Below are 72,089 nucleotides of genomic sequence, written 5' to 3'. Positions count from 1 at the left end.
ACTCTACTTTTCTATGTTTAGATACATAAATACCATTGTTTTACAGTTGCCTATAGTATCCAGTACAGTAACATGCGGTTTGTAGCCTAGGAGCCATAGGTTATCCAAGTATATAGCCTAGTGTGCAGTAGGCTAAACCATCTAGATTTGTGTAAGTACATTCCATGATGTTTACATAATAGAAATGCAAATTTCCATTGGAATAAAATGGAATTCCTTCCATTCCAATGTAATCACCTAATCATGCATTTCTCGGAGTATTTCCCTGTCATTAAGCAACCCCCCATGACTGTACTTTCAGATCCCAGGGAGTTATGGGTGCTACTGGGAGGCTAACAGAAGTCTGGAGGCAGCAGGGAGAGCTCAACCAGCAGGTGGGGAGGGAGGAGAAAGATAAGGGGGAGAGGAGGAGAGGAGGAGGGAAGGGGAGAGAGAAAGACCTGTGGAATTATGCTTTCATTAAGGCCCATGGGCATTATCCCTTAGGCTTTCCTGTGGGGGTTATGGATTGGCTATTTTAAAGAGGACACAAGCAAAGGGGAAAGAACTTGTTTACATGAGTCTGGTGTTAACCATTAGGTTTTATTGTGGTCAGAAGCTGGGGGATGTGTTGGGTTTGGGGTCTGTAAGATGAAGAACAAGTGGGCTATATCACAAACAACCTAGTAAATTTTAATTAGGCCAAAGGGAAGGGATACAACTCGGTTTTAAACAATTTATGACGGGTCTAACAATGGATATAAAAGCAACAAATAAATTTGTGACACGGGTACACACTTCAGTATGGATAAATCTTGAAAACAGAAAGCTACGTGGAAGAAATGTAGAGCTCATCCAGCATCTCTACCCGTGCTACAGCACAAGGAAGAATGCTCCAGATCACAATCTCAGGCTGGAGGAGAAGGAGAGACTCTTTTCATTTCAAAGAGTTATCCAACCTCTCCAAATCTCTGTATTTATTAAAGGGAAAAGTATGTGTTTACAGTAAAGAACATATAGGTAAAATCTTTGGTGTCATATAGTGAGCATATTGTTGTAAACAGGTCTATTTAGTGATAGACATTAAACTTATATCTTGTTATTTCCTTGTTGTTCCTTGAGGGTATAAAGAAAAGGGCAGGGACCCAACGTCAGTCACACTTCCATACATTCCAAAGCCTGCTGTATGCAGCCAGCTGATAACAATCATATCCCAAGTCCTCTTTGCAGGACTGTATTCACCTTTCTCACAGGTCTCTATGTCTTTTCTAATATCCTCTACAAGAAACCGGCCACATATTGTATGATTCCATTTACATGAAATGTCCAGAATAGGCAAATCAATAGGGACAAGAAAGCAGATTAGTGGTGGCCTAGGGCTGACAGGTTTCAATGGAAATGTGGAGTAACTGCTAAAGAGTACAGTTTCTTTTGGGGTGATGAGAATGTTCTAAAATTGATTGTGATAATGGTTGCAAAACTCTATGAATATACTAAACACCACTGAACAGTACATTTAAATGGATGAATTATATGTTTATAATTTTAATTATATGTTTATAATTTAATGGGTCAATTATATTTATTGATATTACATCTCAATAAAACTGTTACATAAAGAAAGTATCAGGCCAGGCACGGTGGCTCATGCCTGTAATCCTAGCACTCTGGGAGGCTGCAAAACCAGCCTCAGCAAGAGCAAGACCCCGTCTCTACTAAAAATAGAAAGAAATTAATTGGCCAACTTAAAAAAAAAAAAATATATATATATATATATATAAATTAGTTGGGCATGGTGGCCCAGAATGCCTGTAGTCCCAGCTACTCAGGAGGCTGAGGCAGAAGGATTGCGTGAGCCCAGGAGTTTGAGGTTGCTGTGAGTTAGGCTGATGTCATGGCACTCTAGCTCTAGCCTGGGCAACAGAGTGAGACTCTGTCTCAAAAAAAAAAAAAAAAAAGAAAAGAAAAAAGAAAATATCAAATATAAATGCTAGAACCAAAAACTGCAATAACTAAAATTAAGAATCTAATAGATAGATTTAACAGCAGATTAGACATAGCAGATATAGAATTAGGAAAAATGCTATTAAACAATCTCCCATTATCCTAATTCAGATATGCAAATAGATATTCACTCTCATCCTCTGCCCAGCTCCTATTGCCAACCTGGGGGATATTAAAGTTCTTATATTATAGAGTGTTCAAGAATATCTAGAAGTGACTGCCTTGTCATCATTTTGGTATTTCCTCAAGTAAATTTATAGTCAATTGTGTATATTATAAGTTTTACTATCTTTACTTTTGTGTTTTCTGTAACTACACTATAGAATATTTTTCATCAACTTTACAATAAAGGAACCCTGGAGTTATATTATGGCAAAGTTTTACTGTATTATTTTTTATTTCTAAAGTTCTGTTAGATTCTTTTTAAAATTTGCTATGTTTTTCAACAAATGATACTGGAATAATTGGATATCTCTATTTAGAAAAATAAACTGGCCAGGCATGGTGGTTCATGCCTATAATCCTAGCACTCTGGGAGGCCAAGGTGGGAGGATTTCTTGAGGTCAGGAGTTCAAGACCAGCCTGAGCAAGAGAAAGACCCTATCTCTACTAAAATAGAAAAAATTAGCTGGGCATGGTAGTGTGTGTCTGTAGTCCCAGCTACTCAGGAGCTGAGGCAAGAGGATTGTTTGAGAACAGGAGTTAGAGGTTACTGTGAGCTAGGCTGATGTCATGACACTCTAGCCCAGGCAAGAGAGTGAGACTCTGCCTCAAAAAAAAAAAAAAGAAAAAGAAACTTTGATCTACAGTTTGCACCATACACAAAAATTAACTTGAAATGGATCATAGGCTTAAAGGTAAAACTTAAAACTTCCATAAGTTGTTTGGGGTTAGGAAAATATTTTCTTAAATATAACACCAAAGGCATGATCCATAAAAGAAAAAAATTGATAAATTGAATCTCATTGATATTAAGAATTTTTGCTCTTCCTAAATCACAACAGAGAATGAAAAGACAAGCCATCAACTGGAAGAAAATATTTGCAAATCAAAACCTGAAAATGACCTATATACCAAATATATAAAGAGTTCCCAAGACTCAATAATAACAAACAATAGAATAAAATCTGAGCAAAAGATTTGAGTAGATATACTTCACCAAGAAGATATACAGATAGCAAGTAATAACATGAAAAGATACTCAACATCATCAGGGATGTGCAAATTAAAATTCAACGAGATACTACAACACTTAATAGCATGGCTAAACTTAAAAGGACTAAACATAAGTATTGGTGAGAATGTGAAGAAATGAAATCCCATACACTGCTAGTGGACTGTAAGTGGTACAACTACTTTGGAAAACAATTTGAAAATTTCATAAAAAGTTACACTTAAACCCATCATATGACCCAGCTACTTCATACCCAAGAGAATACAAAGAGTTATTTCTAGCTTTATTTGTAATAGCCAAAAGCTAGAAACAACCAAAATGTCTATCAATAGATGAATGGATAAACACATTGCAGTATATCTATAAAATAGAAAACTACTCAGTAATAATAAAGAGAAATAAACTATTGTTATACCTAACAATATGGATTAACCTCAAAATAATTAAAAGTGAATTGAAAGAAGCCAATCAAAAGTGATTGAAAGAAGCCAAACAAGAAAGAGTATGTACTATATGATTTCATTTATAGAAATTCCAGAAAATGCAAACTATTTTACAGTGATGCAAAGATCGGTCATTGTTTGGGAATGGTGTGGGGCACAGGGAAACTTTTGGATATGTTTATATGTTTGGACATGTTGGTAAAGGATATGTCCAAAGTGCAAATAGTAAGTATATGGGTAAATTTAAGAGTCCTTTTTACTCATTTTTAAATTTTTAAAAAGACTGTTCTCTGTTTAACAAAAATATTAAACAATATGTTTTAGAATTTATAACATGTAGAAATTAAATTTATAACAAAAATAGCATAAATGATGAGAGTGGGAAAATAGAAGTATTTTGTGAAATTCTTACATTATATGGAAGATAGAATGAAATGAAAGAAGGCTGGAAAAGGAACAAAATATACAGAGCAGATGAAAAAAGATAGTTATATCACTTTGGGATTAGTCAGGAGAGAGATACCACACAGTAATTCAAATTGGAATTTTTTTGTTTTATTTTTGAGACAGGGTCTCACTCTGTCACCTGCGCTAGAGTGCAGTGGTCTCATCATAGCTCACTGCAACCTCAAGCTCCTGGGCTCCAGCCATCCTCCTGCCTCAGCCTCCCAAGTAGCTGGCTCTACAGGTGCATGCCACCACATCCAGCTAATTTTCTTATTTTTTGTAGAGATGGTATCTTGCTTTGTTGGTCAAGCTGGCCTTGAACTCCTGGCCTCAAGCAATCCTGTTACCTCAGCCTCCCAAAGTGCTGGGATTACAGGCATAAGCCACTGCACCCTGCCTATATTGAAATGGGTGGGTTATGTACGACAGAAATTTATTTCTCATAGTTCTGAGGGCTAGGAATCCAAGATCAGTGCATAGGCAGATTCTGTGTCTGGTGGGGGCCCATTTCTTCACAGAAGGCCATTTTCTCACAAAAAAACTCATGTAGCAGAAAGGGCAAGAAAGCTCTCTTGGGCCTCATTTATAAGGGCATTCACCCCATTCATGAAGACTCATGACACTTCATGCCATTATGACCTAATCATCTCCCAGAGACCCACCTCCTCATACCATCCCCTTGGCATTAGGATTTCAATATATAAAATGTGTGGGGAACACAAACCTTCAAACCACAGCACTCCTTTTGTTACATTTCATTATGTTGACTAGATACAGATACTTGGTTTCAGTTTAAAGAACTCCCTTAAGCAATTCTTATAAGGCAGGTCTAACAGTGATGAACTCCCTTAGCTTTTGTTTTCCTGGGAAAGTTTTCATTATTCCCTTATTTCTCTCTTTTTTTTTTTCTTTCTAATTATTATGGGTACATAATAGTTGTATATTTTTATAGCATACATGTGAGGTTTTGATACAGGCATATAATGTGAATTAATCAGGGTAACTGGGGTATCCATCAGCTCAGACATTTATTACTTATTTGTGTTAGGAACATTCCAATTCCACTCTGTTATTTTAAAATATACCCTAACCTATTGATTATTATAGTCACTTTGTTGTGCTATCAATTATTGTTCATTCTATCTAACTACCTGAGTATATTTTTGTGCCCATTAATCATCCCTACTTTATTCCTCCTTCCCTGCTACCCTTTTCAGCTTCTGGTAACCATAATTCTATCCTGTCTCCATAAAATCAATTGCTTTTAATATTTAATTCCCACAACTATGATTGAGAATATGTGAGATTTGTCTTTCTGTGCGTGGCTTATTTCACTTAATATAATGTTGTCCAGTTCCATCCATGTTGTTGCAAATGATGGAATTTCATTCTTTTTTGTGGCTATATGATACTCCATTGTGTATATGTACCACTATTTCTTTATCCATTGATGGACACAGGTTAATTGCAAATTTTGGCTGTTGTGAGTAGTGCTTCAATAAACATGGGAGTGCAGATATCTTTTTGCTATACTAATTTCCTCTCCTTTGAATATATATCCAGCAGTGGGATGCTGGGTCATATGGTAGCTCTATTTTCAGTTTTTGAGGAAACTCCATACTATTCTCAATCATGGTTGCACTAATTTACGTTGCCACCAACAATGTATAAGGGTTCCCCTTTCTCCACTTTCTTGACAGCATTCATTATTGCCTGTCTTTTTGATAAAAGCCATTTTAACGGGTGTGAGATGATATCACATTATAGTTTTGATTTTAATTTCTCCAGTGACTAATGATGTTGAACATTTTTCCATATGCCTGTTGGCCATTTGTATGATTTCTTTTGAGAAATTTCTATTCAGATCCTTTGCCCATTTTTAATCAGATTATTTAATTTTTTTCTATTAAGTTGTTGGAGTTCCTTACATATGCTCTAGTTATCAATCCTTTTTCAGATGGGTAGTTTGCAAATATTTTCTCCTATTCTGTGGGTTGTCTCTTCACTTTGTTGATAGTTTCCTTTGCAGTGCAAGGCTTTTTAGCTTGATGTGATCCCATTTGTTCCCTCATTTCTGAAAGACAGATTTGCTGGATAAAGTATTATTGATTGGCAGTTTTTTTCTTTAGCACTTTGTGATTTCTTATGGTTTTTGTTGTTGTTTTGAAACAGGGTTACACAGGCTGGAGTGCAGTGGTGCAATCATAGCTCTCCAATTCCTGGGCTAAAGCAATCCTTCCACCTCAGCCTCCCCAGTAGCTAGGACTACAGACACATGGCACCATGCCCAGCTAATTTAAAAAAATGTTTTTGAGAGACAGGGTCTTGCTATGTTGCCCAGGCTGGTGTTGAACTCCTGGCCTCAAGCAATCCTCCTGCCCTGGCCTCCCAAAATGCTAGGATTACAGGCATGAGCCACTGCACCTGGCCACTTTCAGCACTTTGAATATATCATCCCACTCTCTCCTGGCCTGAAGGGTTTTTGCAGAGAATTTGCTGATAGTCATATGGGTACTTTGTATGGGATCTGTTTATTACCTCTTGCTATTCTCAAAATTTTTTGTCTTTTATTTTTGGTGCCTTAATTATTATATGCTTTCATGTACTCCTCTTTAAGTTGAATTTGATTAGAGAACTCTTCTGCATTTTCTATACCTAGGCATTGGTATCTAGCCCCAAATTAGGGAAGTTTTCAGCCATTATTTCTTTAAATATGCTTTTTGGCCTTTTGTCTCTTTCTTCTCCTTTTACAATTCCTATTATGTGAAGATTTGGTCTCTTGATGGTGTCCTATAATTCCCATAGGATTCTTTCATTCTTTTGTCATTTTGCTCCCAGCTCATTGATTCTTTCTTCTGTTTGAGTTTGCTGTCGGAAGATTTCTATTGAATTTTTCAGTTTAGTCATCATATTTTTCATCTATAGCATTTCTATCTGGTTCTTTTTTATTATTTCTATTTCTCTGTCAAACTTCTTGCTTTGGCCGGGCGCTGTGGCTCACGCCTGTAATCCTAGCTCTTGGGAGGCCGAGGCGGGCGGATTGCTCAAGGTCAGGAGTTCAAAACCAGCCTGAGCGAGACCCCGTCTCTACTATAAATAGAAAGAAATTAATTGGCCAACTGATATATATATAAAAAAATTAGCCGGGCATGGTGGCGCATGCCTGTAGTCCCAGCTACCCGGGAGGCTGAGGCAGAAGGATCACTCGAGCCCAGGAGTTTGAGGTTGCTGTGAGCTAGGCTGACGCCACGGCACTCACTCTAGCCTGGAAAACAAAGTGAGACTCTGTCTCAAAAAAAAAAAAAAAAAAAAAAACTTCTTGCTTTGCTTGTGTATTGTTCTCCAAATTTCATTAAATTTTCTATCCATACATTCTTGTAGCACACTGAATTTATGAATATTATTCTGAATTCTTTGTCATTTCATACATATCCATTTCTTTGGGGTCCATTATTGGAGCTTTATTCATGTTTTTTGGAGGTATAATTCACTGCTTCTTTGTAATCTTTGTGTCCTTGCACTGTTATCTGAACATCTAAGGAGACAGCCCCCTGTTCTGGCCTTTGCAGGTGTTCTATGGCAGGGAGAGACTTTCACCATTTAGTCTGTGGTGGGCACAATTTGGGCACTTAACACCTATTACAATGACACTCCATCATAAGATAAAACTCCCACAAGAGGATAATCTGGGTCATGAAAATGGATTATTTGATATTAGTAGTAGGTCACCTGCCAGCCTCACACCTGTGCAACAAGGTACACTGTGAAGCACTACACAACCCAACCCTGCAGCATTTCCCTCTTAGGCTTTCATCTCAGCTCTGAGACCCAAGATTCAATGTAAAAATGGGATCCTTAATTTTTAAAGAACTGAGTACTTCATCTCTAGCTATGTTTGCCTTTTCTATAATGTATAAATAGCAGGCCCCAGAAACTTCAAATACTTACAAAAATGGGAAAATCTTACTAAGAATAAATTAGAATTAAGATGGTCATTATGTGGAACTTTCTAGATGAACAAGACTGTTCAACTAAGAAGTGAGATTAAAAATGAGGGCTCCTGAATCAGGCCTACCCAGGAATACCTATTGATGTACGAAAGCATCTAAAAACATTAAAAAAAATTCTTGCCTCTTTAAAAGACCTCTTATAGAAGGCAAATGGAAAGTTTAAGCAATTAGTTGATAAGAAAATTGAATTTTCAACCTTTTCTTAGTTACTATGATACTCCAAAGGCAAAAAGAAAGCTAGATAAAGTGTGTATGAAAGTTAGTCCCTCAGATCAAGCAGGTTTGCTGTTTTTTCAGAGCTGAGTCTATGCTGAGTCCAGGCATTGAAAATGCTTTGTCTGTCCTATTTGGTAATGAGCTCTGCTTTGAACAGAAACAGAAGCTAAGTTGAAAAGACAGCCTATTGAACTATTAAATAAATCAGTCTCCAAAATATGCCCTCTGGTATTTAGTCAGTTTTGTTTATATTCTTTGTAAAAATTTGTATCCATAAAGGAAAATTACTAGAAATTTTTACAATGGGATGATGCATTAGTCTAAACAAGATTCACCTTTGATCATTTTGTCTTTTTTTTGGGGGGGGGGTGGGAGATAGAGTTAGCTCTGTTGCCTGGGCTACAGTGTAGTGGCATCATCATAGCTCACTGCAACCTCAAACTCCTGGGCTCAAGTGATCCTCCTGCCTCAGTATCCTGAGTAGCTGGGACTATAGGCAGGTGCCACAAGGCCTGGCTAACTTTTCTATTTTTAGCAGAGACAGGGTCTCACTCTTGCTCAGGCTGGTCTTGAACTCCTGCGTTCAAGCCATCCTCCTGCCTCAGCCTCCCAGAGTGCTAGGACTATGGGGGTGAGCCACCAACCCAGGGCATTTTTTTTTTTTGAGACAGAGTCTTGCTCTGTTTCTTGGGCTAGAGTGCCATGGTGTCAGCCTAGCTCACAGCAACCTCAAACTCCTGGGCTTAAGCAATCCTGCCTCAGCCTCCCGAGTAGCTGGGACTACAGGCATGCGCCACCTTGCCTGGCTAATTTTTTTTCTATTTTTAGTAAATACAGGGTCTCACTCTTGCTCAGGCTGGTCTCGAACTCCTGACCTCGAGTGATCGTCCCAACTCAGCCTCCCAGAGTACTAGGATTACAGGTGTGAGCCACCATGCTGGCAAACATTTTTGTTTTAACTGGGCATCCTACCTACACCTTTCTTTCTGTAAGCAAATGATAGTGTTTAGACCTGGAATCTAAGTCCTGTGTGTTTGAGATGTAAATGTTCTGCCTTGTGTAACCTAAGAGCCCTCCCTATTGAAATGCAAATTTAGGGTAGAAAATTTTAGATGGTTACTTAAAAAGGGATGAATAATGGACAGCAATAGGGTTAAAACAAAGGTTTAATCTACCCACGGTTGGATGGACCAAAGGAACCTATTGTTGGTCCCCTAACATGACAGTGCCCTGCATCAGTCAGTTCTATTTATTCCAGTTTGGAAAGTTTTAAAAAGCTGGAAGGCAGAGATTACAATGAGCAACTGAGCTAACAATCGCTTAGGGCAATAATTAGGCAGGTCAATATAGAAAAGGGAAAGGGCCCCTTGACTCAACCCACCTGCTGGAATGGGTATAATTAGCAAGTTCATGTTTTAGTGACCAGAACCTAGAATCTCTGCCTAACAATATTTTCCATTTTCAGTTTTCCCAAACATTTGAGAATGTCAAAGAACAAAATGTCAATAAACTGAATTTTAAAAATCTAAATGTCTTATTAGCAATTCATGATTCAGGCAGCATCCAACCTACAAAATAGACAGAAGCTCCACAAGGTGTGGCAGAATGGTCAGCTTTTGTAAAGCAGCATTGGCAGAACAAGGAAATAACATAGTGCAAAACACAGATTGGGCCAGGTGCAATGGCTCATGCCTGTAATCCTAGCACTTTGGGAGGCCAAGGCAGGAGGACTGCTTGAGGTCAGGAGTTTGAGAACAGTCTGAGCAAGGGCCAAAAATAGAAAAAATTAGCCGGGCGTGGTGGCACATGCCTGTAGTCCCAGCTATTCAGGATACTGAGGCAGGAGGATCACTTGGAGCCCAGGAGTTTGGGGTTACAATGAGCTATAATGACGCCACTGCACTTTACCCAGGGCGACAGAGTGAGACTCTGTCTCAAAAAAAAAAGAAAAGAAAAAAAGAGGATTGGTTAGTATCAGATTACATCAGGTTACTTTCCTTGTATGGATTAAACAGCAGAGAGGGCCTCCTTATCATGCTGGCTCCGGTTGACTAGGCCCACTCTTTGTTTTTGTTTGAGAGACAGACTGTTAACTCTGTTGCCCAGGCTGGAGTGCAATGGCATGCCCATAGCTCACAGCAACCTTGAACTCCTAGGCTCAACCAATCCTCCCGCCTCAGATTATTAAGTGGCTGGGACTACAGGTATGCACCACCATATCTGGCTAGTTTTTTAAATTTTTTGTAAAGATAGGGTCTTGCTATGTTGCCCAGGCTGGCCTCAAACTCCTAGCCTCAAGCAATCCTTCCTCCTCAGCCTCCCAAAGTGCTGGGATTACAAGTGTGAACCTGGACATGGTGATGGCCAGCCATGGGCTTCTCTTGATTGATTGCTGTGAATCTATTTTTAAGTTCACTTTGATTACGTGGACTCTGTTCTGGTTTGGTCTGGTCTGTTAAGGCATAATGCAGTAGCTCAGTCCAAAACAATGGCCTCTAATAAATTTCATTTAACAAGATCATTTGGAAAATGCAGAGATAGGAGGTAAGCCTAAAAAATTTCAGTTGAAAAACTGCTGGCAACATCTGAGCAGGTTCCTCATGTAGCTGGAATGACTGGGAGCTGCCAAGGGAGTTGAGGTTGTGCCCCAAAGTCAATTAACTAGGCTTCCTGGAGGAAAAGGTGAGATCTTCAATTTTCATTCTAGGTCAGTCTACTGGGAGGTTTTTGTTGGATAAGGTTTGTGAATTTTGGCTTTGGGTTGGTCCTTTCCCATCTCTGATCCTGTTTCTTCATTTATAAAATACAGATTAAAATGTTCCTAATATTACAATTCTAAGGAATGTCAGAATTAGCTAAATTACTTAATAGCACAATAATCTTAAAGAACGGAAGATGAGAAGTAAAAGAGTTACACTAAGTATTTTTTTTTTTTTTCGAGACAGGGTCTTGCTGTATAGCCTGAGCTAGAGTGCAGTGGGGTCATCATTGCTCACTGCAGCCTCCAACTCCTGGGCTACAGCGATCCTGGCTCAGCCTCCCAAGTAGCTGGCACAACAGATGGGCACCACCACCACACTCAGCTAATTTTTCTATATTTTAGAGATACTGGGTCTTGCTCTTACAGCCTGGTCTCGAGCTCCTGGCCTCAAGTGATCCTCCTGCTTGGCCTCCCAAAGTGCTAGAATTATAGGCGAGAGCTACTGCACCTAGCCAGTATTTTTAACTGATGGAAATTAAAGGTAAGGGATTTTTTAAAATTTAGTTCCTCCCTCCCAGCAAACCATTGTATTAGTTTGTTAAGGCTGATAGAAATTTACTTCTCACAGTTCTGGAGATTAGAAGTCCAAGATCAAGGTGTCGGACTTTATTTCTTTCAAGGCTTACAGATGGACGCCATCTGTGTCCTCTCGTGATCCTCCTTTGTGTACACATCCCCGGTGTCTCTTCCTATGTCCAAACTTCCTCTTCTTATAAGGACATCAGATTGGATTAGAGCCCGTCCTAATGGTAATTGTGGCCTGTTTCCAAATACGGTCACATTCTAAGGTAATGAGAGGGTTAGGATTCCAACAAATGGGGGGTATACGATTCAGCCCATACTGACCACCTATTCTAAGATTCTCATTTCAAAATGCTAGCCAAGTGCATACTTCTGGGGAGAAAATTATTTTATTTTAAGACATTTTTTTGCATAGTTTTAAATAGGATACATGCTCCCATTAGTTGAATTACATTAATAATATTTTCCTATAGATAACAACACCTGGAAAACTAGTTAACAAAATAAAAAACTTTTTGTTTCATTTAGTCTTCATAAGTAGTATTTATTAAGTAGATTATTTGATTTTTGTGAAATGCACTGTAGAAGATTTTCTTTAAAGATTTAAAAAGCCAAAACATGATTAAGATTTTCATTAATATATAGTCTCAAACTAAAAATTTTAAAACAGACTAGCTTCACTTTACATGAGAAGATGCTTTGAAAAGAGTAACTTTTATTACTTGAGCCTGACTGATTGCCCATAATGCTTTTCCTGACAGAAGATAGTGAATTAGATATAAGGCTCAGTGAGCAAACCCCTCAAAATGTAAAAACATACTGTCTTAGAACTCCATTTAATGAAGCTTATGTTTGTTAGTCAACTGTTTTAATTACAATTTCAAGTCTTACAGATACAGAAATTCTATTTTTTCTAGCACAAACAGGCATAGCCTTATAATACAAAGGGGAAGAAAACAAACGTTAGATTTTAACTGTTGAGCTTTTTTACTTTTTGAGCATAGCAGTCGACATATTTTATTTTCTTTTCCTTCACAGTTTGGCGCTCATCTGATTCATTAGCTTCTCCAATTTGATTGCTAGGGCCATGTTTCCTTTAATCTTCAATCTTCCTGACATGAATGCCATTGTTGGTTTTAGTTTCCCTAAAATGAGAAAATGAGAGAGGGAAAAGCAACCATTAGTGCCCTTAGGGATATACTGCTTCAAGCACATGCATTATAAAAAGGATCTCCTTGAGTTCTATAAATCTCGGAGGCATACAAATTTTTATTACAGATTTTTATATCAGTATCTTGGGAATCCCTGTTCCTAGACTTAGATGTTAACAATATCCTATAAGAGATAACATAAAAACAACAATCAGCAAAAGATTATAGCAAGTCTTTTTACACTAAAAAGATTTTTATACACTAAAGGATACATGGCTCTCAAATGACTTCTGGTAAACAAATACTATCTATTTTAGTTAATTTTCCAATCTGTTAAAGTTCATTAAACTTTTAACATTTCAAATTTAAACTAAAAAAAATCATACAGTGTAAATGAATGAAAAATTCTTAAGAAATGATCATTAAAAGTATAACATATGGACACAAAAGTATGTGTTAGCATTATTTTAACCACAAAAAATGCCAGGGTATAAAAAAGTTGAGCATTAAAATAGAATTGTAGCTAATAGCAACATACAATAAATATGAGTTCCATGGAGAGAGAGAACTTGTCAGGTATGTCTAACTTTCATTTATGATTTTCTGTCTTACATTATGCTTATTTATACATAGGTCATATCTTCTAGAAGGTACAATATGTGTCTAGTAGTATATTAGGAACCACCCTCTCTGCCCTGGGCAACAGAGTAAGACCCTGTCTCAAAAGAAAAAAGTTATCAAACACATGAAAAGATGTTCAACATCATTAATCATTAAGGAAATACAAATTAAAACCGCAATGAGAGATACCTTTATATATTCACTAGAATGACTATTATAAAAAAGATAATAAGTGTTGGTGAGGATATAGACAAACTAGAACCTTAATACATTGCTGATGGGAATGTAAAAATGGTACAGCCACTTCAGCAAACAGTTGGGTAGTTTCTTTAAAAGTTAAATATCAACTTAGCATATGACCCAGCAATTCCACTCTTAGGAATCTACCTAAGAGAAATGAAAACACAGATCCACAAAAATACATATATGAGAGTGTACACTGCAGTAATATTCATAATAGTCAAAAATTTAAAATAATCCAAATGTCTATCAGCTAGTGACTACATAAACAGTATGTGGTATAGCCATATAATGTATTACTTTTCAGCAGCAATAAGGAACTGAACCACTGATACCAGCTACAACATACAGACGAATGAATCTCAAAAGCCTGATGCTAAGTGAAAGATGCCAGATGCAAAAGACTATATACTGTTTGATTTTATTTATATGAAATGTTCAGAAATAGCAAATCTATAGACACAGAAAGCAAATTAATGTTTGGCTGGTGGGAGAGTCAGGGGTGGAAATAGGATCAACTACAAAGAGATATTAGAGAATTTTTTGGTGTGATAAAAATGTTCTCAAACTGGATTGTAGTGATAGTTGTACAGCTATAAATTTACTAAAAATCATGTATACTTGTAATGGTGGATGTTATTGCATATAAATTGTAACTCAATAATATTGTTTTAAAGAGTTTTAAAAAACAGCTATTATATACACACACATATTCATAGATATATATGTATATATGCATATATAGTAAAACAGCTACTATATATACATACATATATATGTGTAAAAAACTATATATACATATATATATATATATATATATATCCCTCCTCAGGTAATCTTACTCAATTTATTTTATTTCTATCATATTGCTTTACCATATAGTGGCCTCTACTGGCCAAAAGGAGACATTTTGATTATTTTTGGTTATTAATTGCTTTAAGTTTTTAGATTTATACTGTAGCCACCATATAAATTTGGTATAGAAATGGCTACAGTTTCTTAAAAGAGAATCGTTAGGATATAAGGTCTAAATTGTGCTCATTTGACAGAAAGCAGATGGGATAAACAGTAAGAATGACAGGACATAAGAGTAGAAGCAAACTCACTTTCTCCCAATCTAAACCACAGCTATAAAATATACCTCATAATAATAACTTAGGTTTAAAAAGAATTGTTCATATAGCTGTCTGACCTCCTCCAGTCAATCCAAGAGCACATTCATAGAAAGATATAAATGGAGAACCCATTATTTCAAATTTATGCTATATAAGTAAAATGTAAATGAAAGAAAGAAGTCACTTGATTTTGTTTTTCACCTTTGTGGGGCAGAATAGCATAATAGTTAAGGGCATGAACTTTGGAGTTAGCTTGGAGTCAAATCCATTTTGACTCCATTTACTCACTCACTATCTGATCTTGAGTTTATTATTTAATTCATCAAAGTCTCAGTCTCTACTGCTATAAAATGGAGAAAATATTTTATCTGAAAGGACTGTTGGAAGTATTGCTTAACCCATAGCAATCACACAATAAATATTACATATAATTTCTATTATTTCAGTTTAGAAGTTGACAATAAAGTTTTATTTTAAATAGTCTTTAATTTCAGAAATATATATATATATATATATATATATATATATATATATATATAAGATTCAGATTTACCAAACATTTATTGAGCATGTAAATGTGTCCAAAACACTGTGTTTAAGTTCTATGGAGAAATAAATAGTTGTTGAAACACTAAGTAAACAACAAACTATTAAAAATCTTTAAAGAGATAACTATTCATTAACATTGAAAGATGTTATAATGTACTAAGAGAAAAAGATTAGCAAACAGTAGTAATGTTATGATCCTGTTTTTATAGGCATACATGTATATATGTATGCACATTCACACACACACACACACACACACACACACACACACACACACACACACACACACAAAATGCCAAACCAAATTAACTAATGGCCATCTTTCAGTGGTGTGATAAAACAGTTTCTTTTCTTTTTTCTTAAGTACATTTTCTGCAATAATTTTTCTATGATAAACATTTAACACTACTGCAAAAAAGGGGAAATTTTAAAGAAACCTTGATCATTAGTACATCATATACAGATTGGCTCAGACAGAATGTAGGCAATTAGCATCCTGGATTAGAATTGGAAAGCAAGACTTAGAGGGCATAGAATATACTGTGATCCTGTTTATAAAGATTAAAACAGAACAAAGTGTGAATAACATTTATAATTCATTGCATGAAAGACTCTTTCAAGCAGAATGTTCTGATGCTTTAGTTTAAAGTGATGCTTCTAATTTTTTAGATTTTGTGTTATTTGGAGTAGTGTTCTAAGAGTAGAAAATAGAGAAAATTGCCCTTAAAATTTTTCTGGCACAGTTGGAGGTAAATGAGCAGAACAGAAAATCATGCAAAAGGTTCTCTAAGTCAGGGACTCCACAGAAAGCAGGGTCACTGGGCCATGGCAGAGGGCTGGTATCTATTTCCTGTTACAAAGCTGGCAAGACTGAAAAATGACCTTACTCTAATCCGGCAAGTCGATATTAGGTTCAGTGCCTCCAGTGACCATGGCATTATTGGAAACATGATATCTTAGTCCAGCTAATATAAATAAGCCCACATAGGAGTCCCTTTGAATTATCTCTCTGTTCCCAACATTATATTGGCTTCTCAATCATGCAAAAAGGAAATTTCCCATTTGGTGGGTGAGGTAGAAGGGTCAGTACAGTCGACAATAAGAATAGCCTTCCCTAAACTAAGTGTTCCTCGACATAAATAGCTGCAATGATTCCACTACTGCAAACATTTATGAATCTTGATTATTTGGAAAGAGATAAAGTAAAATGTTGGAGTTAAATTTTCCTTGAACAACAGGTAAACTAATAAAATTAAAAACTCACCTGAAAACATTTTTACAAAATCTTCCGTAGACATGCTCATCACCACATCTGCCCGATCAGAGGGCTCTCCATATCCAGCATTCCCACCCTTGCTTTTCAGATCAAGAAACCATGTGCCACCATCTTCACCTATATGGAGATAAAGACAGAAATAAATGCCAAATGAGATCTATTCTTCTTAAATTTAATAATTGCTACTATTAGAATAATCTTACAAAATGCTCTTTCTCAGGTTAAAATCCCCAAACCTCAATCAATCAAATTCAGCCAATATTTATTAAACACTTATTATGTTCCAGGGACTCTGCTAGGCTCTGAGACTCTTCAATAAACAAGAAAGACATGGTTCTCACAAAAGAGTAAGTGGAGGGTAATGTGGGAGCATATTATTAATAATAAAGTATCAGGGTACCCAGACTGGTGAAATTCTTAAGACAGAAAGTAGAAAGTGGTTAGTAGGGACTAGGGGAGGGGGAATGAGGAGTCAGTGTTTAATGGGAACAGAGTTTCCACTGGAATGATGAAAAAGTTCTGGGGATGGATGGTGGTGATGGTTGCACAACAGTGGGAATGCACTTAAAGCTACTGACCTGTACACTTAGAAATAGTTAAAATGACAAATGTTATGTTCTGTATCTTTTAGCAAAATAAAAAACTAAATTAAAAAAAAGTCAGGAAAGCCCAGTTGACGCTCAGATTTGAAGTTAAGTAAGAATTAGCTAGATGGATAGGGGAAAGGGAAAATGGGAACAGTTATGTGCAAAAAAGCCAGAATCAAGAGTGTAGCAAGTGTCAGGAACTGAAAAAAATACAGTAGGACTGGAAGACAGAAAAGGGGACGGGAGTGGCATCAGATGAGCTTGTGAGGCAGTCCAGGTATAGAGCACAGTGAGCTACACTCCCGGCAATGTAGATAACACAGTGGGGAGGGATCAAGAGGATGCATAAATCTAGTAAGGATGGTGCTGGAGTAGTTTTAGAGCTTAAGTATGTGTGCCTGGATCAGGTTTGTGGCAGTGGGATGGAGAAAAGTGGGCACATCTGAGAAAGAATTTCAAGGCAGAACCACAGACTAGGTTACTGAGTATGAAGAATAAAAGGTGGGGGTGGGTACACAGGAATGATTTGCTGGTTTAGGGCTTGGAAAACTGGATAAATACAGGTTTTTGGTTTTATTTTTTGTTACTCAGGGATGACTACCGAAAAACAGCAGATTTAATGGGAGGTGGCAAAGGCAGATGTTGGGAATGGTGAGTTGTTTTGGACATTTTCTGATTAAGGCATGTTTGTGATAGTCAAGGAGAAATGTCAAATGAAGTCTGACTGAGCTAGAAATAGAGACACATAATTAATCAGTTCATAGTCAATGAACCCATGTGAATGGTTGGGGCCTCTTAGAGGAAGTCTGTGAAGTGTCAAGAGTGCTGAGACAGTGACCTGAAGCACATCATTTAAGGGAAGAATAGAGAAGCATCCAGCAAAGGAGATGGACAAGGTATGATCACAGGCAGAGAAGGAAAGCAAGGAGGCTACTAGGGAGGACCAAAGAAAGAAGCATTTCCAAAAGAAAGAAGTTGTCAACAGCATCAAATGCTGCAAACTGGTCACAAAGGAGGAATGACAAATGCCCAGTAGTGACATGGAAGTCACCAAAGACCTTGGTGAAAGCAAATTTGGTGGAATGGAGAAAAATGATACCCAAGCAGAGTGTGTTCAGGAGATTGAGTTGTAGGTTAAACTAGGTTTGACTCTGGAAGGAGAAAAAAGGGTGTGTGTGCTTGTTATTGTAGTTAGGTTCTGTTTTAAAGACAGAAAAGACTTGAGAACATGAAAATGCCATTGGTAGGGAGGCTGCCAGATGAACAGGTTGACAAGAAGGCACGATTAACAGCACAGAGCTCCTGAGGCCAAGGAAAACAGGGTCTAGAACTTTGCTTCAAAGTGTGATCGACTTGTGGACTGCAATACTGTCATCACCTGTCCGAAATGCAGAATCTCAGCCCCTACTCTAGACCTACTGAATCAGATTCTGCATTTTAGGAAGATTCCAGGGACTCGGTACAGACATTAGAGCTTGGGATTCTCTGATCCAGAGGGAGGGAAGGAGGAGAGGGTGGTGCCTATAACCGTTGATTTCACATCTGATGGCAGGAAACTGAAGCAATTTCTGTCTGTAGGTTTCTATTATCTCTATCAAAGAGGAAGTGGGATTATCTGCTGGCACTGGCAGGAAGGGGGTGAAGGGACAGATGGGAGATTTTAGGAACACTGAGAAAGTTTAAAATAGTGACTGGAAAATGAGGCAGTAAGCTGACCACGAAAACACAGAATTCTGAGGTGCTGCTTAGATCCCAGTTGAAGAGAGAAAATAGTGAATTTCTTTGGGTATAATCTACCAGCTGGTGTGATTTTTTTCTTTTCTTCCTGCAAAACTCAGCAGCATGGATGCAACTAGATAGTTTGATTCACCCAGAACTAGGTTTTTGACAGGTGATGACATAAGCACAAGGGGTCCAGTAAGTTTAGGACACAGGCAAGAGAGTGATTAAAGCAAATGGGCCATGGATTCCAAGGATAACAAGGAAGTAAAAACAGGAAGGCAAATGGACTATGACAAAGCAGAGGGGATGAGTTATAAAAAAAGTCTGTGTTTAATGGGGCTGAGGTAGCTAGTTTTTTTTTTTTAATACAAATTTATTATTTTTCTTTGTATGTGTTTTAAGAGTCAGAGATCTTGCTATGTTGCCCAGGCTTGTCTCAAACTCCTGGGCTCAAGCGATCAGCAATCCTCCCACCTCAGCTTCCAGAGTAGCTAGGACTACAGGTGTGTGACACCATGCCCAGCTAGTTTTTTTTAATTATTTTTTTTAGGGATGGGGTCTTGCTATGTTGTCCAGGATGATTACAAACTCCTGGCCTCAAGTGATCCTCCTGACTCAACCTATCAAAGTGCTGGGATTACAGGTGTGAACCACTGTGTTCTGCCCAGTGGCTAGTTCTTAAACTATTATTAGTATGTGTTAATTTCATATAGAGAAGAAAAATTGTAAGAGGTCTTAAAAAACTGACTATGTTCAGACTGACATGAGTAATCTCAAAGATAAAAATGGCAAGGTGACCATGGTTTATAAATTACTGCATCATACTACCTGTCATCATCCATATGCCCTTCTAAGTAGGATTTTCTCTCAACTAAATATGCCAAGGAGTTATTTAACACTGGAAATATTTGTAATGACACTGTATTTTACATGTGTCCAAATGCACTGATCTTAACTTAAAAATACAAGTCAACAGTTATTTGTTATTCTTGAATGTCTACACTCAAGAGTGAGGGTCCTGGACCCAGCCAACTGTCCAGGCGATCACTACTGGTGCCTGATTTTCTGCCAAAGGAAACCTGCTTTGTTTCATAAAAGCCCAGCCTACCAGATATGATCCTTACCTGAGAGTTCAAATAGATAGACTGCTTGAGTGGCTTTAACAACATCATCACTGAGAGATTCTTTAACAATTTTAAATGTTTCTTCCACAGCTCCAGAACGTGGTTTTGGTTGTGGCTGCAGCTTTTCTTCTTTGACTTCTGGAACAGCACCTGTAAAATATTATTTATGTAAATGGACTTAAAGCTTTGGCATTGTAAGGTCACACACAGAATTAATTAATTAGCAGGACAGACTTGCTACCAATTAGACCTATTAGATCAAAATTACTTTAAATGCATTAAGTGGCACCTATTTGGTAATATGTATCAGGAGCCTTACAAATGTCCTCTCTTTTGCCTTATCACACACTTTTTGTGATCTATTATTAGAAAATCATATAAGAACAAAAACTTAAGCAGTAACATTTATAAAATGAAATAATTAAAAATCACTGAAAGAAATATTATTAATACATTCATGTGATATAATACTAAGTTGCCACTTCAAAAAGTTGTTTTGGAAGATATGGGAAATATTTACAATGTTTAAGTAATATTATAGAAAATGATAGTATATACAATTAAATATAATATGAACCAATGGGTAAATATTTGTGAGTATGAATTTTAAATTATACTTGTGAAGGAAAAAGGTGATTAGACGAAAATAAACCAAAATATAAACAATATTTATATTTTGATTAGATGTGATTTAAAAATTTTTCTTTAAGCTTTTCTATTTTTTATATTTCTATACTAAGCTTTTCTATATAGATGAACTTAAAATACTATCAAAATTGAGTACAATACATAACAAAATCTATTGGATGTGGCCAAAGCTATATTAAGGGGGTAAATGCACAGTCAAAAATTATTTCATTATTTTAAAATGAATAGCAATAACGTATTAGCCCAAGAAGTGAGAAGAGGAACAAAAGCTTACAACCTCAAAGAAAGTAGGAAAGATAATAAAGCAAAAGTAAAAAATTAATGAATCACTAGCATTCTGGGAGGCCGAGGCGGGCAGATTGCTAGAGGTTAGGAGTTCGAAACCAGCCTGAGCAAGAGTGAGACCCCATCTCTACTATAAAGAGAAAGAAATTAATTGGCCAACTAATATATACAGAAAAAATTAGCCAGGCATGGTGGTGCATGCCTGTAGTCCCAGCTACTCTGGAGGCTGAGGCAGCAGGATTGCTTAAGCCCAGGAGTTTGAAGTTGCTGTGAGGTAGGCTGATGCCACGGCACTGACTCTAGCGTGGGCAACAAAGTGAGACTCTCAAAAAAAAAAAAAAAATTAATGAATCAGATAGTTGCACAAGTCTGTGAATATACTAAAAATCAGCAGGTTGTATACTTTAAAATGGTGAATTTTCTGGTATATATAAATTATATCTCAATAAAGTTGTTATTAAAATAATGAATCAGAAAAGAGAAAAGCAGAATTCAAAATGAAATAAAATTTAAAGTCTAGTACTTTCAAGAAAAAATAACAAGATACAATAAAACTGGCAACTTTCTGGCAAATTTAATCAAGAAAAAAGAAAAATTAAAATTCAAAAGAGAAAAAGGATAAAATAAATATGGAAGTTTAAAAAATTATAAGTGAATACTACATGTCAACCCTTAAATAAAATTTGAAACTTCAAATGGATGATTTTGGTTTTATGACTTTTATTTTTATTTTTTTTTTAGAGACAGGATCTCACTTCATCACCCAGGCTAGAGTGCAGTGACTCAATCATAGTTCACTATAACTTTGAACTCCTAGACTCAAGGGATCCTCCCATCTCAGCCTCCTGAGTAGCTAAGAATACAGGCATGTGCCACCATGCCCAGCTAATTTTTAAAATTTTTTGTAGACACAGGGTCTTGCTTTGTTACCCAAGCTGGTCTCAAACTCCTGGTCTAAAGTGATCCTCCTGCCCTGGCCTCCCAAAGTGCTGGGATTGAAGGCATAAGCCACTGTGCCCAGTTTTTATTTTTAAAAAGTGAATGAGAAAATAAAAGTTTTCAAAGAATTAATTTCAGAAAAAACCCAAATGATTTAGCAGGTGAGCTATTTTTCAAACCTTCAAAGAAAAGATCATAGAAAAGCAAAGTTACTCGATTCATTTACCATATTCAAAACATAAAATTTATTATACTCAAAGATCATCAAAAACATCAATCTAACTTCCATGGTTTAAAAAAAAAAGTCCATCTTACACCAGCATTAACACCCTACTGTGGTAAAATCTAAAGATTTTCTCATTAAAATTAAGAATAAAATAAGAATAACTAAAATAAAATAGTATTTTCAACGAACCTCCTGGAAGTTCAAGTCAGTATATTATGACATGCCAGAAATAATCCTAGAAAGACATTATTATATGCAGACAAGAAGTTTGGCCACTTAGAAAGTTCAAGATAGTTAATGATAAATTACAGCAACTAATATTTATAGGGAGTTTAATGTATCAAGTGCATAAATGATGTACTATCACACTACTCCTCACAAAACTTACATAAAGAAGGAAAGAGATGAGAAAACTGTTTCAGAGAGCTGAAGTGATTTGCCCAAGTTACAGATATAAGTGGCAGGCACAAAATTTGAACCCAGATCTGTTTTACTACAAAGCCTATGCTTTCTGTTTCTCTATCAGAAACTATTAGAAATCTTTAAAAATAACAAAAGAAGCTCTTGCCAGTGACCAGATACAAAACATATAAAAATTAGTTTCCCTTTTTAAAATTTTTAACTTGCTTTATTCTAGAAAGTATTTCAATTTGTTTAATAAAATAAACACAATTCAAGATTATATCCAGGCAGTCTGACTCCAGAGCTTGCAATTTTATGCACTGGGCAATACCACCTCCACATTTTCTTCTTTATCTAACTATCTAATTAATATATAACCAACATAAAAGCTGAGCATAGTGCCGAGATCTGAACTCACCAGAACTGGACAAAGCAAAGGCTGTCAAAGCAAGGGCAGGAAAGACATATGCCTCCTTCATGTTTCCATAGGCAGGTAATGTATTTAGTTTTAGTAATTACACCAGAGAGAACTAGATTTATCATGTAAAATAACTGCTGGAACCCCTCCCTTACTAGTGGATGACTACTTCAGATGATCTGTATATTTAATCAAGATATATCATCGTGTCTGAGGTGCCAAGGAGATTGCACCAAAAACCTTAGCCCTGAAAGACATTTGCCAAGAGATAAATTGCATAATTTATCACCTGGAATATTTAGACATAGGCATGATGACTGTGCACAAGAGAAAAAAACTTCAGGAGACAAAAAACACCTGTAATACATTTGAAAGGTGTGGCCAGTAGACTAAAAATATGTCAACTTGAATAGAAAAGAGACACTTAGAGCATTTTAATAACTTAAAAATGAAAAGACATATGGCTAGCAGCCCCTGACATAGTCTCTCCTAACTTCACATTACACAAATATAAAAATGTCCAAAACAATGACAAATACTAAACATTGCCTAGACTGACACACAGTCTACTGTCAGAATCTGATGGTATTCCTTTTATAATGAGAAAAAAGCACATTTAAAGCCATGTACATAATTTGTAATAATTACATATATATTATACAAACTAACATACATAGGATGAATACTGGAAAAGGTACAACCAAATGTTAACAGTGGTTGTGCATGCAATAGAAAGGTGACCCGCTCCCCCTTTGGAAATGAGGGATACACACTAACCTCTGAGAGGTGAACTATGAAGTAAACATATCTGGACTTGGGCATGAAAAATCACTTGAAAGAGATAAGTTAGATCCCAGGCCAGATACACTGGACTACTATCTATATGAATATATTAATATATCTACAGAAAATATCAAGTAGAATTGCTATTGACTAAACCAGAAAGAACAGAAGAAAGAGAGCTATAAAAGTAAATGTTCTCACCAGTATCATTTTGGGAAGCCAAGGTGGGAGGATGGCTTGAGCCTAGGAGCTCAACAGTAAGGTAAGCTATGATCACACCACTGCACCCCTCCAGCCTGAGTGACAGAGTGAGATCCTCTCTCTAAAAAAAATTTTTTTTTTAATTTTGGAATTAAATGAGCTCAGTTCATGCCTGTCTTCCTCCAAAAGATAGATCCAATTTTAGAGTGTTGGGCAAAATTCAAGATTTTGTACTTACCTAACTTAAAGACCAGACTTTTCTAGACCTTGATAGGCTCTCTAGGTAATTTCTGTAATTTTATAAAGGACTTTTTGAGAAAAAGACTGACAGCCTTGTTTTTTCTGGCTTTAATACTCTGATACATTCCTGTGGCAACTGAATCAAAGATTTAATTTTTATTTATTGTTTATTTATTTATTTATTTTTTTGAGACAGAGTCTTGCTTTGTTGCTCAGGCTAGAGTAAGTGCTGTGGTGTCAGCTTAGCTCACAGCAACCTCAAACTCCTGGGCTCAAGCGATCCTCCTGCCTCAGCCTCCCGAGTAGCTGGGACTACAGGCATGCACCACCATGCCTGGCTAATTTTTTCTGTATATATTAGTTGGCCAATTAATTTCTTTCTATTTATAGTAGAGACGGGGTCTCGCTCTTGCTCAGGCTGGTTTCAAACTCCTGACCTCGAGCAGTCCGCCCGCCTGGGCCTCCCAGAGTGCTAGAATTACAGGCGTGAGCCACCGCGCCCAGCCCAAAGATCTAATTTTTAAAAGAGCTATCTCTGGGTAGTAGGATTGTGAGCAACTATTTTCCTTCCTATATTTCTCAAATTTTCTATACTACAAAAGTTTTCCTTTTCATTACCTAAGTAATTTTTAAAATTTACTTCAAAAATTTAGAAAAAGAAAAGACAGAGATAGAAGAGATAAGATTAAGCTGGAAATAGGGTTTGGCACTAAAATGCATGTGGTAAGGTTCTACAGTTTGCTTAAAGCTATCAAGGAAATTTGTTCCTACATTTTCTATCAGCATTCTTAAAAAAAAAAATGATCACTTAGGAGATTCACAGCATCTATAAGATAAAAATAATATAACAACCCAAAAGAAGCATTCTTGTTAATAAACCATGAGAAAATTCTTCCCATAGGTATTCATTAAAGATTGTTTCTTTTCAGTAAGCCACTGGCATACTGCCAGAACACAAAAACTGAAATGTAAACTCTGGACCAATTCAGGGGGTTCTTGAATGACAGAAACAAAACAAAGTAAAACCAAAACCTTTAGAGTTAATTTCTTCCATAAAGTAGTCACACAGCACAAACTGTGAAAATGGTCTTAGATGTAACTGATAATGACATTTTTCCTTAAAATAAAATATCAACACAAAATACCTAAAGATAATGCAGGAAATTAAAAACAAAAAACCTGGAAAAAAGGTCATTTTTTTCAGACAATTTTTTTAAACCAAATGCAAAGAACATATTAATATTAAGAACTTCTTAATGGTAAAGGAAAAAAAAAACCTTCTTTACTAGAATTAACTGAGAACGCACATTACTTGTTCAATTTAAATTAGAAACAGTTCAAAAGCAGAAGGCAGAAGTGTCATTGTTATAAGATCAATTCTATACTTTGGAAGACATACCTTGGTACCCATATTTTCCAACATAAAATATGATATAGATCTTACCCTGTGATTCCATTTTCTTGGTAATTGGTTCTGGGTATTCATCTAAGAAGAAATCTGGTATCAAAGGATGGCCTGAAAAATTGACCCCAAAATAATCAGGTTAATGTAACAACTACAAAATATTAAGATTTTAATAGCTGTTTAATAAACATTATATCTGTTTTTATTTTAAGATTATTCTGGGGCAATGGGAAAGGCCCCCATGAGAACTGTCAAACTACTTGCTCTTCATTAATTTTCCTATAACTCAGTTATCTTCCTCTTCTATAACAAATTTCATCTTCAAGATTTAATAAAAAAAACCCACCTTTTCTGTAAAGCCTTTATTTGCTCCCCCAGGAGCCTTTGCCTTCCTCATCCTTACAGTCCTCTATCCTATATTCCTCCAAAGTACTCAAAACTCATTTCTTACCTGGCCCCCTGAAAGCAAGAGGTCCCTCATTACCAAAGACTTGCTTTCCAGCATTAATGTATTTGAGTCTTCTTTCTTCCTCTTCTTCTCACTTCATCATCATGAAAACTAAACTGTCTATTCTACCGGGTCTTATTTTCAGATAACAGTTGTGGTTAGAAAATAAGTTAGCTATTTTAACACACTGATACTTCTAAGACATGTGCATGCTAGGAGATTTGAAAGCCATAAAACCCTCAAAACTGTAGTAAAGTTAGATGTTACCAATCTCAATCTCCCTCTCTCTGTTTTCTTTCTCTCTCTCTCTCTCTTTTTTTTTTTTTTTTTTTTTCCGTTTTTTGAGACAGGGTCTTGTTATTTTGCCCAGGCTGATCTCTAGCTCCTGGGCCTCAAGCATTTCTCCCACCTTAGCCTCTCATCTCTCTTTTCCTCTCTTAACTCCCGGAGGGGAGGAATGACTTGATTTTTGTTATATTCTAATATCATAGTACCTGCTCATATTAAGTTCTCAATACTCAACAGGTTTTAAATTTAAATCAAATTTCAGATTTTGTGCCCAATGATACTATCTATAAAATCTAGAGTGGGCTAGGTGTGGTGGCTCATGCCTATAATCCCAGGACTTGGGGAGGCTTAGGCCGGAGCATTGCTTGAGGCCAGGAGTTTGAGACCAGCCTGGGCAACATATCAAGACCCTTTCTCTCTAAAAAAAAAATTAGCCTGGCATGGTGGCATGTGCTGGTAGTCCCAGCTGCTCTGGAGGCTGAGGCAGGAGGATTGCTTAAGCCCAGGAGTTTGAGGTTACAATGAGTTATGATCATGCCACTGCACTCTAGCCTAGACAACAGAATGAGACTCCACTTCTAAAAAAAAACAAAAACAAAAACCCTAAAGTGATAATTACACTGCAGCAGTTCCCAGAAAACCTGAATCTGGTTCAGGTTCTGCCACTTATTAGCCATCTGCTCTTAGGCAAAGGCTTAATCTCTTTGAGCCTGTTTTCTGTTTATAAATATTAACTACTAAATATTGTGAGCATGCTGTATGCCAGGCACTATGCCAAACACATTATATACATTATTGCCTTTAGTTCTTACAGAAACCCTGGGTGAAAGTTATCATTCTCTTAATTTTACCAATAAGGAAACTAAGGCTTAGAGTGGGTGATACACTCAAAGTCACACAGCTAGTGACCATCAGAGCTGGAATCTGAACCTGGGTTGTCCTCTCCCAAATTCCATATTTTTAATCACTAAACAATATTACTTCTCTCACAGGATTGCTATGAAGGTGAAACAGATAAGGTATATAAAAGTGCTTTGTAAAACTATAAACACCTATTAAATTCAGTTTGAACTGAAAACGTGGGCAGGGATGACACAAATACGAACATGTGGTTTCTGTCACCTCAGTTTAATGAATAATATTTAAAATATACTTTAGCACAGGTAAATATAACTCCCATTTATGGCTATATTATCTGTTATTTAGAATATATATACTTTATATATTAAGAAAAAATCCATCATCATCATCATCTACTATTTCAGAAAGAGTTACTTTTTGAACAAGGGGGCCTTCTGGAAACTTCTCAAATCACACCACTGTACATGAAAAAGACCCTGTTCACTCATCTTCATCATCTGTCATTAGGCTACTCCAAGAGACTGCATTTAAGAGACAAACTTTTGAAAAACAGTTCACAATCTTCAAATTTTTTTTTTGTAAAAACCTTCCTACTGTATCATCTGTTACCACATCCTTGAATAAAATCTTTTACTCTGTGATTTTAAGGCCAACTTTAAAAACTAATTTTCATTCCTTATTTCAAGATTTAGAAAGGCTAGTAGTTGATATGACCTTCTCCATTTATATATCACTTCGAAAGCCCTCAACTCACTTCTATTTTTAATTTCTCTCTTTTTTTTTCAACTCACTTCTATTTTTAATTTCTCTCTTTTTTTTTCAACTCACTTCTATTTTTAATTTCTCTCTTTTTTTTTTAAGTTGTGTAAGTATGGGTTTTTCCCTTCATTTGGAGGACAGCATTCATTCATTCATTCATTTATTGAGACAGAGTCTCACTCTGTTGCCCCAGCTAGGGTGCCGTGGCATCAGCCTAGCTCACAGCAACCTCAAACTCCTGGGCTCAAGCAATCCTTCTGCCTCAGCCTCCTGAGTAGCTGGGACTACAGGTATGCACCACCATGCCCAGCTAATTTTTTCTATTTTTGGTAGAGATGGGGTCTCACTCTTGCTCAGGCTGGTCTTGAACTCCTGAGTTCAAACGATCCGTCCGCCTCAGCCTCCCAGAGTGCTAGGATTACAGGTGTGAGCCACCCCTCCCGGCCAGGGAGGACAGCTTTTAAAAAAAGCATATTCATTTTATAATCACATAAACATGCACACAAAATAAATGTATTCATTACATAAAATGTGGAAAAATATATCACTACTTTTAAAAACTGTAAGCATTACCTGGTTTAACTGCATAGATGTCAAAATTTTTTATTCCTTCTTCTTTTAAGATATTTTCATCAATAATAAAGTTGCCAGTAAAACTTTTTGGCTTTCTGAAAATGGAATATGCGGCATCTGCGATAATATCAACCTTTCTACATTGGCTTTCAATACCAGATCCTCCCAGCATATCCATAGCAGCAGTGTGTATGGCTGTAGAAAAAACACACACACACACACAATTCCAAATCAAACAATAAAACTATGAAAGTAACAAGTAAGCAAGACCCTTCATAATTATCAAGGCTAATCTCTTTATTTCTCACATGATAAAAACAAGGTCCACAGAGCTTAAGGGATTTGTCAAATGTTCTACAGACAGAACTGGGTAGAAAACACATGTTCCTCACTCTACACAACAATGCCTTATACTACAGAACTACTTCATGAGACTCAAAGCAAAATTCAATGAGACTTCTGATTTAGAATGTTCAATAATTTGCATGCCATTTTTGAGAGCCAAGAAAGCCAGTAAAGTATTAATACAACAGAAAGTGCACTTAGCTAAATGTCAGGTGAGTGGGATTTTTATGCCAGCTGTGACATGACTTTTAGCAAGCCACTTTAACATCTGTGGGCTTCAGTTTCTTCTCTCTATAATGTGGAGCTTGCTTGTCTAAGTTTATTGTCTCTCTTCCCCTGGTACTAAGAAAATAGACTTTTCTTGTTCATCACTGTATCCCCAGTGTCTAAAATGACAAATGCATCATAAGCACTCAATAAGCACCAGTTGGGTTTTTGGGGGTCCTTTTAAAATTTAGACAATGCTGTATTTTAGAAAATGTTAGAAAATAAAGAGAAATATAAGCAAGAATTTTAAAATTAAATATAATCTCCTATCTAGGAATAATTACTGTTAATATTTACATATAATGTTCAGGTTTAGGTGCAGACAACTTTTTTTTTGAAACAGGGTCTCAATCTGTTGCCCAGACTACAGTATAGTGGCGTCATCATAGCTTACTGTAACTCAAACTCCTGGGCTCAAGTGATCTTCCTGCCTCAGCCTCCCAAGTAGCTAGGACTATAGGTGGGTACCACCATGCCTGGCTAATTTTTCTTTCTTTTTCTTTTTTTTTCTTAGAGACAAAGTCTTGCTATGTTGCCCAGGCTGACCTCGAACTCCTGGCCTCAAGCAATCCTCCCGCCTTGACCACACAAAGTGTTAGAATTACAGGTGTGAGTCACCACAACTGGCCCAGATAACTTTTCTTTTTTCCAGACAGAGTTTCACTCTGTCACACAGGCTAGGGTACAGTGGCACAATCATAGCTCGCTGTAGCCTGAAACTCCTGGACTCAAGTGAACTGATCATCTTTCAGATGCATCAGTTGAGTGAATGGATCATTCACTCAAGTGAATGATGATCATCCTGCTTCAGCCTCCTGAGTAGCTAGGACTACAGGTGTGCACCACCATACCCAGCTGGTTTTTAAAATTTTTTTTGTAGAGACAGGGTCTTCTATACTGCTCAAACTCCCAGCCTCACTCCATCCTCCTGCCTTGGCCTCCCAAGGTTCCAGGATTACAGGAGTGAGCCACCACTGTGCCTGACCCTAAATTCTATGTTCCTTATATGAAGTACATTGAAACTCTTTAATTAATAGCATATTATTAATTATACCCTGTAAAAATAGTAAATAGTAACAATTCAATTTGCTTACATATCCTTTCGTTTACATATAAAGTAATGAAAGTCAATTTGTTTACATATACTTTAGGTTTCAGAGTTTCTAGTACTTTAGATAAAACTTCTTTCCATATCATTGTTAAAATATTATTTTAAATTATACATAATAGAATAACTTATATACTTTTATCTACAAGATTAAGTTTATAGCTTTTAAGTGCCATTGGCTCTTTCATTCATTTAACAAATAGGTATTGAGCATAACTATAAGTCAGGTGCTATTATAGACATTGGAATCAAAGGAGTGGACAAAACACAAATAAAGCACCTATCTTCATGGAACTTACATCCCTATTTCAAAACAATGCTCAATTAACTTAAGGAACTTAGGGAATTTCCTAAAAGCATTGAGTTAGAAGATCCTATTTTATCTCATAACTAAATTTCCTATCTCATAACTAAATAACTAGGAATAAATTTTTTTACTTAACCTATAGTTCAAGAGCTCATGTCTCACTCTTGAAGGGATCCCTTATTAATTAAAAATAGCAGCTAACATTTATCAGTTGTACCCTGTGCTGGGCATGCTATTACATAATTTATATATATTATTTGAATTAATTCTTAGAATCCATAAAATAGGTACTGTTGTTATTCCCATTTTGCAGATAGGAGTACTCAAGCATAGAGGGATTATGTAACTTGTCTAAGGTCACAGAAGCTAAAATTCAAATAACTGGCAGCTTGACTTCAGAGCCAGGCTCTTATCCACCATGCTACTAATGGGTCACCACCTTTGTTAACCAAAGTTCTTAGAATTCATTTATCATCTCACTCTCATAAACTACAGGATTTTTCTGTAAATATAGCAATATTGTCTATTTTGAGATTATATGCATACATGTAAACTTCTAGTCTCAATGTAGACTATATAAATGGCATGAGAATTCTTAAAAACTCTAAATTAGAAGTCTAATAAAAGTATATCATTGGCCAGGCGTGGTGGCTCATGCCTGTAATCCTAGTACTCCAGGAGGCTGGGGTTCAGGTGACAAAGTGAGACTCTGTCTCAAAAAAAAAAAAAGTATATCATATACACATATATACATGCCGTGTATGTTCTCCTAAACAATCTATCATTAACTTAACAATCTTTCTAGGGAAGATACAAAGAAGGCACTAGATACTGAAAATCAAGACGTGGGCCAGAGAGTTCTGAACAAAGATTTTGCAATGCCAAGAAGCTACCCCAACAGGTTATAAAAACTGATAACAATAAAAACAAGTTAACAGTAGGATCAATCAAATGAAATTCACTGATGATTTCTAGGAAAGAAAATAAGCAAGATCTGTAATGAAAGCAGATAAGCCTTGGATCACAAGAATCATAAGAGTGACCCTAAAACTTAAGTCTTTTTAAGGAATAATCGGAGAGATATCCAAATGTCTTCTAATTGATTCTCCTGATTACAGTTTATTTAAAACAGTGATGGCTGGGTGTGGTGGCTCATGCCTATAGTCCTAACACTTTGGGAGGCCAAGGTGGGAGGATCGCTTGAGGCCAGCAATTCAAAACCAGCCTGGGCAATAGTGAGACCCTGTCACAAAAAACTTAAAAAATTAGCCAGGCATGGTGGCACATGCCTGTAGTCCCAGCTACATGGGAGGCTGAGACAGAAGGATCACTTGAGCCCAGGGGTGTGAGGTTGCAGTGAGCTACGACCGTGCCACTACACTGCAGCCCAGGGAACAGAGAAAGACCCTATCTCAAAATAAATAAATAAGTAAAAACTTAAAAAGTGACAAAAATCTTAAAACTAATCAAAGATTTCCTTTTATATAAACATATAAACTGCATATCAGGCTTAAAATATCAGCATTGCCTTTGACGACTCCTTCTCTGAGGAGAGAACTTGTCTTACCTTTTTAACACCTGCCAGCCTCCAACAAACTCACATATACACTTGTGTGTGTTCCACTGAACCAACGATACCACTGATTACAAAGTGTACTATTACTTTACGTAACACTAAGGAAACAAAAAAGCTGCCAATTAAACTATTATATATCCTTCAATGTAAGATGCATACTGATATCAGAGATGTAAAAATGCAAAACATTTTGATATCAAAGATATAAAAATGTAAAACATGGCATCTCAGAATCAATGAAGTACAGTATAAACTGTTTAACTTCGTCAGTGAATAGGTCCAGGTCCCTTGAAAAACAGGGAAACTAGTTTTGGTTTCCAGCACCAGAGAGAGCAAGGAAGCCAGCTACCACCTTGTTTCCTCACCCTCCCTGGTTAGTTGAGTTCCCACATCTATTTGTAATGGGGTCCAGGTGACAGAGGACTGCAGCTGTTCTGTGACATTTCTCTTACCTTTCTCTCTGCTGCTATTACCAAATCAGTAGCTGCCATTCCCAGACTCCCCACCCCAAGCCCACATAAAACCCGCACAAAAGTGGACTTTCCTGCTTCTACCACACTTGTCCAGACTGGTCAAGAGGTAAGAGGCAACAGGCATTTTGAATAGCAGGCCTCACCCCTTTCTCCTTCTCCACCCTCCATTTCAGCAGGAACTATGTAATAAGGTCTTGTAAGAAGAAAAAATTACAACCCTGGAGGTAACCTTGTTGGGGGCCTGAGATCCTCATGTGGTGAAACTATTAGAGGCTGGACCTCTGATCCCTTCTCTGGATGTGTTGAATTCAGCAGAATGCAAGTGCTAAACTCAGGAGGGGCAATGAAGCTCATGTTGAGAAGAGACACTGAGCTGAGTGAGGCCAAACAGTAGACCGGAACACTGTTCCGATTATAAAGAATTTATGTTATACTGTATCCATTCCATTAAGTGCAGTAAATCTCCTTTTCCTTGAAAGGCAATAATGTTGGGAGATTACTTCTGGTTCCAGCTGACATAAAGAAAGTCACTCTACACAGCCTAAAACGAGTGTGTTTTTTTAGATAGAGGGCTCTCCAATAGCTAAGGGCCTGGACACCCTCTCAAATCCATTTCTATTTCTCTATTTTCATTGCCTTACTCATGAATAATGTAATATTCTAGCTAGCTTTCCTGACTCCTCTCTCTACAATCTTACAAGCCATCCTACAGTCAAATGCCAGATTAAACTTCCTAAACCTCATCGATAACCATATCACTGTTCCCATTTTCCCTTTTGTTTACTATTACTCTCCAGCTTTTAAAATTTTCCAGTGGCCCTCCACTGAATATAGTTTAAAATTCAAGTTCCTAAACTTGGCAGACAAGACCTAGGGCTTAGTTCATCTATCCTTCCCCACACCCTCACGTCCAACTCAACATTCCAGTCAACCTGAGCAACTTTAGTTGCTCAAGTTCAGTGGGAAATAACAAGCCCACGCCCTATCATACATACACATCAAACTCCTTGTAGTTCCACCAAACACAGTTATCTCTGCAGCCTTTGCTTATGTTGCTCCCTCTGCCAAAGAATGTCTTGCCCAGTTTTCCTTCTTGCTAATTGCAACATCCTCTTGAGATCTTATTTCAGTTGTTTACCTCCTTTTGAAAATCTCCTTCCCTGAACCTTTAACCTGAGCTACATGGCCCTCCTCTTGTGTTTCAAAAGCACCCTGTACGTGATTTATCATACCACGTTTCACAAGGAACATGACTGTCAATTCAATTTACTGTGTCATGTCTTGGACCAAATGATATCACAGGCTTCAAGATATATAGTAAAACCTTCTAAAACAAATATCTCACAGCTAACACAATGATCTTGGCAATGAGCTGTTTCTCCTGCTGATGCTGATGATGTCCTCCATATTTTCTCTGCCATTCAATGTTCTCTCTCTTACATAAGCTCTGCCCAGAAGGTCTATTTTGGAGCTAGGCAGAAAGTAGTAATCATACTGCACATTCATTTATTCACTCATTCACCAAATATTTACCAAATGCCTACAATGATTATAATAAAATGAATGAAGCAGATTTTGTACCTATCCTCAAGGAGTTTTCATTCCAGCAGGGAAGACATTAAACAACCATACTTACAAATTAATAATTTAATTACAAATGCTGTTAAGTGATGTCAAGGAGATGTACAGACTACTAAATCCCATGGCCAGTCCCCATCTTATAAGAACTATCAGCTGCATTTGACACAACCAGTCACTCCCTGAAATACTTTCTTCAGTTGGATTTCATCCACTCTTTTGGTTTCTTCTTACCTTACTCCCCTATGCAGGTCTTATTCTTATTCCCAACCTTTTAATGTTGTGATGGCCAATGGCCCTTTCTCTTCTATTCACTCCCTAGATTTATATGCAATCTATAAGCTTTACACACCATCTATAGGCTGCTAACCCACAAATTTTCATCTCAGGCCTGGACCTCTCTCCTGACCACCAGACTTACAAGACCAGCTGCCTAGTGACCATCTCCACTTGAATGATCAGTCACAATGCTCCTGACCAAATTCCTAACCTTGCTCCCCAACTTGCTCTATCTGCAGCATTGCCCATCTCAGTTCCTGAAAACTCCACTGCCCTAGTTACTCAAGCCAAAATTCTTGGAGTGGTCCTTGATTCTTCTTTTTCTCTCACATCCCACATCCAATCCATCAGCAGTTCCTGTTGATTCTACCTTCAAAATATATCAGAATCTGGCCACTCTCTATCACCTTTACTGCTATCATCCTGGTCATAGCAGCCAAAATCTGTCTCTAGGTTACTGCAATAGCCTCCTAACTATTTTTCTCCCTTTGCCTCCCAAGAACCTAGGCCCATCAGAATAGCCAGAGAGATCCTTTTAAAGAGTTATGTTTGATCAGGTCCCTCCTCTGCTTGAAACCCTGCAACAGCTTCTCATTTCACTCAGAGTCAAAGCCCGAATCTTGGCAAGGACCTATGACATCTGACCTCCCTTTCTGTATGGGCATACTCTTATCATTTACTATTACTCTCCTCTCATTCCAGTGACACTGGTTTTCTTGTTCTTTGATCTACCAGGCATGCTTTGCACTGGCAGGAAACAGATCCCCAAGACTAAGTCCATTACCTGCTTTAAGTCTATGCCCAAATGTTACCTTCTCGAAAAGGCCAAACCTTTCTACCCTATTTAGAACCACAACTTTCCCTCCCCAACACCTGACACTCCCAATCCCCCATTCTATTTTTTTTCACAGCATTATCACCTTCCAGCATAATATAAACTTTATTATTTGTTATGTTGTCTATTGTGTCTCTCCCAATTAGACTGTAAGTTCCTTAAGAGAAGAGGTTCTTATCTATTTTGTTTTCTGATGTATCTTAAGCAAGGAGAACAGAGCTTGACCCATAATAAGTGTCCAATACATTTTTAAAAAAATTGTTTTTAGAGAAGGAGTCTCACTATGTTGTCCAGGCTGGATTTGAATTCCTGGGCTCAAACAATCCTCCTGCCTCAGCCTCTGAAGTAGCTGGGACTACAGGCACATGCCACTGTGCCCAGATCAATAAATGTTTGTTATATGAATAAAATTTAATTCTTAGAGTGAGACTAGGCTTTACATTACTTTTAAATTTTTTGACTATGACCCACAACAGCTAACACTTTTACCAACATGATTAAGAAGACACAAATATAGACACTCACATACATTTATTTTTTACTTATATATGACATTTATATATGAAACAAAAGTTTATGAAATAATACTGACCCTTCCTATGTGCAATGCTGTCTAATATTTTCTACTCTATTTCATCAGAAATAAAACAAAACAACAATAACAAAATGCTGGCTGCTACCCACTAAATCAATTTCACAATCCACTAAATTGATTTCATACCTCACTAAATTGATTTCTGATTCACCAATGAGTTTTGACATATAGTTTGAAAAGTATTAGAGAAGTGCCTTTTTCACTCTCATCTTTTTCCCTATTGCAAAGACTATCACTCTTCAGAAAGTCTTAAAAGAACTGTATCTGTTACAGAAACATAAGGGAAACAAAGCAATAAAACATGGTTCTGGTCCTGCAGTGGGCCAGGAAAGAAAAGAGTCTTGGTCAAATTGCAGAAGAAAGGAATATAACCAAATTTATTCCTGGAGTCTACAGAAGAAAGGAAAGACAGTGACTGCAACCACCAAATACTCCTAAGAGCCACTCAGCAGCATGCCCCAGTGCTCCTGAAATTCCACAGCCCCTTGTTTCCCAGTGTGTATACCACAGGCCATGGGATCTTTTAATTATGTTTGGAGCTAAGGAAATCCCTTCATCTAGAACATAGAGAAAGGAAGCAAAGATGCACTCTCAGCTTGGTGTGGTGGAGTATGCCTATAACCCTAGCTAGTTGGGAGAATCTCTTGAGGTCAGAAATTCAAGGCTATAGCATACTATAATTGTACCTATGAATAACCACTATACTCCAACCTGGGCAACAGGGCAACACAGTTTCAAAAAAAAAAAAGAGAGAGAAAGAAAGAAAAGAAAGAAAAGAAAAGAAGGAAAGGAAAGGAAAGGAAAGGAAAGGAAAGGAAAGGAAAGGAAAGGAAAGGAAAGGAAAGGAAAAAGGAAAGGAAAAAGGAAAGGAAAAAGGAAAAGGAAAAGGAAACGGAAAGGAAAGGGAAAAAAAGAAAGCAATTTCTCACATATTCCTAAACTAGAACTATAGATATGTTTTATACTGTTGTACGGGCCAGTTCAGTTCAAGAGTATCCCTACAGGTATAAAATAATACTTTGCATAAATGCTAGATTAAATGTGCTTTTAAAGGCTAACTTCTACCAACCCAGCACACACTAGATAGAAAGGCCAAAGAAGCATGCCCAGTACCCTGCACAATGTCTGCCATATGACTATTGTCCAATAAATTGGATGATGAATGAATAAATAAAATAAGGCCAGAATAAAGAAGAATAGGAATAAACAACATACTAATATAAGGGTCCTTAGAGAATATAAAAAGGTGTTAAATGACACAACTGGGAGAATCAGGAAAATTCAGAATGCTGGAAATCCTACAAGATAAATGACTTGGTTTTTCAAGAAATAAATGGCAAGGAAAAAAAAATTAAGTGTAACTACTCTAGATTAAAAACACATAAGAGATATATCAAACAAATGCAATGTGTAGAACATGTTTAGATTCTCATTTGAATAAATAAATTGCAAATAATACATTTATGAGACACTTGAGGAAATTTAAATACTATTTGATGATATTAAGGTATTAGCATTAATGTTTTTTAGTTATGATAATAATTCTATTTTTTTTTAAAAGAGCCCTTATCTTTAGAGATACATACTTTTAAAGATATATATTGAAGTACATACAGATGAAATGATAGTATAATGTAGATCTGCTTTAAAATAATCCAGTGAGAGGAGAGGTGGGAATGGAAGAGGATGGAGGCATGCATGCTGATGAAACCAGATTGGCCATGCAGTGAAAACTGTTGAAGTTCACGGCATATTATTCTACCTATTTGTGTACATGTTTGTACATATGCTTAAAATTTTTCATAATAAAAGTTTGAAAAATATATAATAAAGGGCTTTAGATATTATTTGTAATTCCTAATTTTATGTAAGGGGAACCTAGGCACAGACAGCTACTGCAGCTCACACAACTGAGAACAACATGGTAGAGGCCAGGCGCAATGGCTCACACCAATAATCCTAGTACTTTGGGAGGCCAAGGCGAGAGGATTGCTTGAGCCCAGGAATTCAAGACCAGAATGAAGACCTTTGTGATGATCCATTTCCACTTAATAATAAATACATTTCTTATACTTTTCTTAATAACATTTTCTATTCTCTAGGGTTCTTTATTGTAAGAATACAGTATACAATACATATAACAAAAAATATGTGTTAATCAAGCGTTTATATTGTCAGCAAGGCTTCCGGTCAACAGTAGGCTATTAGTAGTTAAGTTTTTGGGGGAATCAAAAGTTAGCCTTGGATTTTAAACCCCACATTGTTCACAGCTCAACTATACAATGAATTAGATACTCTATAGCAGGGGTCCTCAAACTTTTTAAACAGGGGGCCAGTTCACCGTCCCTCAGACCGTTGGAGGGCCGGACTATAGTTTAAAAAAAAATTATGAACAAATTCCTATGCACATCTTATTTTGAAGTAAAAAAACAAATGGGCAAAAACACCTGCATGTGGCCAGCGGGCTGTAGTTTGAGGACGCCTGCTCTATAAGGTTGTCTTACTACAATCAAACTACAAATAAACAATAAACTTTTTTTTAAGGCATGGGTTCTTAAAAAATCAAGAGAAATCTACTGGTAGAGAATAGAGAGGAGGAGAGAGGAGAGGGAAAGCGCAATAGAATAAGAAAAAAGAACCCCAAGGTGTAAGAATTGAAAAGGAAGAAATAAATGTCATTATAGATTACATGATTACCTACTTAGAAAATCCAAGAGAATCTAGATAAATTATTACAATCAACAAAATAGTTTAGAAAGGTAATGTCTATAATTTTAAAGTCCAAAAGCAGTTCTACATGTTAGCACCAAATAAAAAATATTATTTTTTAAAAAGATACCTAGAATTGTGGCTATCCCAAGATGAGACTGTTAGAATGGGCATTTCCTTTCCCAATATTCCCCTACTCATGAGTCCTTTATAATTCAATGACTTCCACATCTCTCTCGTCACCAATTTGTAGGTTTTATAAAAAAGGATTTTGTGCTTTTGACTAGCGACTAATATTAAAGTTTTCTCTCTCTCCCTCTCTTTTTTTTTAGAGATGGGTCTCACATTATCACCCAGCCTGGAGTGCAGTGGCATGATCTTAGCTCATTGCAGCCTTGAACTCCTGGGCTCAAGGGATCTTCCTGCCTCAGGCTTCCAAGTAACTGGACTACAGGAACATACCACTATGCCTGGCTAAATTTTTAGTAGCGACAGGGTCTTGCTATGTTGCCCAGGCTGGGCAAGTGATCCTTCTGCCTTGGCCTCCCAAAGCACTGGGATTACAGGTGTGAGCCCTTGCTCTTGGCCCTAAAATTTTCTCTTATACTATCTCTTCTATATTAAGAATTCTTATTTGGTACCTATATTTCATATTCCCAGGTAGTCTATCATAATCCACTTATATTTACCCACATATATCACAGGGTTATTTGCTTACCATTATTTCTTTCCTCTTCATTTCTGAACCCTATCTTGAAAAAGTCTCTGTTCTACTAGATTTGCTGTTTGGTAAAAAGCCCTTTCTAGAAGATTTTCCTCAAATGTGGTAGCATATCCACATATCTTGCTTGCATCTTGTCAATAAATACCATCTTGGCCGAGTCCTTTCCTATCAACGTATAGATGTTATTCCTCTGACTTCTTGTTTCTGGCATTGAAAATAAGAGTCTGTAATCTTTCTCCTTTGTAAGTAACATATATTCTGCCTGAAGGCTGAGAAGATTTTCTTTTTATTCTTGAAATTCTGAGATTCTCCCAGATCTCCTGCCCTCCACCCCCCATAAATCCAACCTCAAATTTGGTAAACCTTTCAGTCTACATATATATGTAAGTCTTTCTTCAGCTCAAGGGAATTGTCTCCTATTATAAGATTAATTATTGGTTATCCTCTATCTGTTCTTTTTCCAGTCCTCCTTCTGGGACTCCTGATATTTGCATGTGAAGTTCCCTGCACGTGCCCTCTATGTCTATCTTCTTTTACTTCAGGGTGATTTTGCTCTTTTGAGATATTTCTTCCACTTGAACTTCCAAGCTACTTATTCAGGTGTTAACAACAAACATCCAATCCTTCAATTTGACTACCATATGTATATTTTTAATATTTAAAACACAACCTATTTTTAGTTCCAGAAGACATTATATAATTCAATCTCTTACATAGTTGTTTTTGGTCTTAAATCAAGGTATTTTCTGTTTCTTTAGCAGTTTTATTTCACCGAAAGCTGCTATTCTGGGTGTTTTGTTTATTCTTTCTGTGTCTGGGTACTGGGCCCCTTAGCTGTACTGCAATTTTTCTGTCTCCTGACAGCACAGTTCAGCCTTAGATGCTTTAAATGATGCCACCCTTGCTGGCAACAGTAAGAGAATATACCAGATGTGCCAGTCAGCAAGTCCATTTTGGGGCCTAATGAAGAAGTCTCCTAGGTCTGCTCATTGTCCATACCTTAAGGGCAGGGAATACTTATCTCACCTATTGAGCCATGCTGTTGAGTCTTCAATCTCCCTGGTCCAAGCTCTCTCCAGGAACCTCTGAGTATTCATTGTCTCCCCAGTGCTTTCTATTGGCCCCAGTCTATCCTCCAGTCAAGAGGGGAACAAACTCCTTCACAAGCTTCTTACTTCTTGAACAGCATGAAAATCTTGCTCATTCCTTCCTAGTCCTACCTGCCCACCACCCCAGCAGTGGCTCCACTCAGAGGGGTTTGCTGGTAGTTGGAAAGGGAGGACAACAAGCACATGAATTCCAAAAGTCATCTCCCCAGAAACTCCCTCTGCCCTCAAATTAAGTAAAAGATTCCAATTTGCCATTGATGTGTTTTCAAAAAATGTAATGAAGAATATGAAGAAAATTTCAAAAGGAATCCAAAAATATCATTCATTCACAAATATCTGAGTGACCACTGTGTGCAAGGCACTACCCCAGAAGCAGAAACGTGAGTGTTGATTAAGGTGATTCTTTGGAAAGGGGCCGGACTGATTTTCTGTTTAAGTTCCACTGTCAGTATAATAAAGGTTCTGTAAAATATTTAATGAGTGAAATGAAAAAGTTGTTCCCACTATGTATTCTCTTTGTCATTAGACATACTTTTCTGGGATGAGATTGCCATTTAGATTTAAGATGAAAGAAGTCAGTGTTTTCATGAGCATTACCTACTATTAATAAGTATATATGGAAAGAGAAATAAATTATCTTCTCTTTTTCTTCCTTTATGCTATTTTCATACAGAAGTAGAAAATAAGAACCCACAAAAAAGACAAGATTTTACTTTTTCTCGTTTTGCTAGCTCTCCCTCATTTTTATACATCTTTTTCCCCAACCTAAAAGCCATCAAATTGTGTTTTACCATAACTATAAATCTGTACCCAAAGCCAAGGCATATATGTGGATTCCTCTGTCATCTCATAGGGTTCTAGCACTCTGTGAACCTAGAAGAATTCATGCGGAAGTACAGACAATCTAGCTTTTTATAAAGGAAAAAGACAAAGGTAGTAAGAATACAGGAAAGTTTAAAAGCATTTGTTGGGAGGTGTGAGGAGAAAACAAAAGTATGAGAATATACAGAATTTAGTTAGGTTCCAAAGACAAAGATGGAGAAAGGGCTAGGGAAGTGTACTTTCTCCTGATTCAGGAGACTCCTCAAGTGTTCCAGTGGTCAATGTTCCTACTAGAGCTACTGGCTGAAGACTCAGTCATGTAGTCCAAGTCAAAGCTGGAAGATGACTGAAAAGGGTCATATGCTGTACAACAAAATTTAAGTTGTTTCCCAACAGACAAATTGAAGTTACTTTTGACTGTCTACTGACTCCCACCTCACCACACCCAGGATGTATCTCAGAAGTGTCAAGAAGAGTAAGTGGGCTGGGTGCAGTGGCTCACGCCTGTAATCCTAGCACTCTGGGAGGCCAAGATGGGTGGATCGTTTGAGCTCAGGAGTTGGAGACCAGCCTGAGCAAAAGTGAGACCCCATTTCTACTAAAAATAGAAAGAAATTAATTGATTAACTAAAAATATATATATATATATATAAAATTAGCTGGACATGGTGGCACATGCCTGTAGTCCCAGCTACGTGGGAGGCTGAGGCAGGAAGATTGCTTGAGACCAGGAGTTTGCTGTGAGCTAGGCTGACGCCATGGCACTCTAGCCCAGGCAAGAATGAAACTCTCTCTCAAAAAAAAAAAAAAAAGAACAGTAAGTGAAAATCTAACAAATGAATTTTTGTAAGTGCATACCTGTTTTAGGCCACAATGCATTAACTGCAATTTCACCTTTAAATTCTTCTGCCATTCCAAGCACACACATAGACATACCATACTTAGCAATGGTATAAGCTGAAAGAAACCACAAAAAGTAATAATTTAATTAAGAAACAAATTAATTTCTGAGTAGAAATAACCAAATTCTATTACTGTTTTTCCCTGATATATTTTTGAGAATTATTTTTAGTAACAAAAAATACATAAAATATTAAGGGTACTATTTTTAAAAGAACAGTTTTTATAGAAGTAATTGAATAAAGATGCACTAGTTTTATATATTTCCATTCTTATATTTGATTAAAAGAAAAGAGACAGTAATAAACTTTTATTTTCCTTAATAGTAAAAGGGTAAATTACATTATTATTTCATTTTTTCTTTTCGTTTTAAAGAATGAAAGTGACTTAAAGGGAAACTACTGTTAGTTAAAAAAAAGTTGCAATTTCATTTAACCTAGTCAATTACACAATTTCTTTTACTTTTGCTCTGCAGGTTCCTATTCCAAGTGTCTTTCCAAATGTTAGTGAACTATGTTGAAATAAAAACTAAGTATCTGATACAACTACTTTAAAGGAGGCACCCATATATAAATCTTGCTACTTAGCCTAGTCCCCACAAATCATTAGTTTGCTATAACAGATAAAGTATTTCATGAATAGGTTTTAACGCACTTTATTGAAGAATAAATTACATATAATAAAACAGACCCATCAGGACATAAAAGACCTTTCTGAGATCACAGAAATCCATATCTTGATTTGGGTATTGGCTATACAAGGTATATACATTTGTGAAAACTCATCAAACTGAACCATTAAGATCTGTGTGTTTTATTGAATGTAAATTATACTTCAGTTTTTAAAATTACATATAAATGATTAGAAATCTAAGACTTCCAAAAATGATATTACAGATTTAGCATAGAAAATTCAATGTTGGATGCTATGTACAGATTGTGATTGTATCACAGATACACAGATTTAATTCAAAACAAATTAACCGCAAACCATCCCCTCACCCTACCACCTACCACAGTGCTGTTTGAACCACACTGGATTTAGGTTCAGTGGTGGGCTGAGATTAAGGATATGAGCAACTTTACTCTTTTTCAAATAAGGAATACATGCTTTAGATCTGAAAGCGAAAGAAAACACAAGTCAACTTAATTGTTTTCTAACAACTTCTCTACTTTTAAAAGTTATATTTTAAACTACTACTACAGAGCAACTGAACTTGCTCAGTAATCTGTAGGGGACGTTTTGTTTTGTTTGTAGGGTACTTTTGTTTGCTTTCTAAAATGATGATAAGAGAAGCAACTGATTTTCATCCTTTGAAGCTCAGCTTAATGGCCTGGCAACATGATTTGCTTGATGAAAATAAGCAGACACATTAGCTGGTTGTTTTTCTGGTTTTTGTTTGTTTGTTTGTTTTTTTGAGACAGAATCTCTCTCTGCCACCCTCAGTGGAGTACAGTGGCGTCATCATAGCTCATTGCAACCTCTAACTCCTGGGCTCAAACAATCCTCCTGCCTCAGCCTCCTGAGAAGCTGGGACTACAGGTGTATGCCACCATGCTCAGCTAATTCTTTTTCTATTTTTAGTAGATCTGGGGTCTTCCTCTTGCTCAGGCTAGTCTTGAACTCCTGGGCTCAAGCGATCCTTCCACCTTGGCCTCCCAGAGTGCCAGTATTACAGGCATTAGCCACCACACCTGGCCTACATATTAGCCTTAATTAAATCCAACTCAACCACAACTGTCCCAAATTCTCCCTTCTCAACACACACATATAATTTTCAGAAATAGTTAATGTACTTGTCAGTCAGCATGTGGTAAAGAACACGGGTGTTCAAGTCAGACAGACCTGGGTTCAAATTCTGCTTCTGCCCCTTCATTGCATGACCTTGGGCAAATTATATAGCATTCTAGTTTCCTCCCCTGTAAATGTTGGTAATAACTGCTACCATCTAGGATTGACCAAGGGATTAAACTTAGATGATATAGATGAGACACTTAGGATGGAGTATACTCTAAACATGAAACAAATAATCATTATTATTAGTATTTCATATGCTGATTTATTTCAGCTTAGTAGGCATAGTAGTTTTACTACATTGGGACTATAATTTAGTAATATAACTCCCAATACATTTCCAAATTTAATTTGTACCAATATAAACTGCAACATGCCTTTGAGCAATATATAGTTTTACTTTTAAAAAGTAACTCATAAAAGTAATTTATTTTATAAAAGATTCAGGTCTAAGGCCGGGCACGGTGGCTCACGCCTGTAATCCTAGCACTCTGGGAGGCTGAGGCGGGTGGATTGCTTGAGGTCAGGAGTTCAAAACCAGCCTGAGCAACAGCGAGACCCCGTCTCTACTATAAATAGAAAGAAATTAATTGGCCAACTAATATATATAGAAAAAATTAGCCAGGCATGGTAGCGCATACCTATAGCCCCAGCTACTTGGGAGGCTGAGGCAGTAGGATTGCTTGAACCCAGGAGTTTGAGCTTGCTGTGAGCTAGGCTGATACCACAGCACTCACTCTAGCCTGGGCAACAAAGCAAGACTCTGTCTCAAAAAAAAAAAAAGATTTAGGTCTAATATTTAAAAAAATTTAATTATTAAGTTATAATATGTCATTAGCTAAATAACATACTTTAAATGATTTATAGCTTTATTTTAGCTTTATTTCACTTTCAATGACTTCTAACACTTCGAACTAGTCCATTCTTATTTCAAATCAGTTTTTTTTTATTACCAAATGTACAACACTGGTGCTACCAACTGCAACATCGTTTCAAACTTATAAACCAAATACAGTAAATATCACTAAAAGGTTTTTTGTACATATTGTTTTTCATTTCCAAAGGTGCTTCATTTTATGGGGGTGAAGTAGAAAGGGGCAAACAATATTACAGCTGATTCTCATTAAAACAGTCAACCTGAACCTCAAAGCATCAGTAACAAACAAACTAAATCTAGTCCAGGAAATAACACCATATTTTACAACCAAAGGAAAAGGCTCATTTCATTTACATTATAAACATGAGCTTTCCTTTCATCTATTAGACAAAACCTTTCCATCTGCACCTTGTCAGCCTGGCCCTCAACACTGCTAATCTTACAACAGATGAACCTGTCATGGCAACATGCCCTGCCTAAATCTTATATAGGCATACTAACCCTGCAGCTTAATAAAATAGTTAAGTTTATTAAAAACTTACTGTGTGCCAGGCACTGTATTTATTACTTTTCATGAATTATTTTACTTAGTCAGGGTTGCAAACTCAAAGGCCTATAGGGCATTTGAGTAAATGAATAAAGCAAGCTGGCAAGAAGAAAAATCAACTATTCAGAAATACAATTGAACTTTATTACCAAACCTCTATCAGTATTTAGCATGATACAAACACATATAATACTGAAGAGTATATACTAAATTAAAATTGAAAAATACAAATAAAATAGAAATATTTCATTATGAATTTTAATTTTATAACAGCTTTCATAGAAGACCAAAAACCTGACATTTTTCTTTGACCCAAAGGTCAATGTTAGGCTCACCTAGCTCTGCAATACAACTTTAACTGGGAGCAAGATTTAAATTTATTTAGTATTATTTTTTAAAGATTAGCTGTTCATAAAGGTAGGAATTTTCAACAGTGAATAGAATCTTTGTGCAAGGGTTTTTATTTTTAGGGCATCTACTTCTCAGATACTTGTAGAGCTGTTATTCTAACCCAGGGGTCCTCAGACTTTTTAAAGAGGGGACCAGTTCACTGTCCCTCACACTGTTGGAGGGCCGGACTGTAGTTTAAAAAGAACTATGAACAAATTCCTATGCACACGGCACATATCTTATTTTGAAGTAAAAAAACAGGCAAAAACACCTGCATGTGGCCCGCGGGCTGTAGTTTGAGGATGCCTGTTCTAACCTATTCACATTTAGTTTTTAGCACTTTAGTGTCTAACAGCTTATAACTTCTGTTTGTAGTTCTTCAACTATACTAATAGTATTCATTGAGAAAGGTAATGGAACAAGGTTAGTTCATTTTCCTATAGTTTGAAATCAGGGTTTTTGGGTTTTGTTTTGTTTTTAATTGAACCCTCAAATACAGAAGTGTGGTTTAGGCCATCATATCATTTTTGGAAAATGACCTCAATATAGGAAAGTGGACCAGACTGCTCTTGCCATATGGCTTTCCAAAGACGTAATTTCACAAGGAAAGAGTAAAGGGAATCACCCATTTGTGCATATATAAGTCATAATATCAGCTAAAACAGCTGAGTCTATAGTCATGATTACTAATTTTGACAAATCTACATACAATTAAATAACTTTACTTGTATTAATCATCTCCCGGAAAGATAATATGTCCATTTTTAACTTTTTTAGCAGAGAGCAATTCCTAGTAAACAATACAATGAACAAATTTAATTTCTTCACCTTTGCAAAACATATCTACATTAGTTTAGATTTTAATAAGTCTAAAGTTAACACTATAGTAGCACTGTCTATAGTTATGATTAATAACTTTGACAAATCTACCATAAACTTTCAAAGATATTTCTCAATATCTAACAAGTCATTTCCTGACATTCATGTCATGGGTACCCAGTCTAAACACTTTTTAATCACATCAAAATTCTCTTGATACCATAAATAAATTTAACCAGGTTCATGGTACAGTTGAGTAACCCTTAACCAGGGTTGCGTTATGAAATGCTTGGGACAAGAAGTGTTTCAGATTTCAGATTTTGAGATATTCACGTTATATTATAACTTACCAGTTCAGCATTCCTCATCTGAAAATCCAAAATCCAAATGCTCACAGGAGCACTGTTGAGTTCATCATATTGGCACTCAAAAAGTTTCACATCCTGGAGCATTTCAGATTTTCAGATTAGGGATACTTAACCTGTATATTTATATCTGTGGCTTCAATATCTATAATAGAAACTGCCACAAATCATTAAACTTACTCATACAACGTGCCCTTCTAAGCTTTAATCAGCATGCTGAGTGGAAGTATTCCCGGTTAGGTTTATATTTTAAAACACTCATTTAAACAAAGTGTTTGTATTTAATTGAAATTCTTTCACAAAGTTTCCAGCTGCAAAAGATTTTGATGCCCTGATAATTTTTTCATGTAACACACAACAGTTTCACAGCAGCACTGCCTATTTTATTTGAAAATAAATATAGACCCTATTGAAAAATGAGTCCTTTTTCTAGTTAAGTTTTTCATCACGATCTTTTCTACATGTTTACTATAATTCTCAGTATGGTTTGACTCAATATGGTTTCATTCAGTAGAGACATACCTCACATATTGAATTTGTAGAAATATGCCTCATATCTACAAAGTAAGCTCTCACCCATTTTACTTGAACATACGGCCCTCTTGGCAAAAGTCTCATTTTCCCACTTCAGATAGAGACATAATTATGGGAAATATTTTACTTTCCTCTTTCATATAAGAAAAACAACAGTGCAAGCACAACGAATAAATGGTAACTTTTCAGTCCTCAGCATCCAGAAGACAAGACATCTCATGCCCCATCACATAAGGCAGCTGACACTCTGGCACTCAGCTAGAGCAGCCAAGTGTTGCCATATGGGAATCCTGCCTATATGTGGCCAGATTTTCCAGCATTTCAAGAAAAGCTGGAAATCTGGAGTTTTCTGTAAATCTTCTATTTTTCAACAAAGGCAACTAATGAACTCTCAAATGTAGGTAACTAATGAAAACAAATTTTTTAACACTGTCTAGGCCAAGTTTTGCAGTTCCAACAAAACATATCTGAGGGCAAAATTCAGGACTCTAACTTAACAACTTATACATTTAACCTTCACGGCCAAACCTATAACATATTTCTTTATTTTAGCCATTATAAGAATGAGGAAATCGAATATGCAAGAGGGTTTACTTGCCCAACGTCACAAAATAGCAAGTTATGAGGGGTGGGTGTTAGGATTTGAATCCAGACAGTCTTACTTCAATGCTTAAGCTCCTAACCACCTGTTCTGTGTATAACAAGATACATGTAAGGCAAGGAAGCTAGCTCTCCACCAATGTATTCTTATATCCACATGGAAAATGATAGAACCTGAGGATAAATAAATAAATAAGGGCAGTCACAGTGGCTCAAGCCTATAACCCTAGCTCTTTGGGAGGTGGAGGTGGAAGGGTCACTTGAACCTAAGAGTTCAAGACCAGCCTGGATAACAGTGAGACGTTGTCGCTACAAAAAATTTAAAAAATTAGCTGGGGTTGGGCACGGTGGCTCACACCTGTAATCCTAGCACTCTGGGAGGCCGAGGCAGGCGGATTGCTAGAGGTCAGGAGTTTGAAACCAGCCTGAGCAAAAGCGAGACCCCATCTCTACTATAAATAGAAAGAAATTAATTGGCCAACTAATATATATAGAAAAAATTAGCCAGGCATGGTAGTGCATGCCTGTAGCCCCAGCTACTCACAGAGGCTGAGGTAGTAGGATCACTTGAGCCCAGGAGTTTGAGGTTGCTGTGAGCTAGGCTGATGCCATGGCACTCACTCTAGCCTGGGCAATAAAGTGAGACTCTGTCTCAAAAAAATAAAAATAAAATAAATAAAAATAAATTAAAAAATTAGCTGGGTGTGGTAGTATACGCCTCTAGTCCCAGGTACTCAGGCCAGGGCAGAAGTACCTCTTGCACCAGGAGTCTGAAGTTGCAGTGAGCTATGATGATGCCATTGCACTCTACCTTGGGCTATAGATGAAGACTCTGTCTCAAAAAAGAAAAAAAAAAGAACTTAGGTTTGAGTATGTAAGTAACAGAAAACTCATTATGAATCACACTTTAATGTAACCAACAGAAAGGATAAGGCTATCTTGGGCATCATCAGGGGCAATGTAGAATATAGAATGAAAGATGTTACTGCACTCCAGCTGGGGCAACACAGCCAGACTCTGTCTCAAGAAAAAAAAATTTAAAATTTAAAACAAAGAAACAAATAAATGGACAAATAAAAAGGTGGATTGTCTGGCTAATCTAGAACAGATCAGAATTATATTCTCTTTCATTCTATAATGCCCAAGATAGCATTAGCTTTTTTCTTGGTTACAGTAAAGTGTGATTCACAATGAGCTTACTGTTATTTATATACTAAAACATAAGTATTTTTTTTTTCTTTTTTTGAGAGAGGATCTTGCTCTATTTCCTGGGATAGAATGTGGTGGCATCATGATAGCTCACTGCAACCTCAAACTCCTGGGCTCAAGAGATCCTCCTGCCTCAGCCTCCCAAGTAGCTGGGACTACAAGTAGGTACTACCATGCCAGCTAACTTTTTAAAAAATTTTGTAGAGATGGGAACTCGTTATGTTGCCCAGGCTGGTCTTGAACTCCTGGGTTCAAGTGATCCTCTTGCCTCCACTTCCCAAAGTGCTGGGATTACATGCGTGAGCCACTGTACCTGGCCCAAGTCTTTTTTTTCTTTTTTTTTTTAGAAAAATGAGAGACTATTGCTAGCTTGAGTAATCAAAAGCATATGAAAGACACAGTATATATATAAGTATTTATACACACAAATATTTGAGAATGTTTGAGCTATACTTTAGTTTTTATCAGATTAATAGAGAAAAGGAACACATAATAAAATTATTTGAAATACTGTCTACTGACTTTGAAATACTTTTAGGTCCCTATAAGGATTGACTAGATTTTAAACTATACTATTAATTTAGTTCAAATCTGTTTACTGTTAAGTTCTCCGGGAAAGCAGTGCACTATCCTCCCATACAACTCTTTTTTCTCACTTACGTAAGATAGGTGCCTCTGGTGTTCACATTCATCATCAAATCCACTCTCTTTGTAGATGTTTCCAATGTGTTGGTTAAGCTAATAGCACTGGCATTATTCACCAAAATATCAATTCCTGTTTACAAAATAATCAATTTCATTTTAATATGTCAGACTTTTTGTCACAAAATTAAAAAGCATTTACCCAATACATTTGACAACCTCAGTTGATTCACAAATACAATCATGCATCATGTAATGACATTTCAGTGAATGACAGACTACATATGTAAAGGCAGTCCCATCAGGTTATTTTACTGTGCCTTTTCTATGTTTAGATATGTTCAGATACACAAATACTTACCATCGTAGGCACTGTGTTACAAATGCCTACAGTATTCAGTACAGTAACATGTTGCATGGGTTCACAGCCTAGCAATAAAGTATCTCATATAGCCTAGGTGTGTAGTAGGCTAGACCATCTAGGTTTGTATGAGTACGCTCCACAGTGTCTACACAAAGATAAAATTGTCCAATGATGGATTTCTAAGAACGTATCCTTGTCATTAAGCAACACATGACTCCACTTCTTTTAGATGATATGACTGACCAATATAGCAGTGTAAGACTGATAGCTGTATCAAAACAGCACCTGCATGATTTTCACTGGCACAATGGAGATACAGCCAATCTCCAGAGCTCCAAGTGAGGCTATAAGGAGGCTTAGTCCTTAGTGGTTTGTAGCTTCCACTCTTACCTGTTTTCTTACTTCCCGGTCTTTCCTCCCTGTCTCCATGAAACCTTAGGTCAAATTCCTTAAATCCTTCTCTCCTCTAGCATGTTCTGAAGGCCTGACCCACTTCTAAGCATACTAGCCTCCCTTTCCCCTAAGACTCCTCACTTCAAGGGAAGAGCTCCTTTCTGGTCTTAGGAACTGGGAAAAGAAAAAGACCGAGAGTTTCAACGTCCTAGAGGTAAATCATCAAAGTGGATCAATTTTGTTTCAATGACTCATACACATATACACACACATACATCTAGAATAACTATTATTTCTGCATCTTCTACCCAGTTCCTATCCATATACAACATATTTTGTTTACAATTATATGCTTTGTGAAATATTAGTAACATTAAATGAAAATGGTAAAATACAAAACTATGTCAAAGATTTCCCTTGTTTCTACATGGTCTTCAATATTCTTTTAAAAGGGTATTTAAAGATGGTTCTACGACAATATAAATGAACTTAATGCCACTAAACTGTACACTGAAAATGGTTATAATGGCAAATTGTAATATTAATATTTTGCCATAATTTTTAAAAATTAAAAAATAAATGTAAAAAAAAAAGGGCACTTATTCCATCAAGTAGAAATGTCACAATTTCTGCTTCTGGGATTGGACCAGGTGTCTTCAAACTATGGCCCGCGGGCCACATGCAGATGTTTTTGCCCATTTTGTTTTTTCACTTCAAAATAAGATATGTGCAGTGTGCATAGGAATTTGTTCATAATTTTTTTTTAAACTATAGTCCGGGCCTCCAACAGTCTGAGGGACAGTGAACTGGTCCTCTGTTTAAAAAGTTTGAGGATCCCTGGGTTGGACTGTTGCAACGAACATTTTTTATTACCCTTTTCTATCCCTCTCTTTTAAAATATGAGGGTAATGATTTAAATAAGCTTATTAAATTCACTAAAATATTTCAGTCATAAGCACCCTTCCTTAATAGATGGTAACATTATAAAATTTTGATCACATCTTCATTTCTTAATTCCCATATCCTTTGTATAGAGTTTGTATTGTTAATGTTTTCTCAAAATGTATCCTTAGAATAACTCTAGATTCAACTACATTGCATTTTATAGCTCCAAATAACACAACTCAAACTTAAGTAAATCATCTGTGTATCTAAGTTCCAGGTCCTGTGACTATGAGCTTTCCAGAATGAACATCATAATGATGGTTGCCTTCATAAGTGGCAAAGACCTATGAAAAGAATTTTTAAATCCAAGACATGCTTCTCAGTCCACAAAGCTGAGAGCTGCTCAACCATATCACCATGAGATAATCACTGAGTGGCTACTCTACACAAGGCACTCTTCTAGGGCCTAAGAGACAGGAAGATGATATTCACTAAAGGAGAAGCCAGGTAGGAACAGAGCAAATTGAGTGTAGGTCTGGAGAGATGCTGGACTGATGGGTATATATACCACCCATGTAAAATCACCCTACTTAGGGAGATGAAGCTAGTGAGGACTGTTCCAATCAATGGATGCCTTGGGCAAAGCCAGAATTTACTGACTTCATCTCTCTCATTTTGGGATAACAAGTGACAAGTATCTTAACAAAGCAAATATCTGAGCCTGAAAGCAAAGAAATCAGATGAGGAACGCAGATATGCTCATTTGGCAAACTGCATTTCACTTAGCCATGATAGAGGGGGGGGAAAGGGCCCAATATAAGAGACCGGTTAAAATTTCTAAACTCAGATGAGCCAGATTACAATGGATCAGGAAACAATAGTGGGAAATGATACACAAAAGCATATATGTGCCTGTTGAAGGGGAAAAAAAGGTAGAAGGAAAGAATGTTTCTCTGCTTTATGAAATAGCATCATTTATTCAAGGCCTGAAAAAAACTGAAGGTGAAGGAAGATAAGGTGATAGAGAGTACTATGCAACAAAGAACCCTAAGAGCACAGGTTTGAAAATGTCTTCAACTGATCAGAACTTTATTAAGGACAATTCTCCAGCAGAGACAAATATCAGGACAGGCTGGGTACAGTGGCTCATACCTGTAATCCTAGCACTCTGAGAGGCAGAGGAGGGAGGATTGTTTGAGCTCAGGAGTTTGAGACCAGCCTGGGCTAGAGCAAGACCCCATCTCTACTAAAAATAGAAAAATTCATCAGGTGTGGTAGTGCACGCCTGTAGTCCCATCTACTCAGGAGGCTAAGGCAGGATTGCTTGAGTCCAGGAGTTTGAGGTTGCTGTGAGCTATGATGGCCTCACTGCACTCTAGCTGGGATAACAGAGCAAGACTTTGTCAAAAAAAAAAAAAAAAAATCAGGACGAAGATAAAGTCTTCCCTAAAAGGGAGAATTCAAAAACCTACAAGATTCTAAATCAGAAGGCCACAGTAGCATCAACTACAGTATAGATCTAAAACCAAACAAAAAAAATAAAGGTTTTTCTTTGGAAATTTACCTGACAGACAAAAATAAATAAATAAAATTAAGGCTTGAATCTCCATGAAAAAAAGAGTATGGAAAACAAAGAAACAAATAAAAAGAGCAGGCTATAAATTGTCTCTTATAACAGTGGCATCCATCATGATTAGGAGAGAATAGGGACTGAGTTGCTGAACAGAACTCTTAAGTCTGTACTGGAGTGCCAGAAAAGTAGAAGCTAATGGGGAAATGAAAAGCAAAAAAATTTTTAATAATACATCAAAGTGGATATTAAAGAGGGTGGAAGGAAACCCTCAAAGTAATTCCAGTGCCAATTTATAAATTTAGCAAGAAGATAGGAGTGTTTTAGATGCCTCTCTCAACAACAGGTAACTATATATATAGAGAGATTTTTTTTCCCCCCAAAGATATGGGAATCATATGCCCTTAACTGAAGATTTTTACCAACTGAATTTAAGTTCCTGGGTCATGAATGTCAGATCAATGACATGGATCAACTGACATGTAAAGAAACAAAAATGAAGATTTCCTTTTGTCCCTTCCATTTTCCCTGACTACTTCTGGGAAAGCAGATCATACCACAGGCAAATCTGGATTAATCCAACGTTGAAGATGCTGAGGGAATGATACCAGGTCAATGGAAGATGTCTGAAGTCACAGTGGATGAAAAATAAATACAGATTACCCAGGCATATAAATGACAACTCATTGGCTGGGACCAAGTAGAATAAGAAAATTGGAATGGAGAGATTTCTGGGCTTTAATTTTTCCAAGAAAAAAGAGATTTCTATTGAGTCTTTAAGTTTTCAGTAAACTCAGTTTCAACAAAAGAAGAAGAAATTAATTTGTGAAACTTCTATTGCTCCGTAGGAGCCAATACTGGTAATTTAGAGGCACTTCACATTTTGACATTCAGGCATCTATTTGGCTGTGCTATCATGTTGTACATAACGTGTAACTCTTTCTGGTGAACCAGGTTGGACAACACAGCTAGAATTCAAGATGGGAAGTTAAATAGGGGGTGAATTCTGGGCCTGTATAGTATGTCCTTGCATACCTCTAACTAATGTCCTCTCCTAATCAATTTTAGAGGTTTCTTGGGCCAATATCAGACAACAGCTGAACTGCTGGAATTCTCTAGTAGAATTATAGGACCAAAATAAAGATTGAGAAAGGACCCTGACAAGATGGCCACAGCCCTCTACTATATTCTGATGATCTCATTCCCTAAGGAGGATAAACTTACCCTCAGCTGACAGACACAGTGGATCAACAGAAAGAACTAAAACTGGACGAATACAGGGAACAAGTTTCACCTACCCCTTCTATCTTCTCCCCTTAATTCCTCCCTAAAAATTCATGGACAAACTAATTAGGTCAAATCTTAAGTGGCACTAAGTGGCTACTTTTACTAGTAAGTGAAGTCATTTTAGAACAAAGGTCCTGCATTTGACTTCCTCTCTTTTCTTTTCCACATTTGGGACCCTCTCAGCAAGGTAAAGCATAATTTTGCATTTTCTCTCCTCTTCTCACATGAGTGCTCACATTACTTTGGGAAAGTAGCTAGGAGTAAAATTTTGAAATTAAAGGAAGAGGCCCCACTTGAGCCAAAACTCTGTGCTTCAGTTCAGTACCCCACAGCACTCTGCACTGGGATTATAAGCACAGCCTTGATAACACTGAAGTATTACCTTGTTTTCCATTGGTCAACATCCCCCACATGTACACTACATATAGTCCTCCGGAACTTTACAGGGGGAGAGTAAGAATGGTTTAGGCAGGATTTGGACATACTTAGGTGCCCTGCTACAATGCCATTAAAGTTTTAGCTCGATCCCAAACAACTACCTTCTAGGATCTTATGAACTAATTGGGGAGAAAAAAGAAATCCTAAGATCTAAAGTGGTATAAGATAAGGATCAAAGGAATGTCTTAGGAATTCAGAGAAAGAAAAATACACTTCTGATTACCATGTTTCCCCCAAAATAAGACCTATCTATAAAATAAGCCCTAGCAGGATTTCTAAGCATTTGTGCAATATAAGCCCTACCCTGAAAATAAGACCTAGTGATGGGCGTGGCTACACAGCATATCTGCACAACCATGCATTTCATCTCGGAGTGGTAAAGAAGACGAGCAGCCCTTCTCATCTGCCCCATGAGAGCTCTATTGCTCGACAGGAGAGATTGGGGCCAATGGTTCTAAAGGAGATAGAGTGGCAAGAAATTTAGGATGGAATTCAGGGTTTGGAGAGTGATGATGATGTTCCAGAATAAGATGACTTAACTATATTTGAATAAATGTAGATTATTGTACCATATTTAAAAACAATAACACATCCTCTGAAAATAAGCCCTAGGGTGTCTTCTTGAGGAAAAATAAATATAAGACCCTGTCTTATTTTTGGGGAAACACGGTAGTTGGCATGCTGAGGAAACTGGATTTCTGAAGGAGATGAGATTTAAGTATGTAAAGGTAGGATTTTAAAGATAGAGAAGGGCGCATGTTAAGAAAATGGAGGTGACCAGCCTGAGCGAGACTCCGTCTCTACTAAAGATAGAAAGAAATTAATTGGACAACTAAAAATATATACATAGAAAAAATTAGCCAGGCATGGTGGCACGTGCCTGTAGTCCCAGCTGCTCAGGAGGCTGAGGCAGAAGGATTGCTTGAGCCCAGGAGTGTGAGGTTGCTGTGAGCTAGGCTAATGCCACGGCACTCTAGCCCAGGCAACACAGTGAGACTCTGTTTCAAAAAAGAAAAATGAAGGTGGAGGGTGGGCACTGAAGAGGTCTCAGGAAGGGGAAGAGAAAAAGTTAAAAGGCAAAAAATTCAAGAAGATGGAAGTTAACTATTTTGGCTAGAGTAGGGAGTTTACAAAGGGGTATTAAAGAAACCTGGAACCAAAAAAAGTCTATTGAGTTCACAGTGTAAAGTATCATGAATGCCAATAGGTATCTTTACTTTGCCCAATAAATATCAAAAAGTCATCAAATAATTTTTATGAAACTGGTGGACAGATGGCCATTAGTAATTAGGTAGCAAGTAACTAAAGCTTCTCTAGGCCGTTATTAACTATAACATTTACCTGTTTGCTTACTCATTGTTAGCCAAACTGCTTACTCTTAAAACATCACATAGCTTAATGTTCCTACAATGTTCTTAGAAATAACATCTTACTCTGACATACAGATCACAAGATGTTGGCTAAGTTGTTTTCAGGATCTCAAGACCCAGTCCTAAAGTCAGGTCAAACTGGTTGAGACCACCTACCCTTCAACTTAGTGTACATGAGTATCTGATGGGTGACCTTTTGACATCACAGCCCTAATTTCCATGGCATGTTTTATACCAAATTCCCCTGAATTTACACATTCGACCCATGAAGAAACATACACAGACAACTATGCATGCCTGAGGAACTTTCCAAACTTCCCCTTTCCCTCCATCACTCACTCGCTGATTCTAAAACCCTCCTCCCAAAATCTCTCTCTTAAGGCTGTTACAGAGAGGTGAATTTGAGACTTACTCTCCTGTCTCCTCACTTGACTGCCTTGTGAATAAATCCTTTCTCTACTACAAACCTCAATGTTGCAGTGATTGGATGGGATCTGGGGAACCACTTGGTTAGGTGTATGTTTGTCAAGGTCCTAACTTTATTTTGGGTGGTAGGTTTGTTACATCATTCAAAATAATTTTTAACAATTTTTTAAGTCATCAGATGGTTTTAAGCCATATTTCTATATGAGGAAATACTTGTCTCTGGATATACTACAAAGACTCAGAAAATCCAAAAATCAAAACAAATTAAAATTATAGATATACATATATTTTACCAATATTCAATAATTATTTCCAAATTAAGGTACTACCTCCAAACTTCTTGACTGCTTTATCGACTGCATCATTGATCTGCTGTTCATCTCTCACATCAACAACACATGGCAAGGCCTTTCCTCCAACTGCTTCAACTACAAACGATAAACAAAAGAGCATTAAAGCATTCAAATATAATACCTTTCATTCTGATATAACAGTCAAAAGAAAAAAAGTTCCCTATTTCCAGAAAAATCAACATAAATAACGCTGTCTTACCACTAGTGACTCTACCATATAATAGGACAGACTAGCTATTATAGAAAATTTCAAGAAGTACACAAAAATATAAAGAATAGTATAATAAACTATCAAGAATCCATCACCTATCTTCAATGACTATTACTGTTTTGCCAGTTGTTTAATTTGTTTATCTTCCCTCTCCCCATTTTGGTTTGTGCTGGTGTATTTTAAAACAAATTCCCGGCATTATTTCACTCATAAGTACTTCATACACATTCCTCTAACATAACCACAATGCTATTAATGACTAACAAAACTTGCGATATCAACTGAAGTTGAGTTTTTAAGCCTCCTGGCACTGTGCCTAGCACAATGTCTTGAATATAAGCACATGATAATTATTTGTCAACTAAAAGTATTAAAATAATGACTTTCAAATTGTGCAGAGAATAAATAACATGGAAATTTTTTTCAAAGTGTTAACACTGTCCACCTAAATTCTCTCCTCTCTAGTTCCACTCCCCTGTATCTCCCTCCCATCCAAGAACCACTACCCTCATGAGACATGATTTTGTACTGTTGTCTCTCAAATACTTAAAAGTGCTAGAAGAGAAAAATGGTCAGAAGCACTGCTCTACAGTTGCAAAACAGTTACATCTTTAGCTAGATAAAATTATTTTTAGGGAGGCTTTCAAATAGCTTTAACTAAACTCTCAAATTCTCTATGTATTGAAGCCACAGTGAGGACGTTTCAATGAGCATTATCACACTCACTTTCTTCAGCAGCAGTATAGATTGTGCCTGGAAGTTTTGGATGTGCATGGGTGGTCTTCGCAGCAATGACAATATTTGCTCCATCCTTTGCTGCTTTCAGTGCAATGGCTTTGCCAATGCCACGGCTGGCACCTGTGATAAAAACTGTGCATCCTGCTAGCTTCCTACAACAGAACAAACATGACCCTGTTAGAAACCTCAATATTTTATTTACTAACCAGTATCAGTAGCACATGCATATTTTCATAATATACATATTTCCTTCTCTGTGAAATTTTCTCTAAACCCACCCCTTGCCCATCTGATGGCTGATAACTCCATTGTACTCTCATTGCACAGTGACTTATAAATTATTTATGACAACTGCAGTTGGCTAGTCTTGCCGTGATTTGGCAAACAAAATCTGTTCAAATGCAAAGTAAATCTTAAAGAGAAAGGAGGACTTATAAACTAAACTACATAAACATGTATTTTTCCCCAAAGAAAAAGTATAAACAAGGCTTATTTTTGAGTGGTGGGATTATGCATAAATTTTATATTTTTTAATATTTTTCAAATTTTTTACAATGACTATCTACCACTTAAAAGAAATGATCTAAAAACAAATAACTGTTCAATGGATGCTCATAATAGCCAGGGTGGAAACAACCCAAATTTCCATCAACTGATGAATAGATAAATAGAATGTGGTATAGCCACACGGTGAAATAATGTTCAGCAATAAAAAGCAACAAAGTACTGATATGTGCTACAATATGGATGAATCAAAAACATTTTGCTAAGTGAAAGAAGCCAGTCACAAAAGACCACATATTGTATAATTCCATTTATATGAAATGCCCAGAATATGCTACAGAAACACAACAAAAATTAGTGGTTGCCTAGATAAGGGAATGGGAGGAGTTCGGGGCTGACAACTGAGGGATCAGGGGTTTCTTTGGGAGATGATGAAAAAGTTTTAAAATTGACTGTGATGATGGTTGTACAACTCTGTGAATATACTGACAGCCACTTAGTTGTGTGTTTTAAATGTGTGAATTGTGTAGTGTGTGAACTGTATCTCAGTAGAGATGTTAAACAAACAAACCTAGAAGGCTCTCGAGCTGAGGGTGGATCCAAAACATTCTCTGATTCAAAGATACTGATTAGTTCCCTGTGCCCATTTCATTCTTTATGTCCCTCCATCTTAACTTTAAATTTTCTCCTTATTCAGTTGTTAGATGAGAAGGAAACATCTAAAAGTAAGATTATAGTGAGGGAAACCCACTTTCCTGTTTACCTTATAAAGGTAATAAAAAGGAGAAGGATGAAGAGAGGACAGCAAAAGTGACAATGACATAGAGAAAAGGGACAGTGACCGGAGACAGTGGTAATAGATAAGCAGGCTTGTTAACAAAAGAACATAAGAGGCAGGGCGCTGTGGCTCACGCCTGTAATCCTAGCTCTTGGGAGGCGGAGGCGGGCGGATCGCTCAAGGTCAGGAGTTCAAAACCAGCCTGAGCAAGAGTGAGACCCCGTCTCTACTATAAATAGAAAGAAATTAATTGGCCAACTGATATATATATATAAAATTAGCCGGGCATGGTGGCGCATGCCTGTAGTCCCAGCTACCCGGGAGGCTGAGGCAGAAGGATCACTCGAGCCCAGGAGTTTGAGGTTGCTGTGAGCTAGGCTGACGCCATGGCACTCACTCTAGCCTGGGCAACAAAGCGAGACTCTGTCTCAAAAAAAAAAAAAAGAACATAAGACTCAGAAGACTATATTCCAGAAGTAAGATCAGAGGGGAAAGTGGAAGAAGTGGATTTAAAATAAAGAATAGGAGGGGGGAGGAGAGGAAGAGGGTATGCTTACATACTTACATAATGGGTGTGGTGTGCACCAACTGGGGGTTGGACACGCTTGAAGCACTGGCACAGAGGGGAAGAGGGGTGGCAGGGGCAATATATGTAACCCCAACAATATTTGTACCCCCATAATATAATGAAATAAAAGGAGGAAAAAAAAATAAGGAATAACTGGTTTGGTATGAAGGAAGAAGAGTGGTGACGTGGGAAGGTGACAGAGAGGTGGGAACTGTTTTTGGTAAAATATAGCAAAAATACAAAAAGAATGTAAAATGAATATGTTCGGTTTAAGGAACAACATTAAAACAAACAGTAGTGTACTCATTACCTGAGCCCAGAAATAGAACATTACGAATACCTGAGAAGCCACCTGTCTATTTCTCTCTGATTCCTTTCCCCACCGACAAAGTAAAAACTACTTTATTTTATCTATTTTTTTTTTTGAGGCAAAGTCATACCTAGAAAAACTACTTTAAATATTATTACTCATACCCTTGTTTTATTATTCCTAATATTTGTGTCTCTTTGTCTAAATCAGGGGTCAAAAAACTACGGTCCACAGGCCAAATAGGACCCACCACGTTTTTGTTTGTGTATGGCCCTACAGATGAACATTTGAGATCAGTTTGATGATAGGGAATGCTAATTTCGAACACTAATTAGGGGAAACATTATCTCCCTGTTAGTGATTGAATTGTGTCCCCCAGAATATATGTGCAAGTCCTAACCTTTAGTACCTCAGAATGTGATCTTAATTTGGAAATAGGATGTTGCAGATGTAATTACTTAATTACTCTTAAGTAATTAAGAGTAGGGTGGGTGCCTAATCCAATCTGACTATTGTCCTTACCAGAGGGAGATTGTGTGAAGTCAGCCACATGGGGAGAATTCCATGCAATGACAGGCAGAGATTGAAGGGGATGCAGCTGCAAGCCAAGGGATGCCAAGAATTGCTGGCCACCAGCAGAAGCAAGGAGGAAGCAAGGGAAGATTCTACCCAGAATTTCAGGATCTAGCTTCCTGAATTGTGAGAATCAATTTCTGTTTTAAACTACCTAGCTCGTGATACTTTGTTACAGCAGCCCTAGGAAACTACTATACTATCACCTCCCCTCCAAAAATAGAGTCCATTCCTCTCATTAGTAGACCCATATCATAAAAAATTGTACTCAAATTACTTTTAATTTCAACAATAAAAAATATTGTGGAAATTGGTTTTCTCTAGTTATATAAGTACCTACATAATATCTCCAATTTTACCTCTTGGCCTATAAAGCCTGAAATATTTATTATCTGGCCCTTTACAGAAAAATGCTGCCTAACCACACACATTGTTTAGTTTTGCCTATTTTGAACTTTATATAATAGATACAGTATTTGTTACTCTATGATTCATTTCTTTCACACAGGAGATATATCCATGTTAGTGCAAGTAGCTACACTTATTTTATTTTCACCAGTATATAATATTCCACTTAGGAACATATTATATTTATTCATTCTACTGTTTATGGACTTTTAGAGCAGTTCTCAGTTTTTTGTTGTTTGTTTTCTATTATGAACAATGCTGTTATAAATATTCTAGTGTACGTTTTCCAGTCACATGTTTAATAGTTTTTTTAGGGTATGTATCTACTGGTGAAACAGAATTTCAAAAATGAGCTGAATGTATGAAAACAGACATTTTAATAACGTTTCTTCTGCAGATCCATGAGCATGGTGTGTTTTTGCATCTGTTTATGTCTTCTGCTATTTCCTTTCTCAGTGTTTTGTAGTTCTCCCTGTAGAGGTCTTTCACCTCCTCAGTTGAATATATTCCTAAGTATTTTATTTTCTTTGTTGCTATAGTAACACTCATACGATGCTGGTGGGACTGCAAACTAGTAAAACCTCTATGGAAAGTAGTAGGGAAATACCTCAAAGAACTAAAAGTAGAACTACCATTTGATCTAGCAATCCCACCACTGGGAATTTATCCAATGGGAAAAAAAATTCTATAAAAAATGTTTACAGCAGCACAATTCACAATTGCAAAGATGTGTAAACAAGCTAAGTGCCCATCAATACATAAGTGGATTAATAAAATGTGGTATATGTATACCACAGAGTACTACTCAGCCATTAAAAATAATGGTGAACTAATACCTCTTGTATTAAGCTGGATGAAATTGGAGACCATTCTTCTAAGTGAAGTATCACAAGAATGGAAAAACAAACACCACCTGTACTGACCATTAAATTGGAACTAATCTAACAACACTTATGTGCACATATGAAAATAACATTCATCAGAAATCAAGCAGGTGAGAGGCAGAGGAGGCGATGGGTAAATTCATACATAACAGGAGGAGGGGATGGATAAATTCATAATCACACTATCTGGAATATGGGCACACTTATAACTTTGACTCAAATAACATTGAAATTTTAACAAAATAATAAATATATATGTATAGCAAAAAAAAAAAAAAAAAAGAATTATAAAAAGGGCTGGGCATGGCACGGTGGCTCATGCTTGTACTCCTAGCATACTGGGAAGCCGAATTGGAAAGATCGCTTGAGGTCAGGAGTTCAAGACCAGCCTGAGCAAGAGTGAGATCACATTTCTATAAAAAAATAGAAAAATTAGCTGGGCCTGGTGGCACATGCCTGTACCACCAGGAAGACTGCTTAAGCATAGGAGTTTGAGGTTACAGTGAGGTATGACACCAGTGCATTTTAGCTGCGGTGACAGAGACTGTCTCAAAAAAAGGAAAGGAAAGGGGAAAGGAATAGAAAGGGAAAAAGAAAGGGAAAAAGAAAGGGGAAAGGAAAGGAAAGGAAAGGAAAGGAAAGGAAAGGAAAGGAAAGGAAAGGAAAGGAAAGGAAAGGAAAGGAAAGGAAAGGAAAGGAAAGGAAAGGAAAGGAAAGGAAAGGAAAAAAAAATATAAAAAGACTTTCTAGGATCTGATAACATGCTCTCACCCATGACAAGAGTGAAAGAATCCCATCTGTTCTTATGTTAAAGAGGCAGAGCAATAAGAAGTAGGTATATACTATAACACACAATAGTATTTGAATTACTACACTATTACTACTACCAATAATAAATCTACTAAGTTCAGGATTCCTTTGCACTTTTTTTTGTCTTTAGAACAAGTCTCTCTAAAAGTGTACAAGTTACTATGTTAAAAATTACTTGAATAAGTTCTTTTTCTCTGTATATTTATGTGATAAGTTTAATACATAGTTAAGTTCATTTGGCATTCAGTTTTATTTTTCCTGTCCTCTCATCTTTGGTGAGGGATGTTATAAAATACGTACATGGTGCAAAGTCAACATTTCATAAAAATGTACACTCAGTGGCCAGGTGCAGTGGCTCACACCTGAAATCCCAGCATTTGGGGAGGCCAAGGTGGAAGAATTACTTGAGGCCAGAAGTTTGAGACCAGCCTGGTCAACTTAGCAAGACAGCATTTCTACAAAAAATTTTTAAAAATAGCCAGGCGTGGTGGCATGTACCTGTAGTCCCAGCTACTTGGGCAGCTGAGGCAGGAGTTTGAGGCTGCAGTGAGCTATGATCCTACCACTGTACATCAGCCTGGGTAACAGAGTGAGACCTTGTCTATAAAAAAATAAATTTAAAAAAATGTACACTCAGGCCGGGCGCGGTGGCTCACGCCTGTAATCCTAGCTCTCTGGGAGGCTGAGGCAGGTGGATTGCTCAAGGTCAGGAGTTCAAAACCAGCCTGAGCAAGAGTGAGACCCCGTCTCTACTATAAATAGAAAGAAATTAATTGGCCAACTGATATATATAAAAAATTAGCCGGGCATGGTGGTGCATGCCTGTAGTCCCAGCTACTCGGGAGGCTGAGGCAGAAGGATCGCTCGAGCCCAGGAGTTTGAGGTTGCTGTGAGCTAGGCTGACGCCACGGCACTTACTCTAGCCTGGCCAACAAAGTGAGACTCTGTCTCAAAAAAAAAAAAATGTACACTCAAAGAAGTCTGACCTCTTACCTACCTGTAGGTGACCAGCTTCATTAATTTCTGGTTTTTCCTTTTTGTATTTTTTTTCAAAAATATGCAAACACACACACACATACATATATAAAATACACTCTATGTGTATGTATAATTTTCCCTTTTTTACACAAAAAAGTCGTATACATAGAATATTAACCCTTTGCACTCGGATGTCGAGTATGACTCGACACAGTTAGCAAAAATTATAGAGATTAAAATTACTCTTTGAATGTATCAATAATTTGAAATATAAAAAATTCCAAATAAATAAGTTTGTATGAAAAGAAACTCCAGTTTTTTATTCTACTGCTGCACTTTGTAAAATCCGGGGTATTTAAAAAATTAAATCCCGAGTAGAATGAAGGAATCGAGAAAAAAAGCAAAGGAGTACAAAGGGTTAAAGTGATTTTTAACATAAGTATTTATAAGAAAATGTCCCAACTACTCCTTTAAAAAGCCCTATCCCTTCCAGTCTACTTGTTCACCCTAAAAAAAAAAAAAAAAAAAAAAAAAAAAATTCCAGTCTACTTGTTCACTCTAAAAAAAATAAATAAATAAAAAAATAAAAAGCCCTATCCCTTTGCCTTTGGTATAGTTGGATTGATTCCCAGTAGGATAAAGGGCATTTTCTTCCTCACTCAGAGTTTCTGCTATTGCCAGGAAAAAAGACAAAGGTATCCTGGATATGTACTACTATAAGGAAATCCTCCAGCTCCAAAGCATTAGTACCAGAATATAGAAGGCAAGAGCACTTCAAAGTAAGGTTCCAAATTTCTCAGTACTATTGATAGGTGGCTAAAACTGGCTAATGCAGAGCTAACTTACACTTGAATTTACTAAAATTCCCTAGTAAGTCAACATCAGGTACATGTGATGAAATTTTTGTTAACTATTTTTAAAAGGAACAATTATTTTTTTTAAACTATACAAACTATTTTAAAGTTCATTTGGAAAAATAAACACCCAAGAATAACAAGGAAAATTCTGAAAAATAATCCAGATGAGGTGGGAACTACCCTTCCCAGCTACTAATACATTTTATAAATCTAGAGCAATTAAAATAGTTCGGTAGGTGCATGAATAGATCAAAGTGACAGAAAAGAGAGTCCAGAAATAGACCTCTATACATACAAGAATTTAACATATGATAGAGGTGGAATTTCTAACAGAAGAGAAAGGGTTAACTACTAGGTCAATGCTGCTGGCACAAATGGGCAGCCATCTGAACCAAAATCAAGTGGGCTACCTAACTCACTTCCTACAACAAAATAAATCTCAGGTGAATAAAGAAAATCTGAGGGTAAAAAATATATATCTTATAAAAACATAAGACCATAAAAATACTAGAAGAACACCAATTAAAAAAAGATCCTAGTTTAAGATGGACTTCTAGGCTTATCACAAAAAAAGGCTTTTAAGCCTTAAATGATTGATAACTCTGGCTTCATAAAGACATTTCTTCATGTTAAACAAATAGTATAGTCAAAGTCAAGATGCAACACAAAAAAGTATAAAAAATATTTGTAACACACATGATAAAGGACAAATTTTTTAAATATATAGAGCCCTCAGAGATTGATCAAAAACCTTATTGGTTAAGCCAGGTAAATAAAAAATACACAGATGGGCCGGGCGCTGTGGCTCACGCCTGTAATCCTAGCTCTTGGGAGGCCGAGGCGGGCGGATTGCTCAAGGTCAGGAGTTCAAAACCAGCCTGAGCGAGACCCCGTCTCTACTATAAATAGAAAGAAATTAATTGGCCAACTGATATATATATAAAAAATTAGCCGGGCATGGTGGCGCATGCCTGTAGTCCCAGCTACCCGGGAGGCTGAGGCAGAAGGATCACTCGAGCCCAGGAGTTTGAGGTTGCTGTGAGCTAGGCTGACGCCACGGCACTCACTCTAGCCCGGGCAACAAAGTGAGACTCTGTCTCAAAAAAAAAAAAAAAAATACACAGATGACTTTAAACTAGGGTTTCTCAACCTATACACTATTGACATTTTGGACTAGATAATTCTTTGTTGTAGGGGGCTGCCTCTGCATTGCAGGATGTTTACCAGCATCCCTGGACTCACTAGATGCCATTAGCATCCCCATTCAACAGTGACAATCAAAAATGTTCTCAGATATTACCAAATGTCCTCTAGAGGTCAAATTATCCCTGGTTTATTTATTTTATTTTATTTATTTTTTGAGACAAGAGTCTTGCTCTGTCACCTGGCTAGAGTGCCGTGGCATCAGCCTAGTTCACAGCAATCTCAAACTCCTGGGCTCAAGCGATCCTCCTTGTCTCAGCCTCTGGAGTAGCTGGGATTACAGGCACATGTCACCACACCCAGCTAATTTTTCTAGTTTTTTAGTTCTTGCTCTTGCTCAGGCTGGTCTCAAACTCCTGAGGTCAAGAGATCCTCTCGCCTCAGCCTCTTGGAGTGCTAAAGATTATAGGCATGAGCCACCCCCCCTGGCCATCCCCTGGTTTAAATATATAAAAAGATCCTCATTCACACTTGTGATGAAATAAATGCAAATTTTAACTACAGTAAGGTGCCATTTTTTTCTCTAATTAGAGTTTTATTATTAAATATTTTGCTATTGGCCAACATGTTGGGTTAGGAAATTTCATTTAACCTTTTTGGTGTGCAATCCTTTTGGAGGGTCATCTGGCAATATCTACTAAAATTTACAGTGAATGTACTCTTTGAACCAGCAATTTCACTTCCAGGAACTTATCCTACAGATACACTCACAAATGTGCAAACAGATAAATATGAGTATAATCATAGAAGATAGAGTAACAACAACAAACTAGAAACAATCTGGCATCCAACAATAGAGAACAGGTTAAATAAATAAAGGTACATCCATTTACAGGTTGAGCATCTCAAATCTAAAAATCTGAAATCCAAAACCACTTCTGGTTCCAAGAATTTCAGATAATGGATATTCAAGTTGTAACAGAATAAACATTATGCAACCATTTAAGAGGAGGAGGAAGATCTACATGTACTAATCATTTATCTCCCTGGGAGCAGTGGGCTGTAGTCTCAGCTATTCTGGAGGTTGAAGGAGGAGGATCATTTGAGCCTAGGAGTAGAGGCCAGAGACCAACTTGGACAACATAGGGAGACCTAGTCTCTAAAAAAAAAAAGTCTGTCCTAAGACATATTAAGTAAAAGTAGCATGGTCAAAAATAGAGATAGAGTTTGCTACTATTTTTTTTACAAAAGTGTGTGTGTTTGAGTGGTATACAAAATATGTTATAAATACATAAAATGAAAACATACCAGAAATTAACTGAGGTACTGGATTTTAAGGGTGGGGGGGGAGCTCAATTTTTACCTTACACTCTTTTGAATTGTTTTATGTCTTATGGCTATTTGCCTGTATGTTTCAGGCAAATTACACAATTTGACAACTCCTCATTCAGCTCAAGATACCAATACTCTACAGAAAGTACAACGGTGGTTGAAGTGGGCGAGGGGTAAGGGGGAAATGGGTAACGAGTTATTTAATGCACACAGAGTTTCAGTTTTACAGGTGAAAAAGTTCTGGAGATAGACTGCACAACGATATGAATATACTTAACATTACTAAACTGTACACTTAAAAATGGTTACAATGGCAGATTTTATGCGTACTTCACCACACTTAATTTTTAAGGTGAAAAAAAGATCCCCAAAAGATATTCGTATTTTAAGATCAGTTTAGTTTGTTACTAATTTGGAAATCACTTTTTAAACACCTCATTATCTTATTGTTCCAGAATTGAGCGCTCGGAACAAGTGGCAGCTCGCTAAGTTCGGGAGCTGTTCCAGTGACCTTTCACCTAGAACTTCCGCGCCTTCGGCTTGTCACACCGCGGCGGCTGAACTCAAGCAGGGCCAGCTGCGCCAGCAGCGCGGTAACCCGCTCCCGGCCCTCCACCTGCGGAAGGTTTTTACACTGCTGCCACCCTGCAGGACACAACTCTGGGTTACTTTTCCCGCGTTACCGCAGATTCTCCGCACACAGTGTCTACCGCGCACGAGCTCGCAGCGCGCCGGGCAGCTTCGCCGACCCTCCCGCCGCCCCGGCCGAGCCTCCCCCGGCGAGCCGCCGCGGTGCCACCAGGCCACGCAGGGCCCGGCTGGGTCTCTCCCCGTGGGACCCGCATCCACTTACCCGGTGTTGGGTAACATGACTTTCGTAGACCAGAGGACGTGGCGGCTGCGAGAGTGAAAAGCGGACCTTCCCAGCGCATCTAGCCCCGCCCCGAGGGCCCGCCCCCCGAGGCCCCGCCCCGAGGCCTGCGCGAGAGTCGGTGCTCAATGAAGCCGGAGATCGCTGAGTGCGCCTGCGCACGCGGTGGGCATCCGGCGCTCCGCGTTGATTTCCGCCACCCGGCCTGGGCCCTGGAAAGCGGCTTTCAGCTCGAGTGCCCTGAGGGGCGACTCCGCCCCGCCCCTCTTACGGGGCCGTACGGTGACAATCGGTCCGCCGCCGGCGTCTGGCTTGTGGAGAGCGTCAGCCGTTACGTACGCCTTTTCCCGGCCTCTAAGTGGGGTTCCTCCCAGCGCCACTCCGTTCCAGCGCCAGCTCCGGGCCAGTGTGCTAGGAACGGTGCGCTAGGACCGACTTCTCGGCAGGCCCTGACCTGGGGTGCCTTGGCTCTGGGTCTCCTCCCCCAACGCCCAGGCGGCAGGCCGGCCGCTGGCGCTCTCTCGGAGGCCTCCCTTAGGAACGCTTGACTTTCTGCCTGAAGCCGGCCGGCGTCGCGTTCCCACTCTCCCGCCGAGTCTGGACTAAAGCCAGCCTGACTTCGCGCATCGCTAGGGGTCACGCCTCAGTTCACGGCTGGACGTTGAAGTGTTGCCCCAGTTCTTGGGCTCCTGGCTTAGAGGAATCGTGATGGGAAGAGATGAGAGACACTCAGCAAATATGGGTGAAGAATTTATTGTAAGGAGAGTTTAAGGGTGCAAAGCGAAAGTACATTTCTTAAGGGGAAACAAGTCTGGCTTTGCGAGTGGAGAAGACGCTGGCTACTTCTCTTTTTCTTTTTGTATGCTTTATGTTTAGGTAATAATTAGGACTGAATTCCTTTCTGTGTTTTGACATGAGTTAAAGGTTATGTTATATGCACTGTGGGGAAAGTTCCATTTCCATTCTCTGACTGGTCGGTGTTCCGTGGCCTAATTACCCCATTCCTCAAGACTGAAATAACTGTTCCCTCTTCATTTTTCTGCAACCATTTCCTCCTTACTGTTTTTCTATTAACTGTTTTCTCCTTTCTGTTTTCCTGTTTTCCATTACTTCTCACTTGTTTTTCTGTCTCTAACATAGATATTAATAGTTTGTATTGAGGGGATAGCTTCTTAGAAGTGAGCTTTTTGCAGAAGTCGCGCTGAAGAATTCATAGCAAACTCTAGTTTTCCTATATTTGACCATTATCTCGGCAACAAAAGCCAAATTTGGAGGAGGAAATTTTTACTGCTGGAAAGAGGTCAATTGTGGGATTCAATTTTGCTTTGGGGATTATACCTTGTACATAATTCAGCTACCTTAAAGAACTAAAGACTGTGACATGTTTGAAGGGACACTTTTGTAAGGGTAGAACAGGATGCTGAGGAGATTGTTATACAGAGACTAGTTAAAAAAACTAGTCTGGAGATGGAGCATGTACTCTCCCAATTATTGCAGGCCCTAAATTTACTCATGCCATGCGTAACATCTGCTCATCTTCCATACGCATTAGAATTTATAAGTCATGATATGGTCTTTAGAAACTCTGGATAGGTTTACTTACCTACAGATTGCCAATCACCTGAGATATAGCAGAACAAAAAGGAAAAAGTCTCTGTGCCTACATGGCAGGCATGATGAGTAGCCAGTGTGTTTTTAGACTTGTAAATGCTAAGTGTTTTAGAAAGAGTGTTGATAGGAACCATTAGGTGGGAAAACTTACTCGCCACTCACCCTTGGGAGTGTGTTGCTGAAGGGTGTATATATTTGTCAGATACAGTGGACTCTTGGTAATGGGGTAGGGTTTTATTTGCTTGTTTGTTTATTTATTTATTTGAGACAGAGTCTCACTGTTGCCCAGGCTAGAGTGCCATGGTGTCAGCCTAGCTCACAGCAACCTCAAACTCCTGGGCTCAAGCGATCCTCCTGCCTCAGCCTCCCAAGTAGCTGAGACTATAGGCATGTGCCACCATGCCCGGCTAATTTTTTTTTTTTTTTTTTTTTTTTTACTTTTTTTGTTTTCTTGAACAGAGGCTGCTCAATAGAGACGGGGTCTTGCTCTTGCTCAGGGTGGTCTCAAACTCCTGAGCTCAAATGATCCACCCACCACAGCATCCCAGAGTGCTAGGATTACAGACATGAGCCACCACGCCCCGCCAATGGGGTGGTTTTTTAAAAAGAATCTAGCTTCCTCAGTTTTCTTTTGCTTCCTCTCTCACCATGTGATCTCTTTACACATACTCATTCCCTTTCTGCTTTCTTGCCATGAGTGGAAATAGCATGAGGCCCTCACCATAAGCTGAGTAGGTGGCAGCACCATGTTTCTTGAACTTCCCAGCCTGCAGGACAATGAACTAAATAAACCTCTCTTCTTCATAAATGACCCAGTCTCAGGTATTCTTGTATAGCAATGCAAAACAGACTAAGACACTATGGGACACTCAAATAAAGATACCAGCAAGCAACTGTAAGCAAGCACATCAGATATTAGAGCTGGAGATAACAGATTTGGTGGTCTTTACTATATAGATTTTGAAGAGTATGGGTGAGTTCCCTAGTACATGTTTCCTGTGACTGCTGTACATCACAGACTTGGTGGCTTAAAATAACAGAAGTGTATTCTCTTACAGTTATGGAGGCCAGAAGCCTGGAATCAGTTTCACTGGACTGTAATCAAGGTGTCAGCAGGGCTGCACTTCCTCTGGAGGCTCTAAAGAATTCATTCCTTGTCTCAGCTTCTGGTGGCTATCAGCATTGCTTGGCTTGTGTCTGCATTATTCCCATGTTCAAGGCCTGCATCTTCAAATCTGTTTCATCTTCACATTATCTTCTATCTATGTATGTCAAATATTCCTCTTCCTTCCTTTTCAAAGGATAGATGTGACAGCATTTAGGACCCAAACAGATAATCCAGGATAATCTCCCCATCTCAAAATACTTAATTGTATCACATATGTAAAGACCCTTTTTCTGCATAAGGTAACATTTACATCTAGGACCTGATGTCTTCAGGAATCATTATTCATCCTGTTCCTCCTAAGGAGATTGTATAGTGTGAAATGAAAGGAAGATCTGGGGAAAAATTTTTAAAGAAATTGGCAAAAAAATAAAAATCCAATAAAAAGGTGAAAAGGAATGGCTTGAAAGCTAGATGTCATGAAAACCAGATAACTCTGGCTATTTTTACCCCATCTCAACTTGATAAAACTATCAAAATACTACATATTTCCTTGATTACTGGCTACATTCTCCCATACCAGTTTCTCTCCCTTAAATTTTGATTATATCAACAGTAACTCAATTGGGCTAATTTAAACAAAATTAAAAGGGGTAGGTTGGGAGGGAGACTTAGAAGAATTCTGGGATAACATATAATTTAACGAAGACTTGAACAACTAAGCCTGACAGTGGGAACCAGGGTAGTTTTGTGGTCCTCAGCAGCATGATCTTTCTAGAGTACTGTCACATGATGGCTTCACCTATCTGTGTATCTGTTCAAGTTTAAAATACTAAGAGAGACACTCCAGTAAAATGTTCCCTAAGTCAGTCAGCCATGGCCAGGGTTACAAGTGGACATGAACAATGGAGAAGTAATGACATTGTGTTATATACCTACCATAGGTCATCTAAGTTGTATAAATATAGAGCAAATAAATTGACACTCATAATTCTGGAAAGAAAGGGGTCACAGGCTTCTTTCCTTGGTATGTAGTGTTCTAGGCAGGTTGAATACCTATTTGCTTAAGGAACTCAGGAACTAGGGGGGAAAAAAGAGATCAATGTCCAGCCCATTCTCCCTGAGATTTTAAGTTAGAAAGATCTTTTGTGGAGGTTCTGACAAATGCCCAGCATCAAATAAAACAACAAGCCCCTGAAGTAAAATTAACTTGAAGACATAGGACATCTAGGCTCATACTTGGGGCTTTACACAAATTCAAGGAAGTATATATATGTTCATGGAAGCATTATTCATAATAGCCAAAAGGTATAAACAACCCAGATGTCCATAAACTGATGAATGGATAAATAAAATGTGGTATATGCATTCAATGAAACATTATTTAGCCATAAAAATGAAGTACCAATACATGCCATAATATGGATGAACCTCAAAAACAGTGCTGAGTGAAAGAAGGCATGCACAAAAAGTCAGGTATGATTCCGTTTATATCAGTGGT

The 72,089-nt window shown here is 37.5% G+C and overlaps 1 protein-coding gene across 1 annotated transcript; it reads right to left on the bottom strand.

Moving 5' to 3' along the window:
- Nucleotides 1-12,249: 12,249 nt before the first annotated feature.
- On the bottom strand, nucleotides 12,250-68,038 carry HSDL2 (hydroxysteroid dehydrogenase like 2). Its single transcript, XM_012768925.3, has 11 exons — nucleotides 67,855-68,038; nucleotides 57,845-58,008; nucleotides 56,884-56,982; nucleotides 49,840-49,954; nucleotides 43,058-43,161; nucleotides 42,003-42,101; nucleotides 28,418-28,612; nucleotides 25,528-25,599; nucleotides 19,942-20,091; nucleotides 16,497-16,625; nucleotides 12,250-12,701 (listed from the first exon to the last, which is right to left on the bottom strand). Exons 1-11 carry the CDS (start codon nucleotides 67,869-67,871, stop codon nucleotides 12,589-12,591), a joined length of 1,257 nt encoding a protein of 418 aa, XP_012624379.1. The 5' UTR covers nucleotides 67,872-68,038; the 3' UTR covers nucleotides 12,250-12,588.
- Between the last annotated feature and the right edge of the window lie 4,051 nt (nucleotides 68,039-72,089).

The sequence above is a fragment of the Microcebus murinus genome, chromosome 12 (assembly GCF_040939455.1).
Source record: "Microcebus murinus isolate Inina chromosome 12, M.murinus_Inina_mat1.0, whole genome shotgun sequence".
NCBI lineage: Eukaryota > Metazoa > Chordata > Mammalia > Primates > Cheirogaleidae > Microcebus > Microcebus murinus.
The sequence above is the reverse complement of the archived record's forward strand: the minus strand, read 5'-3'. Positions and strand labels throughout refer to the sequence as shown.

Coding starts and splice junctions, on each gene's coding strand:
- HSDL2 (XM_012768925.3), bottom strand. Junction 43,162..49,839: donor ACCAGAGGCACCTATCTTAC/GTAAGTGAGAAA, acceptor TTTCGCTTTCAG/ATCTAAAGCATGTATTCCTT. Junction 12,702..16,496: donor TTTTGTAAAAATGTTTTCAG/GTGAGTTTTTAA, acceptor TTCTCATTTTAG/GGAAACTAAAACCAACAATG.